This window comes from Trichosurus vulpecula, chromosome 4, assembly GCF_011100635.1.
Source record: "Trichosurus vulpecula isolate mTriVul1 chromosome 4, mTriVul1.pri, whole genome shotgun sequence".
NCBI lineage: Eukaryota > Metazoa > Chordata > Mammalia > Diprotodontia > Phalangeridae > Trichosurus > Trichosurus vulpecula.
The window spans coordinates 115,826,271-115,898,359 of record NC_050576.1 but is presented as its reverse complement, the minus strand read 5'-3'; the positions used below and the strand labels follow the sequence as shown (position 1 = coordinate 115,898,359).

At 41.6% G+C, this 72,089-nt stretch overlaps 1 protein-coding gene across 1 annotated transcript; it reads left to right on the top strand.

Moving 5' to 3' along the window:
• The first annotated feature begins 32,660 nt into the window (after positions 1-32,660).
• BATF3 (basic leucine zipper ATF-like transcription factor 3) lies at positions 32,661-59,151 on the top strand. The gene is made up of 3 exons (XM_036756901.1): positions 32,661-32,924; positions 37,858-37,962; positions 58,291-59,151. The coding sequence occupies exons 1-3, from the start codon at positions 32,847-32,849 to the stop codon at positions 58,474-58,476; spliced, it is 369 nt and encodes a 122-aa protein (XP_036612796.1). The 5' UTR covers positions 32,661-32,846; the 3' UTR covers positions 58,477-59,151.
• The last annotated feature ends 12,938 nt before the right edge of the window (positions 59,152-72,089 follow it).

Sequence of the window (72,089 nt, the reverse complement as noted above, 5' to 3'; positions counted from 1 at the left end):
GGATTTTTCTCTCCAAAGCTGTGAACCTCATCCCTTGCCACCCATTCCAATGCCGATTCTCCCATGTCTCTGATCATGCCTTCTTGTTCTTTTCCCAAACCCCTCATTATGGCTGCCCCTAAGAATCTGTCCTTGGCTCTCTTCTCTCTTTATTCACACTCTTTCATTTGACAATCTTTATCCACTCCCATGGTTTCATTTATAAATATTAATAGTAGACATTTATGTAGCATTGTGATTCTGCAAAAGTTTGCAAGATGCTTTACCTATGGTTGTCTCACTTGATCGTCACACTGGCCCTGTGAGGTAGGTAGTAATATTCCCATTTTACAAATGAAGAGAAACTGAAACCCATGACCACATAACCAGTGAGAATGTTTGAGCCTGGAGCTCTCTGATACCCAGTACAGCCTTGCCTTGGTACAATGATAATTGCTATGCTGACACCTAAATCTATATATCTGGCCTTGATTTCTCCCCTGAGCACCAGTCCCACACCTCAAATGCTTGCTGGACATCCCCATGTGTATATACTACCAACAGTTCATATTCCATAAATCCCAATTAAATTCATCCCCTTCTTCCTAAGCCTATTCCTTCTCCAGAATGCCCTGGTTCAGTTCATGGAGCCGTGTCTTCCCAGTCACATACGTTGAAACTTCAGAGTCGTCTTGACACTTCCAGTCCCCACATCCAATCAGTTTCTAGGTCCTATTGATTCTGACTTCACAATATCTTTCATATTTCTTTCCTTCTCTCTAACGACATCACCACCACCCTTTTGCAGGCCTTCATTTGCTCTAACCGAGATTATTGTTGTATGTAGCACCCAGGGACATGTCCACCTCTTGCAGGAGACCTCCAGACAAAGCTACCCCAGACTCAAGGTACTCTCTTGCTCTTTAGCCACTTAGAGTCATAGCTCATGCCATTATCCCACCACCCCTTCAAGTCTTTACCTTAAATAATTAGCCAGAGTCACAATTAGTTCAAAGCAAAGGCGTTTCATGAAATACCACAGTAAGATGAGTAAAGGTAAACTGTTTCTCCCATAAAACTGGGGCATATTCTCTCACAAACACACATGCTGTTAAAGGGAAAAGTAGATACACATATCTGAGACAAAATTGTCCCTGTGCTTCCAAACAGGATGTTAGGGGAAAAAAAAGATAGACAAAAAGAAAACAAAAGTCTATGGGGAAAAGTCTTTTTGGAGGTGGGGGGGGGGTGGGGGGGGGGGCGGGGGGGGTGGGGGGGTGGACATTCCAGATTTTTTTCTTCATTGAGAATATTTTTTTTCTTTCAAAGCTTATTTAAAAGAGGCCTACTCTAGCAAGTTCCTTGGAATACAGAGCTAAGTCATACTAAGCTAGCTAATAAATACACTCAGGCCTAATTCTATTTTTCTTTATGTTTTTTGCTCGTTGGGACTTCGGTCTCCTCCACAGATCAAGCTCTAGCTTAGGGCTAGCATATCGGTGTTGCTTCCTGTCTAATTACTAATTAGTAGTCATGTAAGTAGAGGCAACCCTTCCAGCAAACTGCCAAAGGCTCTAAGGTTTGAGATCTCTACCTTTTTCACTTCCAAAACCCCATTTCTCTCTCATGCAAATGAATGGGATGGGAAAAAACCCTGGAGCAAAACTAAACTCTAGAGGCAAGATCCATCTTATCTTCCCTGATCTGGTCACATCCCTGTCTTCATTATGGATATGTGCCCTGTACATCTGACATCCTAAAGCCCTCCTAGCTGGTTTACCTGACTCTAGTTTCTGACCCCTCCAGTCAATCCAGCATTCACAGAGCTTTGAAAACATCATGCCGAGGGACAGAACTTTCAAAAATCTTCAGTAGCTCCCTATTGCTTAAGAAACAAAATAAATCTCCTCGGTCTGATATTTAAGACCCTCCACAAACTGATTCCAAAGACCTTTCTGGCCTTATTTCTCACCATTCCTCTCACTCTCCAATTCCGGTCAAGCTGCTCCCCGATCTCATCCTGTTGTCTCCCAACTCCATGCATCTCCCATGCCTGTAAAGTGCTCCCACTTTATCCTTCTCACCTATTGAAATTTTTCAAAGTTCAGCTCAGATACTACCTCCCCTGTACAACTTCTCCAGCTAAATGTATCCTCTTCACTCATATTTTACCGGAGCACTTTGTCCAGATGTCTCATGTTGTACTTTTCCTTAGTCGATTATAAGCTTCTTGAGGACAGGGGCCATGTTGTTTCCTCACGTCTTGTCCCCAGCTTTCTGTACAGAGCCTCACACACACTTGAAATTTATTAAGTGTTTGTTGAATCGAATTGACCTACGCAAAGTCAGGACTCAATAAAATTACAGGCATACCTCATCTAACATTATTAACCTATTTTATGAAAACATGATGTTAAGTAAAATGACATTACAGAAAGTGATTAGTTTCATAAGGAACAATGTTATAAAATAAATATGTGAATGGCCATATTGTTAATGCAGAGCTTTATTGACTTTACGGTTGGGTTTGATTATAACATGCTAATGAGGCAATTGTGAAATTGTGTTGGTCAGATAGACTTTATGTAGTATATACCTGAATCAGTAAGAACAACCACAGGAAACAATTGGGAAATTAGTGTCTACCTGTATCATTAATAATAATAATGATAATAATATTTTTATGTTAAGCTGTCATGGAATTATGTTGGTCAGATAGACCTTATGTAGTATATATCTGGGGGGGCAGCTAGGCAGCACAGTGGATAGAGCGCTGATCCTGGGGTCAGGAAGACTCATCTTCCTGAGTTCAAATCTGGCTTCAGATACTTACTAGCTGAGTGACCCTGGGCAAGTCACTTAACCCCATTTGCCTCAGTTTCCTTATCTGTAAAATAAGCTGGAGGAAAAAAAATTGGCAAACCACTCTAGTATCTTGGCCAAAAAACCCAAACAAACCCAAATAGGGTCACAAAAAGTTGGACATGACTGAAAAATAAGGAGTGTGTCGCTGTAACATTAATAAAAATAACATTTTTAAAATGCTTTAAGATTTTCAGGGTGCCTTATATTATCCCAATTTATCCTCAGAACAACTCTATGAAGTGGGTGCTGTTGTTATTCCCAATTTCAGATGAGGAAATTGTGTCTGAGAGAGGTTAAGAGACTTATCCAAGGCCATACAGCTAGTAAATGTCTGAGAGTAGGATTTGAACTCAGGTTTTCTTGACTTGAATTAAATTTCTATCTATATTGCCAGGCTGAGAAGACAAGTCATTTCATGTAGCAAGGAATAAACTGATATTTGGAATGTTACTCTATACCTGCAGGGCGGATGGGGCTAGGGGTGGGTGGATTGCTGCCTTTGGTTCCTTAGTGATTTAATAAGCTCTTCCCAAAAGGCAGTTAGACACCTGGAGTTATCCTAGAGTTTGTCTGAGATGTCACAGTTCCCTGAAACCAAAAGACAGTAAGAAGAGGATGACTAGGGAAAAAAGCCTCCTGTGTGATCTCTTTTTAAAGTGAATTAAAGGGAATATTAGTTCTACAGCATGTTACCAGGAAGAGAGCTGGCAGGGAGACTGATCTCTTTATACTAGTTGTGACCGCCAAAGCGCTCCAGGAATGTTCGCAGGAGCCCAATGATGAAACCACAAGCACATTATTCAACCTTTGCGGTGCCAGAGGGTGGTGAAGCAGCTGTCAGCTGGTTTGGCTTAGGAAGGACTGCAAGGACTTTTGGCTCCTGAGAGTTAGCACCAGTGGAATAATTTTGTGTCAGATTGATGACCATTCCTGGAACATTGATTATAAGTCCTTGCTCAGTGAGCCAGGGCATTTTGTGTTCTGGCTGGAGACATAGTTGTGGTGTTAGCGTGTGTAGACTGCCAGTTGCTTGGATGAGATGAAATAGATGCTCTCTTTGATAAGTAAGAATCTGGGAAAATGGTGAAACCAGTGACGATGATGATGGCAGTACCTGATATTTACACAGCCTGTTGATCTCTCACTTAATTATTTCATTTTACCAGCCATACCAGTGAAAAGCTTTTCTTCCTTTTTCAACAAGTAAGCAAGCATTTATTAAATACTTTCTATGTACAAATTTAATTGTTGATTTACCTTCATGGGGAATTTAGCCTGGCATGATTAAGATGCCATAGCGGAAAGACCAATGGATTTAGAGCTACTGTATGACCTTGGGCAAGTACCTTAATCTTTCTTGGATTCAGTTTCCTCACCTGTAAATTAGGAGGTTGGACTAGTTGCCCTCTAAAGACCCATTCACTTCTAAACCTATGATCTGAAAATGGTTAAATGGTTTCAGGGACAATAGTGTTCCCAGTTCAAATTCAATTCAGTTCAATTATATATATATATATATATATATATACACACACACACACACACACACACACACATATGTATGTAGTACAGGTGTAGCTAGTATGCCTTGGTTTACTTTTCCAGAGCAGTCAGCCTATATCTGCACTTCAGGGTTCTAGGGTACCCTGAAGGATGGGGGAGGGATTTCTTCTCTGCTGCTATCGGCTAAATCCCTTACCATCTATGTTCTCAGTCAGTCAGTCAGCAAGCATATATTAAACATCTACTATGTGTCAAGCATTGTGCTCAATTCTAGGAATACAAAGAAAGGCAAAAGATTGTCCCTGTCTTTAAAGAGTTCACAATTTAAAGGGGGAGAAAACATTAAAACAAATAGTACAAACAAGCTATATATAGGGTAAATAGGAAATAAAAAAGGGAAGGCACTAGAATTATCAGGGATTGGGAATAACTTCTTATAGAAGATGGGATGTTAGTTGAGACTTGACTCCCACACTGTTAAGTGCCAGGAGCTAAGACCCCACTTCCATTTAACCACTTACCATCAATTAGCTTTTACAAAGAGATATTTTAAAGAACAAACTTACAAATATAATGAAGCTTCCATTACAAATGTCATGAGTGGAGAAATGGCCCCTACATATGCAGTGAGGGCCCATGTGTTGTTGAGGAGCTGTCCCCTGCCTGTAGCATAGGGGAGGGATCGTCAGGTGGCTCGAAGGGAGGCAGAATGGATATCTCTAGCCTCTTCTCCCCCCACCCTTCTCCAAAGGGGCCTTTAATTCCTTCCAGGAGGGGAAGCAGGAAATTGGGGATGGAGGCTACCAGTCTGCTCTCCTCAGAGAGGGGGAGTACCTGGTTAGGATTAGATCTATCTGCTCCCTTAAATAGTATTAGTCTAAGGAATATGACAATTAGGCTCAACTTAACTTCTGATTGCTGTGTCATTACTGGGGGAAAATAGGGACCCTCAAGATCTACATCCAAGGCTTGACCCCTTTCCCATTTAATATTAGTTTCACAATGAACACCTAAGGAAATGGCAAAGAAAACCATTGATATCAAATTGTAGCAAAACAGAAATCAGAGAAAGGATATTTAGGAGAATATATACCAGACAACACAGAGTGAAGGAGCTCTCCCATTGAAAGTCAGATTAATGCAACTCAACTGAGAGAGTGTTCTAGTTCTCACCCAAGGGGGATCTCTTCACAGTCTCTAGTGTAGAAGCTGGGGATAGGGACATGATGGAGACTTCCAACTCTTCTCATGTCTTCCCAGAGTCTTTTCATTCAGCCCAAGGAGTACTGGCGAAGGCTGGAGCACTTTCACTCCTGCCAGCTGTACCCTCCCCCTCATGCAGGGCAGGGCATTCATTTCCACCCATGAAGAGAGAGTCCCATCCCAATGGGCTTTGGGACAGCCATTACACAAACATTTTACCCAATACTTCAGAGCATACTTTCCCTTAAATTACCTTGGTCTCTGTGAAGAGTATCATACTTAGTCTCTACACAGCATTGGTCCCACCAGATTCATATACAAAGGACATCTGAAGGCACATTGCTGCAGGATAAATTCTTTTCTCAGCTACTGCTAGGCTGGATTCCCCAAAGATCATTTCTGAAGGTCGCTCCTTGCCTCTCAGTGCATCAATGCTGAGCTGGAAGGGGAAGGAAATAAATATTTATATAGTACCTACTATGTGCCAAGTACTTTGCAAATTTCATCCCATTTGATCCTCACAACAACACTTGCAAGGTAGGTGTATTATTATCCCCTATTTAATGGTTGAATAAACTAAGGCAAACAGAGGTTAAGTGGTGTGCTCAGAATCACACAGCTAGTAAGCATCTGAGGTCAAATTTGAACTCAGGTCTTCTTAATTCCACACCCAGTGCTCTGTCTGCCATACCACCTAGCTAACTACAGAACTTTACCTGCATTCTGAGTCTGGGATTCTTGTGGTTTGGTCTCTTGAAGTCCAAATGAGTCTCCTTCATCTAAAATGTAAAAGAACAAACTCAGAGGCCCGGGCCCAGGGGTGTGCTGGCAAATGTTTAACAACCAGTTCTCCCAAACCCAAACAAATAAACCTTCCTCAGGAAACATTTCAAGTTTAATCTACACTGTTAGCATTTTCCCTATCACTTTCTTAAGTTTAGACAGTCAATCAATCGATTGATAAAGTCCTGATTCGTAGCATTTGCTCGTTTCTAAGGTGTTAATGCTTGCACTAAAATTTTAGCCACACTTCTTGTGAGCTGGCTCCAACACATCCCTATCCAGGACCAAGGATGGCTTCTCAGGACCGTATGTTCTTTCAGCACTGTCTCTCATTGGCCACTGAACAAAAAAAAAAAAAAGTCCAGCCATGAATGGCACAGTCAAAAGGGCTTGAGGTAAGACAGATGGCAGAAGCCAATCAAGAAACCTTCCTTTTATCACATAGCCAACTGTAGTTGTAGACTGTGTCTACTTACTCCACAGTCTCTCCAAGACATGTCCTTTATATGTCATCATGATAGTCTCCCCAGTTTCTCTCCATTGGGACACTCTTTCCTTTAAATGCCAACTGCAATCACACCTTCTGCAGGAATTCTTCCCTAGTACCTCTTGATTCCAGTGTTAACCCTCTCTTAATTATTTCCTATTTTTTATAGTTTTGCTTTGTATATATTTGTTTGCATACTGTCTCCACCATTAGACTGTAAGCTTCTTCAGGGCAGGGACTATCTTTTGCCCCTTTTTATAGACCTAGCCCAGTGCCTGGCACATAGTAGGTGATCAATAAATGTTTATTGAATTGAAGTGCTCTTCACATGCTCCAGACCTCCATTACAAATTCAGATGGCTGCTCTAAGTATGCTCTAAGCATTGGTTTAAGGTTTCCAGTTTCTGGGATAGGTCTCAGGCTGTGGCTTTGAATCCTACTGCTGCCAAGGGAACACTTATTGAGCTAAAGCATGATAGGGTCACGGACTGATTCTACAGATAGGAATAGCAGATTTACTAGCCTATTAAAACATGTCCCAGATCTTCCCTTTACTCTTCATGAGCTAGACCACACAGGGGAGAAAAATCATTGAAATTAACATTCTTTTTTTACTTGCCTTTAAGAAATTGTGATTGAATCTGAAAACGTAGCTGTCAGCCAGCTTTCAATTATTCAAGAATTTTATATCCATGTGGAATAATTTCACTTCTCCACACCCACCTCCCTGCTAACTGCCTGTGTATCATTTACCCCATTGTTGGCAATGTCAGGAAAGGAGGTGAAATTCCATTCAGATCATCCACGTGATGAAGCAACAGTTGAAAACAAGAAGTAAAATGAAGTTTTTTTTGTGGTATCTGTGGATATTAATTACTGTGCCTAGGTTATCCTTGTTCCCTGTTGCCACAAACATAGAGTTGTTTGAACATAGGGCAGATCAGGCCATTGAAAAATGATGGTTTACGGGAGAACATTGTACACGGTAACAGCCACGTTGTGTGACGACTGACTTCGATAGACCAAGCTCTTCTCAGAAATGCAAGGATCTAAGACAACTCCAAAAGACTCACAATGGAAAATGCCATCCACATCCAGAGAAAGAACTCTGGAGTCTGAATGCAGATGAAAGAAGACTATTTTCTCTCCTTTTCTTTTGTTGCTTTGTTTTGTTTCTTCTTTCTTGTGGTTCCTCCCATTGGTTCTAATTCTTCTTTACATCATGACTAATGTGAAAATATGTTTAATATGAATGTGGAAGTAGAGCCTATATCAGATTGTATTCTGTCTTGGGGAGGAGGGAGCAAATTTGAAATTCAAAATCTTATGGAAGTGAATGTTGAAAGCTAAAAATAAATTAATTATTTAAGAAATGATGGTTTAGTTTGATTTACAAAAGCACAGTAACATGGGCAGAGAGAGAGCCCTTTCACGTTGGTTCAATGATTACAGCAGAGTATGCTCTAATTTCCTCATTTTTCCTTCTTTGGTCTTTGGTATCCATAGTGGTGATCACAGTCTTTGGTGTCCATAAATGAAGACTAAATCACCCTGCCGGTGAAGCACTGACTTGAGATGTTCTTAGTGAAGAGCTTTTTTGGCTCCTTCCCCAGTTTGGGCCAAGTACGAACTACTCCCTTCAGTGTTCTGGAGGTGACTTTTAAGGGCAGGGTTTTCTTGTAGTACTTTATGAGTCTCCGTTGTAACTCCCAATTATCAGTTGGCTAGTAGATGTTCATTAGCTTTTAGAAAAGGGTTTTCTGAGGAAGTATAGCAAAAAGAGTTGGTACAAAATGTTTCCTGAAGTTGTGGTCACATTTTCTTCTTGAAAGCACAAGGGCCCTGTAACAATAGTCTCAATGATAGTGAGGCATATATGTAGAGATATGTAGAGAGTCCTTCCCAACCCCTAGCCCTAGATGGCCTCTTCTCCCTTCCTGCAGTCTTTGTGAAAATCTCCATATGTGTATCTCTCTGCTTGGGGGTCATCTGCTGCTGGGACAGACCTCTCCTCTGCTAGGTGCTCTCTCTTTCCCTCTGCTTGGGAGCTGGGGAAGGAGAAGATGCCAGCTGCTGTCCAGCTATTACACTGACTTCTCACTGGGCTTGGCTGTTCCTGGGCTAGGCCATTCAGATGCCAAATTGTAATTCCTTCAGATCATGCAACGCCAACAAGATTGCTGCCTGAGCACATCTATCTCCAGGTTGCTTCTGAGTCATCTCCCAACTGTCTTTGGTACTGATATCACCTACCTTGAGTTCTGCTATCAACTCCAATTACCAATAAGACTTCTGATGAGATGTTTGTATCTCCCAAACTCATATGGTCACTGCCTATATAAATTCACCTTTGGAGTACTCATTTGCCTATTATCAAGAAAGTATACACAAAAGAACAAGAAGAGCCATGTGGTCCCAGAAACATGACAGCCTGGTGGAAGAATGTATCAGACCCCTACTTGGCAGTTCAAAGCAGTTCTTACTTGAAGCTAGAGAAAAAGAAAACTGAGAACAGTTCCACCTCACTCAGTCAATAAACATTTATTAAGTGCTGACCATGTGTCAGGCACTGTGCTAAACAGTGAAGACACCAAGATAAAAACCAAACTTTCCCTGCCTTCAGGGAGCTCATGTTCTAAGGGGGAAGACAATACGTAAATGGCTAGATACATACAAGTGTGTATATGTATGTATGTATGTGTGTATGCCTGTATGTGTACACACACACACACACACACACACACACACACACACAGTAATGGGTCTCCTGAATCATCAGTTCTTGCTCTACAACCATTCCTTGTACCAACCGCTGGGTCCCTCCTAGCCATATAGTAACTTCCCATGTGATTTCTTCTTGGACAAATTGTACATGCTCTAAGAACTGGGCCCTCATTGTACAGTAAGGCCCCAATTATATTAATGCTCTGGAGAGTGTATTCTTTCCAGGAGGATAGTTCCAGGGCAGGTCTTTAGCCTGATAGAGATCACAGGTGGCTTTAGCATTGTTAACAGTGCCAAATGGCCCATGGCAATTTTCTGAGTTGTTTGAATCAAAGTAAATTGGAGGGTGGGGAGGCACCTTTGGGTCTGAGGGCAGAGAAGGACATTTTGTGGCCCTTGGGTTGACCCTGTGCTTAAACAGAACACAATTGTCTTCTGCCTGTTTTTCACAGCCACAGTTACTGTGACCTTTGGGCTATGTCCCCCTTGACAGAGCTTGACCTGCTTGGGGGAATCCAGATGTGAGATGAGTTGACTCATTTGATTGCCTTCCTCTCAGCGATTTCTGTATGGAATAGTATCTGCCCTTTAGGCTGCCCACATGATGTCATCAGAAGGCTTTGGAGATTAACTGAGCTGATCATGGGCATAAAATGGCTCCAGAATGCTTCTGAAATGCTGTTAAAACTCATCCTCTTGACCTTCAAAGTCCTCTACCTATTATTACGAGGTCCTGCAACTTAACAAGCCTCCTATTCTGAGCTTACTCTCTCTGACCATCTCAGAATCTTGACTCAGCCCTGACTTTGAATGACCTCCATGTTCCTCTTTGCTGAGCCTTGTCCTTCCCCTCTGCCAAAATCATTCATTTCCAAAAGTCTGTTGGGCCATCCCAGAATAACCTGAAGTGATTCTTGTTATCTTGTCATAGAGTGGGTTGGATGCGGGGATGGCCTGGGAAGATGGGCACACATACTTGGAGTCTATAAGGAGGGACACGTGAGGCTTGGTCCTTTACAAGAAAGTACACATAACCAGAGGCTCCTGATTGGTCCCTGTTCATGGAGCCAGTGTTCATACTCAGCTGATTGGGAAATGCTCCAACACAATCCCCTACTGCATCAGTTACTTCAGTGTTCCCGTAGCCTTCACAGCTCTGCCTTATCATAGCTCCAGTTAGTTAAGCATACCATATGTTTGTAACTTGGCATAATGGCTTAGAGGCCAGCTTTTAAGTCAGAAAGGCCTGGGTTCAAGTCTTGCCTCTGAGACATTTCAGCTGTGTGATCCTAGCCAAGTCCTTCAACTTCTCAGTACCCTAAGCAACTCTCTGTGATGTCAGTTATATACCACTTATATGTGCATCAATGGAAGGAGCTTCCGTACTAAAAAGAAATCACAGACCCAGACCAAATACGTATGTACACCCATACATACCTAGACACTTGCTTTGATGGTTGAAGTTTCCACAATGAAGAAGAAATCACAAGCATGGACCAAATATATAACGCATACACGCATACATGCATACATACATACACACCTATGCATCGATGGAGGGGGTTTCTACACTGAGGAAGAAAATCACATACCAGGACCAAATATGTACATATGCACATACATACATACATACATACGCACACTCCTATGTATTGATGAATGGAGTTTCCACAATGAGGAAGAAATCACAGACATGGACCAAATACATACACATGTACCACGTACATACACAACTATGCATCAACGGAGAAAGAAAATCACATACCTGGGCCAAGTACATACATGCATGCATGGACACATACATGCACACATGCATATATACTCTAATATCTGCTAGAATTTGGGGTTATTTTACTCCTTGTTAGCTGTCCCTAAGAGGGGGAGTAGAAAATGGGAGAGCCAAGGTTGGTATCTGTACACTTTGTTGCTGTAGTAACTAATAAAAGGGTTATTATGTATAGGAGAAAGTTGCAACAAAAAACATTTTGTTTCAGTCTTATTTTCCGTTATTTTTGTTGTACCTGATTCCCTACCCTGCTATACCACAAAAGCAGGATGTTACACCAATGAACTTTTAACCATTTAAAGTTATGCCATTCGTTTTAGTAAGTATAATAAAATACAGAAGACCCTAATACACTGCAACTTAAAAAGTGAAATAACTTTAGAATGATTATAGCTCACCATTTGAGAGTTTCAATAATTAAATTTGTATGTTATAAGATTGTAATGAATTCATCATTTCTTTTGAATAAATAAGAGCTAAGAAAAATATTTGTGTAGATTGTTTCATGGCAAAGGGGCCTGACAATTTTTTGATGAAAAATAAAAGCTTGGAAACCATTGCACTAGAGTAAACGGATAGTTGGGTTTTTTTTTTTAATTTCTGAGGAAGTAGCTACTTGCAAGAAATCGTTTTGGCTTGTTTGGGAAGCTGTGTTAGAGGAGTAGGAGTTTCCTGTCACTGCTGGCAAGCCATAGTGCTTGTTGCAATTTCTTTTGGCCATGGGCCAGATTCAAGAACTATTATTTTCACAAGCTTTCAGATCTGACGAATGGTGGCTTCTCTGGAAACAAAGACCTTACCCGAATTACACCTCGTTTCAGTAAACTCAAAGGGGTTGGAAATAGACAAAGTTAAAGACATTGCTAGCTTCTGCCCGCTAGCAGCAGAGATCTGTCTTGCTCCCTTCAGTGGGTATTCTCTTCTCCAACATGAACTTTGGCTACTGGGTGCATAGCGCAATATTTATGTCAGTGAGAGAAGAAGCAGAGAAGAGGCAAATCAAGAAGTGAGAAAATAAGTAAGTTCTAACTCCAAAATTTTCTTGAGAAGAGATGGCACAGTCTATGTAGGTAAAATCCAATTATGCAATACAATTTACAAATAGCCTTGTTCCCCTCTCCCTCTCCCTCCCCCAATTTTAGTGGAAACCATTGATGAGCGAACCACTGTTTTTCCCACTGAGAACAAACTGCCTGGACAGACCCTTAGAACTCCAAGTTGCCCATTTTTCTCATCTCATCTCGTCTCGTCTCATCTCATCTCATCTTTTCTTATCTTATCTCGTATAATATGTAATATCATATATCATATCACATCACATCACATCACATCATATCATATCATATCATATCATATCATATTATATTATATTATTATATTCTCTTTCAGATTTCTTTAAAACTTTATTTTTATTTTTAATCAACAGTAAGTATTGGATTCAGTCTAGAAGTACCTATAATTGCACTTTAGTTCACTCATTTCTAGATCAAAGCATATACCTAAAGAAGAAAAAGAACTTCAATGCCAAGTAGTATAGTGAACACTTGTCCGTGCAAACTAACTGAGGTCCATCCAAATTAATGAAAAGTATGAGAAAATTAATCATATAGAATATTCTGTCTCCTCTATTCCACCCCCCCCCCCACAATGAGTTTTAAAGATTTTTGATCCTAAGCAGTAACTGGCACTAACACCTCTGAATGGAGGTTTTATATAGCTTCCTTTAATAGGTAAGACTCTTTTGTAATTAATAGCACCATTTGTATACAGATATACTTAGCATAGGTTCCCAAAGTGGAAGATATTACCCCCTGGGGGGCACCGGAATGATGGGGAGTGATAGTAGCCTCGGGTGCAACTGGGGGCCCATGAATAAATAAGGGGGTGGTGGAAGCATAAGAAAGAAAAGAAAATTTTGAAAAACCATTCATACATATTTTATCTGTTGTGTGAGAGTTAAAGCCGTAGCGATTACTTTATTTTCCAAATAAACACACAAAATGCAACTTATAACTGATCAATGGTCAAGTCCACTGACGGGTCTTAACAAACACGTGTTGGCAGGTAAGTGTGTGTCTCTCATTGTTGGGAAGTCCAACGTGGATTGGCAGAAATATGTGTGTGTAATGACTTGTTTACAGTATGATACTATGTGATTACATGATGTAATATTGCATCATCAAAATTCCAATGCAGGGAAAAAACCCACAGATTTACAATAAATTATTAAATTTAAGATGTGTCATTTCAAAATGACACAGATTTTAAAAAAAAAACTGTCAAAGGGTTAAAAAAAGTAGATTGAGGGGCACTGAATAATTTTCTTTTGAAAAGAGGGTATTAGGCCAAATAAGTTTGGGAACCTCTGATTTAGACTATACTTAGAATTATCAGTAATTTCCTCATTAGAACTGAGCAAATTCTGAAGAACAAGTTGTGGTCTATCTTTGTCGGGCAGGACTGGATGCCTTTATATTGCTAATGGTAATTGTCTGGGGTGGGGGTGGGGTTGCGGGGAGGACTTCTGAAAACGGTCTCTCTCAGCTTTAAAGGAGTCTTATTTATGTGAACTGTTTGGTTTTGAATGAATATTTAGAAACAACAATACAACTGAACTAATAGTCCTGTAGTTGTATATGGGGCAGCTAGGTGGTGCGCTGGGTTCAGAGCACTAGATTGGAATCAGGAAGACTCATCTCCATGAGTTCAAATTCGGTCTCAGATACTTACTAGTTTTGTGACCCTGGGCAAGTCACTTAATCCTGTTTGCCTCAGTTTCCTCATCAGTAAAATAGGCTGGAGAAGGAAATGACAAAGCCCTCCAGTATCTTTGTCAAAAAAAAAAAAACAAACCCCAAATGGGGTCATGAAGAGTAGGACACGACTGAAATGGTTGTGTATGGGCAAAACTAGCCAATGAGAGGTAGCATAAGGAATTCCAATAGTGAAAGAATGCAAACCAAGGCAAATCCCTGGAATTTTAGAATTGTCTAACAATTGTGCTGAGGAAACGGAATTTTGTTTAGTTTTTTCATTTGGAATTTGAGACACCAACCATAGTATTGTCACATTGAATTATTTAGATTCTTTGGTGCAAGCTGTTGTGGGGGACCTTCGAAAGGACAATGCTAAATTCCCCCTAGGAGCCCAGAGACATTTCTGGAATTAAAGATGCGGACAAGTGCGCCAAGTGAACCCCCATTTAATTAACCGAGGACACTCAGGGGTAGTGCATCTGTTTTTTAAAGTTTCCATTGTCACATCTGAATTATAAAACGTGAAATGTGAACTGGAGCTTCTAGTGAAAGGCCCCTGGAGACTCGGGACCCAGGAGCATTTAGGGAAGCCCACAGAAATGTCTACTGCTTGTACTTGGGAAACAGGGCCTAGAAGAGTCTGACTTTTTTTTTTGTGTTACAGATTGTTTTCCTCTGGCATAGGAAGGCTGAGCCACGCTCCGCAGAAGCAGAACACCCATCACTCCTGTTCAACAAAGGCTAGCAGAGGATGGCCAGGGTATTCAGGCCCCAGTGATGGCAGCGCAATAATTCTCAGGCCTATAATAACGCTGTTTTGGTGTAGCAACAGCAGTTGGCCTGCCCTAGTATAGGAGGACAGCAGTGGACCCTGGCAGAGGAGGCAATGGGCAGAGAAGTGGGCCCACTGGCAGTGGGTAGAGACAAAGTTCCTAGCAGCAGCAGATGGTGGATTAATCTCCCAGCACTAGTGGTAGAAGAGTGGACACTGGTATGTGGCAAAAGGCAGGCCCACTGTGGCCTACTATTTACTCTAAAACTTTGGACCTACGCCATTGCTACCAGTACAAAATCCAGTGATCATTGTATAACTCCTCCCCAAGGAGGGCTTAGAGCCCTCCTTGGTATTATTAGGAGGTGGTATTATTAGGAGGAGTCTTGTTTTCTGGAAACAAGGGGGAGTCAAAAGTGTCTGAACAGTCCCTGATAGGTTCCCAAAGTGGGAGACACTGCCCCTTGGGTGTGCTGAAATGATGGGGGTGGTGGTGGTAGTAGCCTTTGGAGCAATTGGCGGACTTTGAATAAAAATAAGGGGGTAGTGGAAGCATAAGGAAAGAAGAGAAGAGAAAAAATTTTGAAAAACTATTTGTACAAATTTAATCTGTTGTATAACAAAGTTAAAGTCATAGTGATTACATTGTTTTCCAAATAAACACACAAAATGCAAGTTATAACTGATCAGTGGTCAAGTCCACCAACAGGTCTTAACGTGCAAGTGTTGGCAGACAAGTGTGTCTCAAATTGTTGGGAAGTCCAGCATGCATTGGCAGGAATATGTGCATGTAATAACTTGTTTACATGAGGCAACATTGCATCATCAAAATTTCAATGCAGGAAAAACCCAAAAAATTTACAATAAATGATTAAATTTAAGATGTGTCATTTAAAAAATATTTAATATTTTTTGAAATGATGCAAATTAAAAAGAAAATTGTTAAAGGGCTAAAGAAAGTAGATTTCCAGAGGGGCACTGAGTAATTTTTTTGAAAAGGAGGTGCTAGGCCAAATAAGTTTAGGAACCCTGTAGCAGTCAAAGAAGTCCCTCTGAGGTCTCTTATGGTGTCCTGTATCCCTCAAGGCTCCGAGGCAGATAGAACTATCCAGTAAATGTCATCTTTATCATAGTCCTTATGTTCCTGGTCCTGCTTATTGTTACCTTTTTATATTGATAGACCCACTGTGAACTGCAAAGATTTGGCATCACCATATGGACCTGGTCATTTAGACCTGGGATTCTCCCATATTCAGTCACTCTTTCAGGGAACTATTACATTATTCACTTTATTTTTGTTGGGTTTCTGCTTTAGTTTTTCTTTTCCTACTTTAGCGCTGCCTGTATCTGACTTCTTGAATACCTGAGATTAGAGGCAAGCAGTAATAGCCATTTAAGTCATTCGAAGTGTTTAAAAAGTCATTTAAGTGTTGGAAGGTTCTCTAGAAGACTTACCACCAAGGGGTGGAATGTGATAGGAGAAATATCCTAACCCTCCCTCACGTGCAGGTTAAGCTGGTTTTCCTTAATAGATATCGTGGTGTTTCTTAAGATTTGTTTGTCTCAGGGCACTAAGGGGCTTGTTGTCACTTTCTCATCACTTGAATACAAATCAGCCTCATGGAGTGGGTAGGGGTTGCTGATGTTTGCCTGGCAGATTGTGATGGGAGCTTTGCCCAGCTGAATTAACTCAAGATATTCTCGATGCCTGTCCTTGTTAAATGTCATTGTTGTTGAGTCATATCAATTGTGTCCAACTCTTCATGACCCCATTTGAGGTTTTCTTGGCAAAGATGCTGGAGGGGTTTGCCATTTCCTTCTCCATTTCATTTTACACATGAGGAAATTGAAGCAAAAAGCATTTAGTGACTTGCCCAGGGTCATATGGCTAATAAGTATCTGAGGCCAGGTTTGAATTCAAGTCTTTCTGACTTCAGGCCCAGTGCTCTATGCACTGCGCCACCCTAGCTGCCCGCATAATATTCATATTTTACTTCAATGACCTACCTAGTCAGTTCTGTCATAATCTGGACAACAGAGGCAACTCGATATTATGGATAGAGTGCTAGATTTGCAGTCAAGAAAACCTGCATTCAGATCCTACTACTGACCCTGGTGATGTTCTGCCCTGAGGGCCTTAAAGGGAAGGGACTATTTAGGCTCCTATGAACCTGAATATATGGGGGGGGGGGGCTCAAAAAGGGGGGAGGAAAATTCTGGTTTCTTTCTCTGGTTTATTATGAACCTACCCTAGAGTAAAACTCCAGGGAAATCTCTAAAGCAGAGCTTATAGTATCCCCAAAATGTGGATTACAGGGTCCCTTCTAGGAAAGGTGTTAATGCAAATATATCAAATATAGGACAGTGGTTTATTTCTCCTACCTCAAAAAATGCTTCACACATTAAAAAAAGAAAAGTCATGCATAGACAGATACAGAAAACACAAAAAAAACTGTAAATAGCCCACAATACTTGTTGTACTTCCCCTGAAAGGTCAACTCTTTGTGGGACATTTGAAGAGATATTTCACATTCACTCCAAACCTGGCCCATCTTAGTAATGTCAACCATACTGAACTGGTCTTTAACCTGTGGATAGCCAGAGTCGAAGAGAGCAGGCTAGAGACAAGAGAGTCAGGAATCAATCAGAAGTTTAATTTCCAAGTGAAGGAAATGGCTTGCAAGCAAAGACACACATGCCAGAACCCCCAAGGTAGTATGGGGAGATCTCAATACTTATACCAATGGTTGTGCAGTGAGGTGTAGCCTTGACAATGTCAAAAGTTTGATTCATATCAAGGTTTCGTGACCAGGGCATGGTACTTGTACAAGCTTGTCTGTTACTCGTCCTAGCTCAGAGTACACCTGGCGTTGGTCAGAGCAATACAGTGATTATGTGATTTTGCCAAAGGGTGAGATCATCCAGAGGGAAGTGCAAAGGATTGTTGTCATGCCAAGCTCAGGGCACAGCTTGCTTGCTGGGCCTTAGCTCTGGAAAATAGGGTAAATGGTAACAAACAAGCCCCAGATCTCCCAGCTAGCCAGGGCATGGCTTGAGATTTCTTTAACTGATCGGCTATAGAACAATCTATTGATGAACGTCTCATCCTTTGAGAACATCTCCTTCTTCTGGTTAGCTGACACCGACTCCAGAATCCCGGAACTCTTATCCGATGAGGTTACCAGCAAGAATGGAAAAATCTACTTCTCAGAATATAACCTGGACTCTGGGAAGAAAGCAGAAGGTGGTTGTCAGAGATTCAGGCTCAGCGAGGCAAGCACATTTCTTGATGTCATATGGATGTAGCTACCTTAGGGGGTGGGGGATGGGTCAGGAGAGATGGACCTTGCTGGAAGTCCAAGAGAGAGAAAATGTGGAAACTGAGAGAAGGGCTCAAAAGAGAAAGAATCTTTCTCCTCATTCCTCTTAGGGACTGCTGAGTACAGGTGGTTCCTTCTAACTGTGCCTCTACTCAACTTCAAATCAACCCTTCCTCTCCCCCATCTGTCGTCATGGAGACCAAAGGACCACTCAGGAGATTCTGCATCACTTCAGTAAAGTTCACATCTCTTAGCAAGAGGCCCTGATCACCCCTATTGGATCAACCACTGACTACCCTTTCTTTTGTTTTCATCTGTACAGTAAGGATGACATTTTTTTTGGTAAGGATGAGATTTGTTTCTCACCTCACAGGGTTTTTGTTTGGCTCCACGGACATAATGTTTGCAAAACACTTTGTAAACTTTAAAGATGCTCTGCTTTTGGTCAGATTTACTTTTGGTTCAAATCTGACATCAGACACGTATTAGCTGTGTGACCTTGGGCATGTTACTTAATCTCTGCTTCAGTTTCCTGTTCTGTAAAATCGGAATCATAGCTGCTCCTACTTCCCCAGGGTTGTTGTGAGGAATAAATGAGATCATATTTGTAAAGCACTTGGCACACAGTAGATCCTACAGAAATGCTAGCTATTGTTACTATTACCCATTTTGTGGATTCTAAAGATTCTTTAAAAGTACTTTATTTTAATCAGGTTAAATATTTTACTTAACAATCTTTTTACTACAAGCTGGTTAATTTGCATAGCAAATCTTTCCTTTATAGTGCAAATATCAACTTCCACCTCCCTTGGAATTATAAACATTACAAATTTTAACTTGGTGGAATCCACATTAGTGAGGACTTTCCCGTTGTTTTACCACAAAGCTACGGAATTGTGTCACAATTTTTTAGGGCTAATCTACTTAATACTACGCGAAAGACCCCACCAAAACCAAAACAACAACAACCCAAAGACTAGATTTTTTACTTTCTTCTGAGTATATAAATGCTTTTCAAATACCTTATAAAAATTTAAAATCCAATGCTGATCTTATTAGCACGGGAGCTCCCTAAATGGACACAGCTAGTAACCTCTTCATTCCTCAGCATCCAATTTCATTAATTTCTATAGCAAAAAAAAAAAAATATTCCCTGGTTCTCATCCTTCTGGCAATGCTTCTCTCTGAGCTTCCCAGTCCACTGTTGATGTTGTCGATCCTTCATTCTCAAAGAGGATCATGTCATGTCAGTCCTGTGCTCGAAGACTTTCCAGCATGATGAGACCTGCCAAAATGTGACCCAAGATCACATCTACACCATGATGAAACATCAGGGTAGAGCTAACTTAAAAAATTATCTGATAAGCTTAAGTTTTTTCCTTTTTTTTTATCATTATGAGAGTGATAAACCTCAGCAAACATGATCAATTCCCTGTACAGAGTAGAAGAGAAAAAACCATTTTTAATCACTACATTTGTTTGTAGTTTTTTTCCTGATATATTTCGGTTTTAACATGGTAGTTCTAACATTGCCCTGCTTGTCTTTGTCTTTATACTTTAGTTTCTTCTATGTATTTTAAAATGATTCAGTGAGTTTACATCTTCCCTTTTAAAAGTATCATTATTACTACCCATCATTCTCGCTCTAATCCCCACCCCCAAAAGAATAATAAAAGCTTTCTCCTGTAACAAGTAAGTAAACACAAAACAAATCTACACATTGGCCTCGTCTACAAATGTATTTCTCTATTCCGCACCTCTGGGCTTAACTCCTCTGTCAAAAGGTGGGAAACTGCTTTATCATCAGGTTTCTAGCTTCATGCTTGGCCATTATACTAATCAGCATTCTTAAGACTTTCACATCTATTTTTCTTTACAGTTCTATTATTGTTTTATAAATTGTCCTCAGAGTTCTGTTCACTGCACTTTGCATCAATTCATACAAATCCTCCCAGGTTTCTCTGAATCTGGTTTTTTCATCATTTCTTATAGCACAATGCTGTTCCATTATATTCATTGCCATTACTTGTTTAGCAATCCCCTAATTGATGGGCATCCCCTTAGTTTCTGGTTCTTTGCTACAACAAAAAGTGCTGCTAGAAATATTTTTGTACAGATGGGTCCTTTCTCCTTTCTCTGGTCTCTTTAGAGACTAATCCTGTTTAGTGGTATTGCTGGGTCAAAGTGTTTTAGTGACGTTGGGGATATTGTTCCAATATGCCCTCTAGGAAGGTTGACAGAGTAGGATTTATGCTGAAAGTAATAATAGCTTATATTTAGGCATTACAGTGGTTCTCAAAGTGTAGTGTGTATGGGGTGTCAATAAACATTTATCAAGCACCTACTATATGCCAGGTAAGGCAGCTAGGTGGTTCTGCAGATTGAGTGCTGAGCCTGGACTCAGGAAGACCCGAGTTCAAATCTTAGCTTAGACACTCATTAGCTGAGTGTCCATGGACAAGTTTCCTTTAATCTACTGGAGAAGGAAATGGCAAACCACTCCAGTATCTTTGACAAGAAAACCTTATGGACAGCATCAGTGTGGTATGGTCCATGGGGTCATGAAGAGTCAGACTCAACTGAATGACTGAACAGCAACAAGCTGTGCTAGGTGCTTTACTAAGCACAAATAAGAAAAAGAAATATAGTTCCTGCCTTCAAGGAGCTTAAAATCTAATGGGAAACGACAATATGCAAAAGGAAACTGAAAAGGGGAGAAAGGGGGAGAGAAGGTACCAGTGCTGGGGCATGAGGATGGTGGAATAATGCCAAATCCAAGCTCACTTGGTAGAGCAGACACGAGCCCTCTTCAAATGGGGGCTTTGGGAGGAGTTTTTTGGCTCAGCCCTCCAATCAGAGAGGCAGAGGCTACTGATGAGGTGTGAGTACCAAAGCTGATTCGATCTCCAGGGTGATGATCTTTTCCTGAGGGCATGATGATGGTGGGGTCGAATCCAAGGAATATATCTGGTGGGAAATGGCCAGGCTGTGAGCCCTCTCGAAATTTCATAATAAGACTAGGATATTTTCATTTCGAATACTGTAAATATCAATAGATAATAGCCTAGATAAGCAAAAGCTCTTCTGGTGTCCTCAAAAATTTTTAAGAGCATTTAGGGGTCCTGAGACAGAAAAGTCTGATAATCACTGATGTATTGCTTTAGCATTTAACTCCTTCACAATAGCCCTAAGAGATTATACAGTGTTATTCCCATTTCGAGAGGGACCAGACTTGGGAACTCCCAGTCTGGAAATTCTACCCGTGTAGATCATGGCCTTCTTTGCATTTTATATTCCTGGAGAGTTGCCAAATCACTGAGAATTTAAGTGACTCACCCAAGTTTACACTGCCAATACATACCAGAGATGGGACTTGAGCCCAGGTTTTCCTGACTCCCTGTTTTACTGATGAGGAAATCCAGGCTCAGAGAAGTTCAGTGACCACAGCCCCTGGAAGAGTGAGACTTGGAACCTCAAGTCCTGTGCTTTTTACACTACTTATGAAAGGTTTTAGTAATTTCATTTTAATTGAAAGCTATGTGACCTGGGCATGTCACTTACTACCTCTGAGCTTCAGTTTCCACATCTGTAAAATGGGGGTGATAACAGCATCATAGAGTTTCTGTGCAGATCAAAGGAGATTATATATGTACAACTCTTTGTAAACCTTAAAGTGTTATAAAAGCTAACCAATCACAATAACAATATTTGTTTTAGTGTTTTAAGGTTTCCAAAATGCTTTATATCATCATAATGATTCTGTGAGGCAGGCGCTATAATTATCTCCATTTTACAAATGAAGAAACTGAGGCTCAGAGAAATAAGTGGCATGCCAGGATCACACAGCTGATAAGTGGCAGATGTGGGATTTAAATCCGGGTCTTCCCGGCTTCTAGTCCAGCGCCGTACTCTTCACTGGAGTGTTGTGTTCAAACTCACGTTTTAGGAGGGACGTGGATAAATGTCTCCAGACGACTACAATTAAGATGGTAAGAAGTTTCAAAAAATTATGTCACAGGAGCATTAGTCGAAGGAACCAGATAGGAAGAGTTAGTCTGGGCAGAAAGAACACGATGGTTATCATCGAATAAAGACTCCTGATGTGGAAGAGGCATTAAGTTTATTTGTTTCTCCCCAGAGGGTGGGACTAAGATCAACAGGCAGAGTTGTATATTTCGGCTCAATCTAAGGAAGCACTTCTTTTCAATTCAAATTCTCCAAAATTGCAATGGGCTGCAGTAGTGAAGGTTCCTCATGACTGGCAATGATTCAAGCAGGAAGCTGATGGAGCCCTTGTTGAGCGGGGTGAATGAGGAGGGGATTCCCATTTCAGGTAAGGGTTTGTCTTTGTATGTTTCATCCATCAATCACCAAGCATTTATTAATCGCCTGCTCAGCTCTAGGAATTTAAATACAAAGAATAAAACAATCCCTCCTCAAAAGGAGTTTACCTTCTAATGCAATAAAGTGTATTTATTTGTCTATGATTACTCCCACGTAACAATTCAGAACAAAACAGTTCTTGTGAAATAAACTAATAGCTTGTTATTGTGGTTTAGTTAAATGTGTAATTTCATTTAACTTAGAAGCTGGAAGGGGGCATCTTAAGAGGTCATCTTATCTTTCACTTCAGAATTGATAGAATCAAAACTTTTCAATGCAATTACTATTGAAATGTCTGGCTAATAATATAAACATTACTGGAAATGTGGAAGTTGAGGTTCTCTAGGCTAGGTCTGTTCAACCACATTCGAAGTCATCATTGGCACTGATATTTATTAAGTACCTATTCTCACATATACTACGTGATACATCACCAGATTCCTTTTTGAATCTATCATTACAAGTGCAAAACCACTGAATACCAGAACCTGCCATCTCTGGATCACTTTTTCCCACTCTGTCCGACCTCTGGCTCATCTCATGGAATTTTCAGCCGCTTGGTTCTCTATTTATGATCCTGTGGACTCCAATCTGTTTGTTGGGTAGTGCAGCTAATGTTCATCATTTTTGATCAACCCAATGTCACTGTGAATAATAGATTGTCTATGATACATCGGCCAATCCTCCTCACCTTCTTTGCAGTTTTTCATTTGCCATATGGTCCCACAGCAAGGCTCTGCACATCTCTGTTGAAGCCACTCTCCCCAAGTTTACTGATATGCCTTAACACCCAATAAATCTAATGGCCTTTTCTCAGTTCTCAACCTACTTGCCCCATCAGAAGCTTTTGACCTTTATGAATACTCTATCCTTCTCAATACTCACTCATCCATTCACTTCTGTGACACTGATTTATCTGGGATCTCTTTCTACCTGTCCAACTTATTTTCTCAGTCTCCTTGGCTGGATCATCCATCTCCCACCCTCTTAGGATGTTTCCTAGAAGAATTCCCTGAATTCTGCCTTGAATGTTATCTAACTTTTCATTCTTATCTACATTCCCACTGGTTCATGTATAATTTCCACCCAGATAACCCTTAAATGAGTGTCAATCTCCTGAATGTCAATCCCATATTATCAACTGCTTATTAACTATCTGTATATCAATAGGACCTCAACAATTAATATATCCAAAAAAGAACTCATTACCTTCCTGCATAAAGTTTATACTCCTTCAAACCACCATCTCCCAGTAACTCAAGTTCTAAACCTCAGAGTCATCCATGACTCCTTCCTCTTCCTCAACTCTTCCTTCCTCATTGATTTCAGTCTCTTTCCCCTTGCCAATCCAGAGTCCACTCTGTTGCCAAAAGAACTTTACACAGCTCTAACCATTCCACTCTCTGGCTTAGAATCTCTCAGGGGCTCCTCCCTTCCTCTAGGATCAAACACAACTCTTCAGTTTGTCATTTAAGGTCTTTCACCAACTGGTTCCAACCTTCCTATCCAGCCTCATTTCATACTACTCCCATTCATTATTTTTACATTCCAATTAGATGAGAGTATTAGCTCTTTCCCACACTCATCACTTCATTTCTGGCCTCTGTGCATTCCTATAGATGGTTGCCTAAGCCTAGAATGCACTCTTGCCTCAACTCTGCTTCTCACAATCTTTATATTTCTTTTAAGGCTCAATTCAGATGTCACATCCAGGTCATGTTAAATTATCTCATATTATTTTGTTATTCTTACTTTTATACATGTAGAATGTAAGACCTTCCAACACTCCTTATAGGCCTATACCTCCAAAGTGATCAAAGAAAGAGGAAAAGGACTCAAAAGGAACCCCCAAATTAGAGAAGCTTTATTTGTAGTGGCAAAGAAATGGAAATGAAAGAGGTTTCCACCATTTGGGGAATGGCTAAACAAATTACGGGATAAGAATGTAATGGGATACTATTGCGCTGTAAGAAATGATGAAGGGGGTGGTTGCAGAGAAATCTGGGAACACTAATATAAACTGATACACAATAAACTGAGCAGGACCAGGAGAACAATTTATATCATAGCAACAACATTCTAAAGACAAACAACTTTGAAAGACTGAATAACTCTGATAAACACAATGACCAACCACAATTCCAGAGAACTCATGATAAATCATTCTATTCACCTCCTGACAGAAAGGCATTGGACTCAGGGTGTAGCCTGAGACATATTTTTTGGACATGTCCATCACAGGAATTTTTTTGGCTCAACTATACATATTTATTACAAGGGTCTTGTTTTTTCTTTTCTTTTTTTAAAGGAAGGGGAAGTAGAAGAGAGGGAAAATAGATTTTTTTTTACTGAAAAAAATTTTAAGCTAAAAAATGAAGCAGAATGTAAGCTTCTTGGAGACAGGAATTATTTTGCCTTTGTCTTTTTCATTCACTCATTTTATAACATCAAGCACGGTACCCTACACTTAGCAAGTCATAGGGCTTTAACAGATGTTCAATTGCATTGAAAGTAACACATCTTCCTAAAAGATGGTACCACTATGTACTCATATTTCTTTCTTGTTATAAATAACTTTGGAGAATGAAAGTACTTTTGAAAATAAAAGACCTATCGATTTAGGAGTTTTTCCTTTTGTGTCACAGTCATTCCGGCTACAAAAGTAAGGGTTAACATTTAAATCAATAGAATTTTAGAAGCAGGGGATTTTTTTTAGGACTGAAAGTGACTCCAAAGGTCATCGGATCATAGATTTAAAGCTGGAAGGGGCCTTACAGATGATGGAGTCTAACCCATCTCATTTTAAAAATAGGAAACTGAGGCCCATGGGGCAGAGCCAAGGTGGTGGCTGGAAAGCAGGGACTCGCTTAAGCTCTCCCCCAAATCCTTCCAAATATCTGTAAAAAATGGCTCTGACCAAATTCTAGAGCTGCAGAACCCATGAAATAGCAGAGGGAAGCAGATCTGCAGCCCAAGAGGGCCTGGATGGTTGCTGGGAGTGGAACACAGCTAAGCATGGACTGTGCCAGGACAGACCAGACCGGGAGTGGGCTGGAGCAGGCCTGAGGGCCATGGATCATTGACCTGTGGCAGTTACCAGATGTCTCAACCCACAAACGCCAAAGACCACAGAACAGGTTAGTGGAAAAATTGCTGTATCAGGGTGAGAGAGGTCTGGCGTCAGCCCTGGGGGTGACAGAGGTGGCACTGTGGTGGCGGTGGCAGCAGCAAGAAGCTCCTGTGACTGCTTCCAGATCTCCAGTAAGCTGCTTCCCAAGTCCCTGGCTCACATGGTGGGAGGAATCAAATGGCGGATGGGAGTGGGAGAGCAAGGAGCGCTTTGCTGGCACAGAGGCAGCTTTGCCCTGCTTGGATCTGGGTCGCAATCCTGGTTGGCAGTTCTTGGGGGAAGAGGAGCGCTGCTGCGGCAGAGCTTGATGTGTAGAAGTAGCTCTGAAAACAGCAGTGCAGCCCCTAAAGCTTGGGACAAAGCACTCTCTACTCTACAAGCAGTCATACCCTGACAAAAAGCTCAACGATCAAGTAGTTGGCTGGGAACATGGACAGGCAGCAAAAAAGGATGAAGACACCCTCAGACTCTAGAATCTTTTTTTAGTGACAAAGAAAATCAAAACATACAGCCAGAAGAAGTCAACAAAGTCAAAGAGCCTACATCAAAAGCCTCCAAGAAAAATATGAATTGGCCTCAGGCCATGGAAAAGTTCAAAAAGGATTTAGAAAACCAAGTAAGAGAAGTAGAGGAAAAACTGGGAAGAGAACTGAGAGTGATGCAAGAAAACCATGAAAAATAAGTCAATGACTTGCTAAAGGAGACCCAAAAAATATTGAAGAAAATAATACCTTAAAAAATAGACTAACCCAAATGTCAAAAGAACTCGAAAAAGCCAATGAGGAGAAGAATGCCTTTGATGGGGTGCTTGGGTGCCTGTGCTTGGACCTTAATTATAACTTCACATTTCTCCTTAGTCTCTGCTTGGGTACCTGTACCTGGACCCCAATTCCAAAATCACATCCAGTTCTAAAATCACATCTCTCCCTAGCTTCAAAACATTGACCCTAGCAGTTTCTCTCCAGTTCAAGGGCAGCATGCCTTAGCAAAACACTTATCTCTCCTCCTGATACTGTGGCCAGCTGCACCTATAGAATTTATTAGTTTGGACACCTTGTGTATTGCTAATTGGCTGTGCACTGGGCCATAACAATATTTACTACTTCCTGACCTTCCTGATATGTATCCTAGATATAGTTAAATGTATACTCCCTTACATTCATCTTGTCTAACAAGACATTTGATGGAAGCCACCTGGATATTTCCAGTCAGCCCTGACTGATAGTTGACTTAGTGACATTTCACAGTCAAAACCACACCTCCAGGTGGCCCCATCTTGGGCCATTTCCCAGTGAACTCTGGGTAAGATACCTGAGCAGTAGACACAAAAAGTGCATGTTCCTTTAAGAACTGACCACCCCTTAACCACTTCCTAATCCCACCCCAAAACACCTGATTGACATGTTTTGCCTTCGAATCTCACATAAAAACTTTCCTGTACCTGTGTAAGGTTGCAGGTTTCCTAAGAACTCTTGCCTGCTGTAAAGCATAATAAATCTTTGCCACCTTGACTTAAAGAATGCTTGAGATTGTGAATTCATTCCAGAAGGCCTCGACCCTCTACGGTACTTGGGTCCTTGAGGGGCACTCCCCCTCAACGACCCTGTCTGGGAACTCCAGTTCTGGGGTTCCTGGGCCTTGCCTCCCTCAACCCTCAAAGGCAGAATTAGCCAAATGGAAAAGAAGGTCCAAAAGACCACTGAAGAAAATGCCACCTTAAAAATTAGATTGGAGCAAGTGGAAACTAGTGACTTTATGAGAAATCAAGATATAAAACAGAACCAAAGGAATGAAAAATGGAAGACAATGTGAAATATCTCATTGGAAAAACCACTGACCTGGAGGATAGATCCAGGAGAGATAATTTAAAAATTATTGGACTACCTGAAAGCCATGATCAAAAAAAGAGCCTAGACATCATCTTTCAAGAAATTATCAAGGAAAATTGCCCTGATACTCTAGAACCAGAGGGTAAAATAGAAATTGAAAGAATCTACTGATCCCCTCTTGAAAAAGATCCCAACAAGAAAACTGAAGCCCATAGGTACAGTAACTTGTGCAAGGTCACACAGATAACAAATGGCAGAGCAAGGATGTGATAATTCCAAATTCATCACTGTTTCCACTATGCCAAACTGCCTCCTATCATTTAGTCCAAGTCCTCTTTTTGGTTTGTTTTTTAGATGCTTCCCAAGGAAATCAAATGATTTGCCTAAGGTTACAGAGCTGGTTAGTAGCTAAGCCTGGACCAGAACTAAAGGTCTCCTAACTTCAGTTCAGGGTTCTTTCCACTACAACATGCTTATTTACTTTTATTCAACAAGCATATATTGTGTACCCATTGAAGGGCTATAAATGAAACAGATGATGAGTCCCTGCCCTCAGGGAGCTTGCTATCTCATTGTGAGAGACAGAATATAAATCAATCAATAAACATTTGTTAAACACCTACTATATGCCAGGCACTGTGCTAAGCACTGGAGATGCTAAAAAGAGGCAAAAGATAATCCCTGCCCTCAAGGAGTTTACAATCTAATGGGGGAGACAAGCAAATATACACAAAAGAAACAATTATACAACTCATAATTGCAATGCAGGAAGAAGGGGACCATGAATGAGGGTTAGGGGAAGGGGAGTAGGGGTAGAAGAGGAGTTACAAAAAGGACCATATATTACAACGTCTGGCTTAACTCAATCTACTCAGGGCAAGAAAAACCCTGAACTTAGGAGTCAGGTGAGACTTGATTCTTCTCAATTTTCATCCTCTTTGCAATATTTGGACCTGTTGGTCACCTTCTCTTCCTGGATACTCTCTCCTCTGTGGGTTTTGGGGTCATTGTTAGTTTTCCTCCTATGGGTGACCGAGGCCAGATTTGAACTCATGAAGATGAGTCTTCCTGACTCCAAGCCTGGCCCTCTATGTACTGTGCTAGCTAGCTGCCCCAAAGGGACATGAGCAGACCTATTTTATGAAAATCATTTTGGCAGCTGTTTGTATGATGGATTGGAGAGGGAGAGACCTGAAGAAGGGAGACTGATTAGAAGCCCATTGCAATAGAGGGCCCTCTTGTCTTCTTCCTTTCTCCTGTTTCACTTAGTGATCTCATCAGCTCCCATGGATTCAGTTACCATCTCTATGCTGATGGCTCCCAACTCTATATATTCAGGCCTATCTTCTGAGCTCCCATCCTACATCTCCAATGGCCCATCAGACACTTTGAGCTGAATGTCCAGTAGACCTTTCAAACTCAACATATCCATAGCGAAATTCATAATCTATTTCCTGCAAGCCCTCCTCTTGTCCATGTTTTCCTATTACTTTTGAGGGCACCACTATCATGGTAGTCATTCAGGTTCTCAACCTAAGGTGCTGAATCACATCCCTTCTACCTTCACAACATCTCTGATGTCCCCTTCTAGTCATTTACTCACCACTACCCTAATTTAAGCACTCATTGCCTCTTGCCTAGACTATTGCAATGGCCTTCCAATCAGTCTCCCTTCTTCAGGTCTCACCCCTCTCCAATCCATCATACACACAGCTGCCAGTGATTTTCCTAAAATAGGTCTGCTTGTGTCCCTTTGGGGGCAGCTAGGTAGCACAGTAGATAAAGTGCCATGCTTGGAGTCAGGAAGACTCTAAGTTCAAACCTGGCTTCAGACACTTACTAGCTGCATGACCTTGGGCAAGTCACTTACCCCTATTTGCCTCAGTTTCCTTATCTATAAAATGAGCTAGAGAAGGAAATGGCAAAGTACTCCAGTATCTTGGCCAAGAAAACCCCACATAAGGCCACAAAGAGTTGGATAGGACTGAAATGACTAAACAACAGGTCCCTTCTCCACCCCACCCCTTTCCATCAATAAACTCCACTGGCACCATATTATTTCTAAGATTCAATAGAAAACCCTCTAGTGTTTAAGACCCTTCACAACTTGATGCCTTCTACCTTTTCAGTCTTCTCACTTGACTCCTTTCCATGAACACTAAGTTTGAACCATACCAGCCTACTTAACTGTTCCTCAAGCATGACACTGGATCTCCAGTCTCCTTTGCACTGTCTGTCGCCTGGGCCTGGAATGCTTTCTCTTCTCAGGTCTGCCTCTCGGCATCTTTAGCTCCTCTCAAGACTCAGACAACCTTTTGTAATAGGCCTTTCTCCATCAGCTTAAGCTTTCCCTTCCCAGGTTCCCTTCCTTCTGCTCTATACAGACCTCGTATTGCTTATCCATTTGCTTGTTGTCTCCTCCCTTAGAATGTAAGCTTTGTGAGGGTAAGGACTTGTTTATATTTTTTACTTTCTTAGTTTTCCCTTAGTACTAATCTCACAGGGTTGTTGTGAGGCTAAAATATGGTGTCTGTAAAGTGTTATTATTATTATTATTAAAGGCATATATCACTGTCCATTTTTGAAAATGACACATGGAGATAATAGAGCTGTGGAAAAAATGCTAATAGTTCTAGAATCTTTTCCACTCTGCTCACATATAGGCTGTCAGTTTTTGGTTCTGCTCATACACACGTGTTCTTTCAGTTGGGACAATGCCTTATAAAAACTAAGCTTCCTCATCCCTGTTTCTGATCTGGCTTAGTTAGACAAGTCTGCATACTAGCCAAAAAGGCCAACCAAATACTGAGTCTGTGATTTATTTATTTGAATCTGTGTTTTAGAAGGTAATCAGAGAATTTCATTGTACTGGGGAAAGTGTTGACCAGGAAATCAGGAGACCAAAATTCTAGTTCTGACTCTGATACTAATTATGTGATGATGGACAATTCACTTAAATTCTCATGCCTCAGTTTCCTCTTCTGTAAAATTAGATTTGCACTAGTTTTAGGGCTCAAAGGGTCCTTACATTTCCCAGTCCAACCACCTCATTTTCAGACCCAAGATCACACAAGTACTAAGTGGAAAAAGCCAGAATTTCAATCCAGATCCTCTGACTCTAAATTCAATATTCTTTCCACTATACCAAGATGATCTAGCTCTAAAAATCCCATCTTCTCCACTTCTCTTGGCCTCTTTCCTTCTGTTCATCTTATGCCTAAAGGTATGTGTATATATATATATATATATATATATATATATATATATACCCATACATATATATACATACATATATATACACATATATATACATACACATATATGTACATACACATATATATGTATGTATATATATATTATACACTCACATACCTACATATCTTTATATATACACCTATATATACTTATATACCGGTATACGATATATACACACCTATATGTAGATATATGTTCATGTATATGTGTATAGATGTATATGCATGTATGCATATAGATGTGTATGTATGTCTGTGTATATACATCTACAGATGTATACACACACAAATATACATTCATCTATACACATATAAATATCTATACATGTATCAATATACCTACAAAACCCCAAACATTGCACATATGGACAGTTTCTGACCTCATTTGGTAGCTCAGTGGATCAGCAGAGCCACACTCAGTTCTACAGGCATACTTATTAGCTCTTTGGACATTTTTAAACATTCTTTCCTTATACTCAAGTGGGCATTGGTCACTTGACAGGGACTGGCTGTGTAACTAGTTGAACATTTCTCCTTTGTTGAGATAAATTTCTTGGCCTTCTTGAAACTAAAGATGTGAGTTGTGAGTTGTAGGACAGTTCAGAGTAAAAAATGTTCAGAGAGAATCCTGTAAAACTGTTTCTTCTTCTTCTAGTTTAAAATGAACTGAAATCCCAGTAGTAAGAGACCCAGCCAATGAAAGCCTGAGGAAAAATGTTCCAGCCTGTTGAATGTCTGGAGTTCCTTAACCTGGTGTGGATACATTGCACCGGTTACATCTTTGGGACCCAGCCACTCCTCCTTCTCCCCCAGCCTTGAGACAGAGCAATCGGAAAAGTGAGGAGAAAGAAAGGATGGACAGACTGTTCTGGTTAGAAGCCCAAAATGGAGTGTGATAGAATCTGGGAGAAAAAGCACGAAGAAGGGGAGTGGGGGTGGGCACAGGACTTTAGAGATAGGTCTGGTAGCATCGAAAAACTGGGAAGAGAAGGCAGTATCCCCGCCTCCACCTCTCTTCCTTTACACCTCAGGGAGGGGAGGAAGGAAAACTTAAAAACGTAATTCTCTTCAACAGATTTTCAAGGAGACCTAGGCTAGGCTGAAGGAATGTGTCTTGCAAAGCCGTAGCTTGGTCCAAGCTAAGAGAGATTGGCAAAAAGGGGAAAAGGAAGAGGAAGAATGGAGAGCCGGGCCACAGTGATCCTTAAATTAGGGAGGAGCAAATACACCCCGAGGGCAGAGATGACTGTCAGTTCCCTCTGAAGTCCCCAGTCTCTTCAAAACCGGCAAAGGGTGAAGGGGTGAGACTGATGTGAGACTTTTGTGATGATACTTGGAAAAAAAAAAACCCAAAACCTCCAACTCCAAACCACCCACTTGTGTTTTTGTCTACTGCTGAGAGCTGAGGGTCCCTAAAAGCCCCATGCTCTAGTTTCCTTACTCCTACCCCCTTCTCAAATACCCCACTTTGTGGTTTAACTTCGAGTTCCCTCCCAAGTTTCGAAGACCAACACGTGATTTCCATGAAGCCGAGGGCCCCCCAGACTAAATGCCTGTGAGACACAGAGGGGGGTTAGGGCGGGACCCTGCCAATGGGACCTCGGGATGGGGAATCTTCGTGAGGCTGGGGACTAAGCAGGGGAGGGTAAGGAAGAAAATCAGGCCTTGGACAGGGCGGAGAGGGGCGGGTTCTCAAGGGATCCGAACACAGGATCAGAATTTGGGGAAGGGGTTGTGATCGAGAGGGAAACGGGACCAGGAGCTGGGCAGGGGGGTGGGGAAGAGAGAAAGACCTGCAGCGGAAGGAAGAGAGAGAGTAGAGTGAGAGTGAGATCGGGTAGCCAGAGGGGGAGGAGGAGGTGCGCCTTCAGCCTGGCCCGGGAAGGGAGTGGAGGAGGGCAACTCGGCGAGCTCCGGAGGAGGGCCAGGTGCGCTGGCGCGAAGGATGCCCGGGGCTGGAGAATCTCCGTAGGCTGGGCAGGGGCGCGGCTGGACCGGCTGGCTGCTCCTCCCCCGGAGGCTGCGCCGCGCTGCCCTGCCGGGGGCGGGTCGGGGGCAGCGGAGCTCCCGGCATGTCGCAAGGGCTCCCGGACACCGGTGGCGTCCTGCAAAGGAGCGTCTCTGCCCGCGGGAACCAGCAACAGCCGCAGGTAGCCAAGGGAGATGGAGCAGGGGGCTAGCTGGGCAGGTGGGAGGTAGAGGGAAGAGGCTCGGAGAGCAAAAATGTCCGCGACCGCGGCAGCTCTCCGGGCTGCAGTGCACGGAAAGGGACTGGGCGGAGGTCGGGGAAGTGGCGGAGAGTGCTGGGGACCCGGTAAAGCCACTGGCTTGGGGCAGCAAGTATGGGGTTGGCGGCGTGAGGCACACAGCGAGGACTGGGCTGGAGCCCCGCCGACGAGGAGTTCTGGCGGCTCCCAGGATGGGGGCAAGACTCCCTGGCTATCCCTGCCACCTGAGCTGTCACTTTACTCTCGGAGCACAGGCACCAGAGCCCCGTGGTCTGGCTGGGGAGAGTTCTGCCTTCGCACGTGGGAACTCGGCTCCGGGCGCCGCGCTGCGGCCAGTGTTCACGGCTCTCCCTTTCCCAGGGCTCAGTGGGTCCCTGCTTTCCCATCTCCCAGCTCCTTGTACCTTCCATAGGGGACTTTCAGTACTGGTAGGGGAGGAATGGGGTGCCGGGGGGAGGGGTTCTACCCCCACCCCTCCTTCCTCTCCTGCCCTATGCTGGGGGAAAGTGGAAGCACTCAGCAGAGAATGTGAGAACTGCAAGCCACCTTAGAAATCAGTCTACACCACTTAGTACAAGTAAGGATAAGTGATGTGACTTGCTGATAAAATCCCTGGAAGGATCTCAACTAGAACCTAGGTGCATTGTTGCTTAGCTTTTAAATATCCACTATACCAACCCCAGCAGCAGACTTCACTGAAATACTAACCAGCTAGGTCAGCTAATTAATTAGTTGTGTGATTGTGTGATCCTGGGCAAGTCACTTAGCCTCTGCCTCAGTTTCCCTGATCTGCAAAACAGGGATAATAAATAATAATAGCACCTACCTCCCAGGGTTATTGTAAAGAGCAAATGCGATAATATGTGTAAAGTATTTTGCAAAGCTTAAATTGCTTTAAATGCTATTATTATTATTAATTATTAGCTAACTCCCAAGCTTTTTTCCCAGTGTCCCAGGGAGGTCCCCGTCCCCTTCAACACACACACACGTTTATCTGGCCACCTTCATGGTAAGTAGTGTTGTATAGTGAAAAGATCACCAGAAATCTGAGCTCAAATTCAACCTCTAAATGAAGTTACCAAGAGGGACACTTATTTAAGTAGCAGGCATATCTTGAATCCAAGTCTCCAAATATCATAACAGCCTAGTCAGAATGTGGAGTACCTTTACCTCTGAATAAGGAAATAGCATAACAGAGCCTGAGCTGGAAGGGACCTCTAATTCATTCCCCTCATTTTATAGATAAGAAAGTCCAGGCCCAGCAAGTAGCTTATATTAAGTAACTTTCCCATCAACAGAGGTAGTTAGCATAGGGAGTTTGGCAGTATGATTCAAACCCAGGCCCTCTGACTCCCAAGGCAGTGCTATTGTCATGTATCATGCTGGTCAATATAATTTAACTGAAATTTATTAACCCTTCAGTCCAGCACTTATTTGCTTAAACAAATGATTTTATTTCAGGAGTCAATCTTGGGTTAGTTAAGTGACTTGCCCAGGGTTACACAGCTAGGCAGTATTTGAGATTTGAACTCAGGTCCTCCTGACTCCAGGGCCAGCACTCAATCCACTGCACCATCTAGCTGCCCCTTAATAAGTGATCTTAGAGTGATGGTGATGACAATGAACAAGCTGGTATGATTGTGTGCACAGAATAACATAGACTTTTTTTGTGTGTATTCACATCATCAATTTCATTGGTTTGGAAAACTCCAGGAGAGGAATTTCCTTCTACCAGTGCAGATCTGGGATTTTTGTAGTCTTAGATAAGGAACTGGAGGGACTGAAAGGTTGTGTGACTTGTCCATGGCCACATAGTCAGAGGTAAGACTCGAACCCTGATTCATAAAATTTGGAGTAAATACTTGGTTGTCTGCAGCAATGTGGGGAGAACATTTCAGTTTTGCTTCAGCCTTTTTTTAACACACTCTGGGTGTATGTGCATGTGTTAGAGTGGATTGAGCACTAAGCAAGGAGTCAGGAAATCCCAGGTTTAATCCCACTTAGTATCTGTGAGATGCCAAGCAAGACATTTAAGCTCTATGCCTTAGAGAGCTCCCACTAATGGCATAGAGATACAGATCTTTGTTGTAGATAGTATCAGTTCCCATGCTCAGAACTCAGAAGGCTGACAAAATCACTGAGCCTTCTGGTATTATTTTGGGTGAATGTGTGCATGTCCTATTCCACGTCCTTTTTTCCTTGTCAGATGGTGATTTCTTCAGGCGGAGACTGTAACTTCTCTTTCTTCGGTATCTTCTCATGAGTCCCACCACAGCAAATGCCCAGTCATTATTTTACTAAGTTCTTTTTTTGACCCAAGGTCGTGAAATCTCTGTTTCAACTTTACTGTTCAGCATTTCACTTTAATTGGCTTGTTCTGTGATAAGCTTTGAGGGATTTGACTGACATATACTATGTGCACCACCAAAGAGTTTCAAGATGTACCTGAAATTCAATTTCTGATTTAGTCAGCCATCTTGTAATAAAAGGGCTGATTATTAAAGTTTTCAAACAGCCACATCTTAGATTATAAAATTGAGGATTTTTGATGGATTTAATGGAATTTGACATGTCAGTGTAAGTTACAGGGAAGTGCAAAGTGTACAGAATGACTCATAAAGGCTACATTTGTGCATTTCATTATTTTCAAAAGCATTTGGGTATCTTTTTGTGTGATACCATGTTGGAGTCTATCCCAAAATAAGTTATACGCAATCCTTAACCTTCTGGGAGTTTAAAATCCAAGTTAAACAACGCCACCAACAGATGTTCTATGCACATAGCAATTCAATACAATTTAATTTAACAAGCATTTATTAATCACCATAGTATACAAAAGGTCCTGTCTATACACTGGAAATATAGAGACAAAATAAAAAATATTATCTGCCCTCAAGGAGCTTACTTTTTTTTTGAGGGGGAGGGATGAAGTTGTACAATATTTACAAAGAAAAGGGAACACTGAGTAATTTGAAAGGGAAAGCATACTAACAACTACAGGGATCAAGGGTGGCTTCCTACAGTAGTTTGTACCTTAATTGGGCTTTGAAAGAAACTAAGGATTTTAAGCTTGAAGGAAGCCAGGAAGAAAATTGAGTAGGGAGAGAATTATAGGCATACAGTCAATGAACTGTCTTGTGCAAGGTAAAGCTAGGTGGCTAGTGTCATTGGATCCCAGAGTATGTAGTTGGGAATAAAGTGCAAGGACACTAGAAAGGTAGGAAAGGTCCAAGTTATGAAGGGCTTTGACAGCCAAACAGAAGATTTTCTATTTGATCCTAGAGATAACAGGACGCTGCTGGAGTTTATTGAATTGAGATGCGGGAAGGGCCACCCCTTCATGATCAATTTGATAACTTAATGGAGGATAGAATAGATACCAAAGAACTGGAGCAGGAAAATTTTTCAAAAAAAAAAAAAAAGGGAAAGAATAGTCTGTAAACTACAGACCACTGATCTTGACATCAATTCCTGGGAAAATTCTAGAATGTGTCATTAAGGAGATGGTTAGTAATCATCTGAAAAAGGAGGCAAAGATTGCAGAGAAGATGGTTTCACCAAGAACAGATCATGCCAAACTATTCTATTTCTTTCTTCTACCCCCTCCCCCCATTAGGGTTACCAAACTGGTAGATAAGGGGAATATCGTGGCTATAATTTGTCTAGATTTTGTCGAAGCATTTGACAAAGTAGCTCATGTTACTTTTATGGGAAAGATGTAGAGATATAAAGAACATTAGATAAACTGGTTGGACCCGAAGAGTAGTCATTAATAGTATAATTTCACCTTAGAAGGAGGTCTACAATGGAGTTCCCCATAGGTCAGTGCTTGGCTCTATGCTGTTAAACATTTTTATCAATGATGTGTAGGTGGCATGCTTATGGTTACAGATGACATAAAACTGGGAGGGTTAACCAACATGGTGGATGACAGGGTCAGATTCCCAAAGTATCTTGAGAGGCCAGAGCATTGGGTTGGGTCTAATAAGTGAAATCCAGTTGAGATAAACATAAAGTCTTACATTTGGGTTCAAAAAATTATCTTCGCAAATACAAGATAGAGGAGACATAGTGATTTATCTGAAAAAGATCTGTGTGTTTTAGTGGACCTCAAGCCAAATATGAGTCAGTAGTAGGATGTGGCTGTCAAAAAACCCTGATATGTTCTTGGGTTGTATTGAGAGGCCTAGCTTCCAGGAATAATGAGGTGACAATCCCACTGTGCCCTACCACAGGCAGACCAGATCTGGAGTACTTAGTTCAGTCTTGGAAGGACACTGATAAGCTGAAAACTGTCCAGAGGAGGGAAACTAAAATGGTGAAGGGCTTTGAGTCCATGTCATATGAGGATGGCTTGAAGGGATAAGAGATGTTTAGCCTGGAGAAGAATAGCCTCATAGGAACATGATAGTTATCTTCAAGTATTTCTTGGATTGTCATATGGAAGAGGGATTAGATTTGTTCTTCTGGAGAATCGAACCAGGAACAATGGATGCAAGTGGCAGGGAGGCTGAAAAAAAATCCCTAAAAGTTAGAGCTATCCAAAGAGTGGAATTGGGAGATAGTGAGTTTACTCCTCAGCGCAAGTCTTTAATTAGAGACTAGTTGACCACTTTGGGGGTATAGGTTGAACTAGAAAGCCGTTGAGGTTCCACCCACTTCTATGATTCTGTAAAGACTTATGAGCAGGGGAATGATGTCAAATCATGCAATAAGAAATACTTGCATTTATTACAAAGCGTCATGGATGGTTAGGCTGCTTGGAAGGGGGCAAATGAAGAGCAACTCATGGGAAGGATAGGATGGAAGGCATCATTACCACTCTAATAACTCACCTGCTCTTTTTCCTCCCTAGAGCCCTGAGGACGATGACAGGAAGGTCCGGAGGAGAGAAAAAAACAGAGTTGCTGCTCAGAGGAGTCGGAAGAAACAGACCCAAAAGGCTGATAAACTTCATGAGGTAAGTATGTGGCGGTATCTATGGGCAGTGGAAGGTACATGTAGAATACTCATTGTTTGGCCCTTAAGCAAGGTTTTGCCATCATCTTTGCCAAGGTCTTTATAAATACGAGCTATTACTGTTATTATTATCATCAAGGACATATCTTATCCTGAATGTCAGTTGGTCAATAACCACAGCCATTGTGAATACTTATTGTATGCGTGGTCACTAGTTTGTATGCCCAGTATACAAATAGCCAATATTTTTTCAAGGCATACATCCATTGGGTATACAATCATAATGGACATTTTTATTCATCAAACTAAACTAAAATTTGACTAATTTTATATTTTAAAAAATGAACAGCTAAACTTTACTTTAAAAATGTAAACAAAAAATGAAACATGAAATTCCAGGTTTTTGGGGGTTTTTTTTGGAGAGGTTAGGGTATGCCTGGCACACTGAGCACACTCCGTACTCATCACTATCTATGCCTGCCATCACTCAATCCACTGCATAGAATTCCTTCTTCTCTTCATTCAATCAAAAGTCATTTAGCAGCTACCATGTCCATTATGAAAAGCAAAATGGTGTAGTGGATAGAAGATTGGCTTTGAAGTCAGGAGGACCTGAATTCAAATCCTGCCGCTGACACATATTACCTTTAAGAACTGGGCAAGTTGATGTCCAATAGGAAATTTTTCTCATTAGTATTTCCCTATACCATTGAAATTACAGGTCTGAAAACAGCCAAAATGTCCAATTCATTGTGCTAGGTTCAGGGAGAGATACGGGGGGGTAAATAAGGCATATTATTCCCATTATGCAAGGAATTTACAATCTAATGGGGGAAGTAAATCAAATGAAATCAGATGAAGGAGAGAGCTTACTCTCAACTGAAAGGTTCAAGGAAGTCTTCATCATGTGGAAATGGTGGGGGAGGTAGAAAGAAAGGCATTCTACATATAAGGTGGGAAGGGTGGGAACATAGGATTAGAGCTCTAAAACTAGAAAGTACTTCAAAGGTCATTTGTTTTCGCCTCCTTGTTTTACCATATGAGGGAGGGGACTAGGGCCCGGGTTACCATGGCTGTATTCATCAGAGGCAGAATTGGAACCCGGTCCTTAGACTCTTGTGGTCCTTCTCCATTGGGGAATGGCAACTGTCCCTATTTTGTTTGGAGTATTGAATGTGTGAAGTTAGAATAGTGTGAGATAAGATGGGAAAGGAAAGTTGGAGTAGGGGCCCTTAATTCTAGACTAAGGCTCTCAGCTAAGGTCTGTAGTGTTTCTGGCCCAATATTTGCCTGTGTTATCTTGGCCAAAGGGCAGCTATGTGGCACAGTGGATAGAGCACCAGGCCTGGAGTCAGGAAGGCTCCTCTTTGTGAATTTAAATCTGGCCTCAGACATTTACTAGCTGCTTGACCATAGGGAAGTCTCTTAACCCTATGTGCTTCGGTTTCCTCATCTGTAAAATGAACTGGAGAAGGACATGTCAAACCACTCCAGTATCTGTGCCAAGAAAACCCCAAATGGAGCCATGAAGAGTCGAACATCATTGGAACGACCAAACAACAACAAAGAATTTATGAGCACAGTTCTTTGAGCTGGAGACCTGGCAATGTCCAAAGAAGGCAGGCCAGGCTGAACTTATGCATCCTGAGGAGAACGGGAGGATAACTGACTTTCCTCCAGAGCACGAATAGAGGGGAATAATATTTTGTTCATCATTCTGTACCTTTGTTCCTTGGGTCGAGTACACTTTGGTCGGGGCAAGCTTGATGGGGTGAAGTCTGAACTGAGTAAAACAGGAAATTTTCATGATCATGCCTGAAGTTGAAAGGAAAATCAAGCTCTAAGTGGGTTTTGTTTGGGGGAGTCTGAGGCTTGTAATTTCATCTAAAGGGAGCCTTCCAGTCTGAAAACCCTTTCCACCAATGTAGATTGACAACTTAAGTGACTCAGCCAGAGGGGAACTGACCATGTGTATCAGCGGCAGGACTTGAACCCAGGTCCTCCTGACTCCAAAACTGTCCCTCTATGCCATGTTGTCTATCGTTAGAAATTTCATGAGTATTCTAGTCATTTACATACGTAAATCCCAAGAGGTGAACTCTCAGTGAATGCATTTCCATCTTGACTGCTTCTGTTTAAGAGTTGGCATCCTCTCTTCTTAGTGTCTTCAGACCCTTTCTTTCTTCATCAGGTCATCCTTACTTCTTCCTAATTACTCACAGTAGAGGCCACTCGGTAGTTCAGTGGAGCGGGACCAGGCTTGGAGGCAGGAAAACCTGAGTTCAGATCCGGGCTCGGATACTCACTAGCTGTGTGACCCTGGTAAAGTCACTGCTGTCTGCCTCAGTTTCCTCATCTTTAAAATGGGGCTCATAATGGCACCTGCCTCCCAGGATCGTTGTAAGGATCAGATAACATAATAATTGTAAAATGCCAGGCATGTGGTAAGCATTATGTAAGTGTTAGCTATCATCTTTTTTTTTTATTATCACCACCAAATCCAGTAGTCTTTTTTCGATCCTCATTCTCCTTGTTATCTTTGCAGCATTTTATGAAGATAATTAACAATAGAGAAATGGGAAAGATGTTCCCCTCTTGTTTTGCCTCTGCCAAGAATGATCTTTGAACTAGGAAGAGCATAACAAAAATTGCTATTGGAGAGCTGATATTCAAGCTAATGTGTCTGTCTTTGGGGAGCTGGGATCACTGGGCCCTGATGAGCTGAATCTGAGGGTACTGAAAGAACCAGTGAACGCAACAGCTGAGCCATGAAAGAGTGCAGATAACAGGAGAGGTCACAGGGGCAAAGATCTAGAGCTGAAGGAACCTTAGAACGACATCTGGTCCAACCTCTGCATTTTACAAATGGAGAAATGGAGATCTAAGAAGGTTCAGAGACATGTCCAGGCTTACACAGGTAGCATCAGAGATGAAACTGAATTTTAACCCAAACCCTCTGTCTCCAGAGCCGTTACTCTTTCTAGTACACAGTGGAACTAGAGAAAGACAAATACTCTAGTTTTTTTTTTTTTAAGGAGGAGAGTGGAGGCTGTAAATTATAAGCCAGTGAATTTAACTTTGATTCTTAGCAAAATTTTACAATGTTATTATTAAAGGGGCAGTTAGTGGATATCTAAAAACAGAAGCAGTGATAACAAGCAGCCCCAGTGAGTCGTCTTTGAAAATAGATTCCTTTTTGGGCAGGATTAGACTTGATAGATCAGGGAAATGTAAAAATTTGGTTCATCTAGAGTTTAGCCAAATATTTGATGGAGTCTCTCCTGGTATTCTGGTGGACAAGTTGGAAAGAAACGGGTTAGACAATAATAGTACAGTTAGGGAGATTCTGAATCGTCAGAACATGTGAACCAAACAGTAGTCACCAGTGTTTCAGTGGCAGCTTGGAAGTTATCTCTGGCTCTATTCTGTTCAATGTTCTTGTCAGTGACAGCGAGAGACAGTGCTGTGTGGGGGGAAATGGAGAGGGGATCTCAAGGCTAGGGTGACAGGTTCAAGTCTTGTCTCTGACATATATTATCTGTCTGACCCTGGGTAAGTCATTTAATCTCTTAGTGGTCTATGTCAGAAGTATTAAGTGGCTCACTAGGCTGCATACAACCCTACAATGGTCCCATGTGGCAGAACCAGTTTAAAATATAATTGAAAAGTACTTAATATAAATAACCATACAATAGAACATAGATAATGTTAACATGTGGTTTTCTAAGCCAATATGTGGCCCACAGGGATCTTTAGGTATGGATTAATGGTTCCCAATTTCTATTTGGGTTTGACACTACTGGTTTAGGCAGTTTTCCAAGACTTCAGTTGTCTAGAAAGTACCAAACTGCCCTGGTAAAGGGAGTTTCCTAACTTGGCAGTGTTCTAATAAAATTAAATTTATTAGAGAGAAATATAAACTCTTACATTTTGGTTCAAAAAAATAACTTCCCAAGTCACAAAATGGGAGAGGTGTGGTTAGAAAGTAGTTTGAAAAATATCCTGGAGTTTTAATGGACTGCAAGGTCTTCTGATTCTGTCCATTTAAAGCCCTCTGTCCTTGAAACTCCCAAGCCCCCATTCTGTTTGGACCTCCTTGCACAATTCTTTTTGAACACCTGACTAGCTTGTTGTGAAGAATAACTGAACTAATGGATGGAAAAGGCTAAAAAGCACAATATAAATAGCATTTATTTGGATATTTAAATCCCCATCACTTAGCCTAATGCCTTGCATATAGTAGGTATTTAATAAATGTTTGCAGAATTTAATTTAAAAACATCTTTGTATTCACTCAACCTTATGGGATTGGCCCAGAATGGATGTCAAGGCTATGGCTAGAAAGAATCTGTTGAAATTCCCAACTCAAGAAGTCTCTATTTCATTATCATTGTGGGGACAAACTAGGGGATCCAGAATAAATATGTCAAGAATTTGCTATAGCTTTTTCAAGCCAATAGAATACACTCTCATAGAGTCTATGAAGTAATTCAGCAAGGGTAGCTGAAAGACTTGACTTGGAGATGATATTATTTTAAAGACTCTTGGATAGTGAGTTTTCTGCCCTCTGCCCTCAAACTACCCTCCTCAAGCACAAACACTTGCTAAGCAGTGCCCGAATTTCCTTTAACCAGGGTTCTCATTCCACAATGGTGAGGTAGGGAAGGAGGCAGAAAAGGACACTGGGGACATCCCCATGCGAACTTCACTTCACCCTGGTGCCTGGGGCAGGGAGGGGGTGAGGATGGGGGGCTAGACTTTTTTTTTTAAGCATAAAATTTACCATGACCTTCTGTGGGACAGAAACTCCCAGAGCAGAGCTTTCAGGGTTTCTCCAGAATTATGTTAGGGGAAGCTCTTTCCCAACCTTTGTGTAGTTTTGTAAATTTCCACAGAAGGATTTTGTGAAGCCCCTTGCTTTCTTCCTCTCTTCTGGTCCTATCACATTTAGCAAACAGAGTTCTCAACTTCGTGTTACTAAAATACTACAGCTAACAGGAATTATGAGCAATCAGCAAACATGTAGTGACTATTACGTATCAGCCATTCTTAAAAGACAAGCAAAAAATAGCCGCTGTCCTCAAGGTTTCATATGGAAGGTAGTATTGAAGCTCAAAGGACCCATCCCATCTCTACCATAGTACTGGGCAGCAGGGGAGCCAAGCCACTCAAATTGACATAGGACCCTCCCTTCAGGGGCTGTCAGTGGAAGCCAGCTACATGGACTCCTACGAAGAAAAAACATTGAAAATTAGTATGTAGGAAACATATTAGAAAAGATTAACTTTACAAGATTACACACAAGTGCTTCTGTGGAACAATGAGAAAAGAGTGTTATTTAGCTGGGGCCAGATTGGGAAAAATTATGCCTCATCTATTTCTCCGTCTCTGTCTCTCTCTTACTGTATGTGTGTATGTACTTACCCAGGGTCACACAGCTAGTAAGTGTCAAATTTGAACTGAGGCCTTTCTCACTCCAGGTCCAGCACTCTATCCAGCGATCCACTTTACAAATATTATCTTACAACAACCCAGTAAGATAGGTGCTATTAATTATCCCCTTTATACAGTTGAGGAAACTGAGGTAGGCAGATAGTAAGTGACTTGCCCAGGATTGCACAGCTCGTAAGAATCTGAGGTTGGATTTGAGATCAGTTCTTCCTGATTCCTGGCCCAGCACTCTACCCACTGCACCACATGCACACCTTAAGCCTTGCTTCATCTTGATCATGACTTTTAGTGTATTTGGATTTGATCACTGGATGAGTCAGGAACTTAAACTTCTTTGTAATGCAGACAGAATGCCAGTGTTCCACAGTCCCATTATCAGACACTTTTTCCATCTGTAGCCTGCATGATTGACCAGTTCAGCCCTTTTGGCTGAAGCGTGGAAGTGGGCTTTTGCTTCTGTCCAGTGTAGATGGAAGAATGGAGGGTATTAACTCTTCAGTATGAACTGCCTTTAGAGAGCATGGTACTCAGGAAGTAAAAATCATTAGTTCTCATCCTCATAGGGTGAGCCTGGTGAGGTGGAAAGAGTGGGCTTGGGGTTACTTTCCTCATCTGCAAACTGGGGAAAGTCACAGTACTTGTTTCACAAATTTATGGGGAGTCTCAAGGGAGATAATGTTTGTAAAGAATTTTCTTCCCACATCTTGGAGCGCTGTATAAATACTACTTATTATTATTCATTTGGCCCAACTATCTCCCTCAGATGGGTGCCACTGGTCAAAGGAGGGTTCGAATGGCTCCAGGAAAATGCATCCTTACCACTAGAGAAACAACCAGCCAAACAGATAGTTATATTTGCCCACTGACAGTGAATTTACGGGCAGCATGGTGTGGTGGAGAGGCATCAAACATGGCGCCCACGACACTCCTCAGTGCGAGGAAACAAAAAATGTCATTGGGAAATATTTAACAAAATAAATAAAAATACAACAGAATGTTAATATGTGTTTTTCTAAGTCAGTATGTAGACAGCGAGGATCCTTATGTGTGGTTTGTTGGCCCTTATTTCTATTTGAGTTTGACACCACTAGAGTCTGTATAGAACGTTGGACATGGAGTTGGGAAGATCAAATTCAAAACAGGCCTCATATGGGGGGACAGCCTCTCGAACCCCTTCTGATTTTAAATCTAGAATCCTATCAGAAACATTATTAGTGCTTGTGCAAAGTATGATGTCTCCTACACACATGCGCACGCACACACATACACACACACACACACACACACACATACACACTGCTGTATCAGCCACGGCTCACTCCCAGTTTCCTCCTGGGTGGACTGAACATCGGACCAGTCCCATGGTTCTGTTGGTTCTGCTGAGGGCCTAACTCATTGAGAAGTGAACAGGAAAGGAGGAATGATCATTTCAATGGCAGCCCATATTTTGGTTGTTACAATTTTATGACAGCAAGTTTTCAAATTCAGAAGTGTGGTGAAGTATAATTTGACAGTGAATTGGTGCAACAGATTTGTTCATACAGAAAACCACTTGAGTCCTCAAGAGTTATCCAGATCATATCCTAGAGAAAGTAAGAGGCAGTCAGTTAGTTCTTAGTGTGAGCTGGCATCAAACCTGGGGTTCTGGTAGCACATGGGAAGAAATTTGAGGGGCTCAGAAAGCAGCATCTAATGATTTTCTTATTAAACAAATAACCACTGCAGATTTGTTTTCCCTGCCATTAAATTGAATAAATGTTGTTAAAGCACCTACCATGTACTAGCACTAGGGATACAAAAAGTCAGTAAGCATTTATTAAGTACTTACTGTGTGCCGGGCACTGTACTAAGTCTGGGAATACCAAGAAAGCTGTGTAGATATACTTCCTTCCTAGTGTACTCTCAGGTTTACTTCATCTAAACACTAGCCGCATGCTGCCCTTCTCCCCTCCTCCTGCCCTGGCAAACCCCACCATGACTCCACTTTGAGGCCAGATGGATGACTGATGAGTCTTAGCCTGGTATCATTGGCAGTTCCAGAAATGCTACTCACTTCCCTCCCAGCTCACTCTGCCATCTGTTCCACCTGCATGTGGGCTTCCTTAACCTTTTCTCACCAGCCTCTTTCCCTTTTCCACTCCCACCTCCCCTTGATGGGTTGTCTTCTCACATTAGAATGTGAGCTCCTTGCGAGTAGGGAACGTTTTGGTTTTTTGGTCTTCTTTTGTATCCTTAATGCTTAGCACAGTACCTTTTACATAGTAAGCACTTAATAAATGCTCTGTCTTTAAAAAAGCATGATTCTTGCACTCAAGCACTGGAGTAGGTGACACATTAATATCTAAATTATCTAGATATCTAAGTTATCTAGATATCTAATGTCACAGAAGACATAGAACAGTTGAAGGTAATCTGAAATGGGAATGAATGCATTGGGGGTAGAGGTCGGTAGGAGAGGGAAGGCAGGAGAGGGCTCCTGCAGAAAGTAGGATTTCATCAGATTTTTGAGGAAAGTTAAGAGGCAGAGGGAAGAAAGCAGTCTTCCAGGCGTGGGGGAAGACTTCCATGCATTTCTAGCCAGTGCAAAGGCTTGCAGAAATCAGGTAGAGACAGCAGATGGAGTGTTGGCTTCAAGGAATAGCAAGGAGGCCAGTATAGCTACATCGTAGTGTGCATCGCGTGGAGGAAGATTTCATAAGAAAACTGGACAGGTAGGATAGGACCAGGTTAGGAAGAGCCTTAATTGTCAAATAAGAGTTTCTATTTGATCCTGGGCTCCAATGAAATCATAGGTCTGGGCCCAAACCCCTCCAGAACCCAAAATAAATACCAAGTGATGGGAGTAGAGAGAAGTGGACACTGCTATTGGGGGAATCAGGGAAGACCTTTGGTGGAGGTGGCCACTGAGCTGAACCTGAGAGGGAGCTCAGGATTCCCAGCAGTGGAAGGGATGAGAGAGCATTTCAGGCATGGGGGACGGACTATGTTAAAGCCCAGAGAAGGGTCATAGAATGATATGTGCAGGGAATAGCATATGGGCCATTTGGGCTGGAGAGTATTACTTGTAATCAGGTTGAAAGAACAGTCTGGAGTGAGATTTATAACATTTTATATGAATTTGTATTTTATCTTAGAAGTAGTAGAGAAGCCCAGAAGCTTCTTGACTAGAGGAGAGGCATAGTCAAACCTGCACTTTAGGGAGATCAGTTTGGCAGCTGTGTGGAGGATGGATAGGTGGGGAGAGGTCATGTGAAAGGAGACCAGTTAGGACACTATGGCGGTAGCGCAGGTGAGGGGGTGAAGAAGGGCCTGAACCAGAGCAGCCGTCCAGAGGGGAGAGAGAAGAGGGTTATTAGAGAGGTGTTGTGGGGGTAGGATTGATAAGAATAGGCGACTTATTGCCACCTTGATTATCCCCTCTCTGCCCCTGATTTTGAACCTTTCCTTATCTACTAGCTCCTTCCTTAGTGACAAGCATACTCTTGTTCACTTGTGTCTGACTCTTCATGTCCCCATTTGGGGTTTCTTGGCAAAGATGATGGACTGGTTTGCCATTTCCTTCTCCAGCTCATTTTACAGATGAGGAAACTGAGGCAAGCAGGGTTAAATGACTTGCCCAGGGTCACATAGGTAGTAAGTATCTGAGGCTGGATTTGAACTCAGGTCTTCCTGCCTCCAGGCCTGGCACTCTATCCACTGTACCACCTAGCTGCCCAACAAGTGCACTTAGATATTCTCTATCCTTTAAAAAACATCCTTCACTTAATCCCACTATCCCCTCAAGCTACCATCCTTCAGTCCTCCTCTCACAGCCAAGCTCCTAGAAAAAATCAGCTCCCTTTGTTAACTCTGAATCAAAGATGACTTTTGGATTGCAAACCTGGGTGCCTAAAACTCTAGTAACACCACTGTGGCACACTAATGAACACCGACTCTGGAGCAGGAGAACCTAGGTTCAAACTTCCCATCTCATATTGTCTGTGTGGCCACAGACGAGTCACTTACCTCTCTGGGACTCAGTTTCTTCTTCCCTTTACAGAAAGGGGAAAGTTAGGAAGAGTGGTTGGGTTTATCGAGGAAGACGAGGAGTTCTATTTTGGACACGTCGAGTTTGAGATGCCATTGGATCCTCCGGGTGGAAACATCCAACATGTAGCTGCACATGTGGGGCTAGAGCTCCAGAGATAGATGAGGGCTGGATATGTAGATATGGGAGTCACCCGCATGGAGATGGTAGCTGAACCTTTGGAAGTGGATGTGGTCACTGAGAGAGAGTATAGGGAGAGGAGGGAAAAGAGTCCAGAACAGAATCCTGGGGTACAGTCATAGACATGAATAGTGATCCTCCAAAGATTAGAGACATCACAAAAACCGAAGGAAGAGAGAGTATCCAGAAGGAGTGGTCGGCAGTGTCAGTCACCAGAGAGGAGAAGTATGAGCACTGAGAAAAGGCTGTTGGATTTATCATTGAAGAAATCACTGGTAATCTTGGGAGAGATCGTTTTGCCAATAGAGGTGAGGTAAGAAGCCAGACTGAAAGGGGTTCAGGAGACAGTGAGAGGGGAAAAAGTTGAGTCAACAAGTAGAGACAGCCTTTAGGAGCTTGACTGTGAAAGAAAGGAGAACCAGAGGATGATAGCTGGAGGGGATGGTAGAATTAAGTAAAGGTTTTTTAGGGATGGTGAAGATCAGAGCCAGTGGATAAGGAAAGACTGAGAATTGAGGCATAAGCGAGATGAGGCAGCTGGAGGGCACAATGGAGATTGTGTTTGAGTTGGAGTTAGGAAGTAGTGAGTTTAATTCTTGCCTCAGACGTTTAGCTGTGTGACCCTGGTTAAGTCACCTAACTTCTCTGAGCCTCAGTTTCCTTATCTCTAAAATGTGGATAATAAAAGCCCCCACCTTACAGGGTTGTTTTAATCATCATATGGGATAAAATATGTAAAGACCCTTGCAAAATGAAAACAGTTCTGAGATACCTCCTCATACCTATTAGGTTGACAAAGTGGAATTTTTAAAAAAGAGAAAATGACAAATAATGGACTGGCTATGGGAAAACAGGTACTATAATGCATTGTTGATGGAGCTATGATGGTCCAGCCATTGTGGAATTTGGAATTATGTCCCCACAGCTTTTGAACTGTGTTTACCCTTTGACTTGCTAGTAGGTTTATGCCTTAGAGAGATCAAAGAAAGAGGAAAAGGATTCATGTGTACAAAAATATTTATAGTAGTTCTTTTTGTGCTGGCAAAGAATTGGAAACTGAGCGGGTGCCCATCAAATGGGAAATGAACAAGTTATGGTATATGAAGGTGATGGAATAGTTTTGTACTGTAAGAAATGATGGAGGGGATGGTTTTGGAAAAATCTGGGAAGACATATATAGAACTGATACAAAGTGAAATAAGCAGAAACAGGAGAACAATTTACACAATAACAACAATTTTGTAAAGCCGTTCAAAAGAACTCTGATTAACACAATGACCCACCACGATTCCAAAGAACTCATGCTGAAACATGGTACTCACCTCCCAATAGAGCTGACTGACTCAGAGTGCGGATTGAAGTATTTTTTTCTTTTCTTTCCTTTTGGACGTGACACACGTCGGGATTTATTTGCTTGACTATACATGTTTGTAATGGGTTTTGTTTTTCTTGTCTTCTCAAACGGTGAGGGAGGAGAATTTGGAAGGAAGAGAATTGAGAATTAAAAATAAAATTGAATTAAAAAATAAAGAACTTTGCAAACCTTAAAGTGATACATAAATGCCAACTGCTATTATTATTATAAGAATCAAGTGCCCATAGAAGACAGGAGACAATAAAATTAAGGACACAGGTAGAGGGTTTGTCATTAGCAAGAAGGGCCATCTTTTCTTCAAAGACTGAGGCAAAGAAAAAGAGAATGTGAAGTATTATGTGGAGAGAATTTGACATGCAGAATGAGGGCACAGTAGCTCTGCTGTCTGCAATAATTACCTAACATAAAGTTGGTAGGTTGCCACCACCCTTTCAATGTGTTAACACCCCTTAGAACAGCTTCTGATGCTTATATTTGCTCATGGACTGTAGCTGAGTCTGTACTCATGGAACGAGAACCCAAATGGCCATTTAGGATCTCAAAGATTCCCTGAGGGTTCTAGCTTGGGCATGTTCTGCCCACCAATGGATTTTAAGAGCCAAAAAAGTCTGAAAAGAAAGACAGTGGCACCATCCTGAAGGATTCCACTGTCACATACTGCCATAAAACGTAGAGTAGTTGTTGAAGGAATTTCTAATCTTCACTCATTTCATGTATTCACTTGGCATAGAAACTGATTATGGTATTTTCTTCTATATCTTATTGTCCTTGAAGGCTACCGATGACAGTTTTTCAGCATTGAAATATGACAGTTAGTCAACAATCGTTTATTAAGTGATTACTATGTGCCAGGTACCTGGGGATATAAAAAAGGGCAAAAGATAATTTCTGCTGTCAAGGAGCTCTCTGGCTCTGATGGGGAGACAACATGCAAACAACTGTGTATAAACAAGACATAGACAAGATAAACTGGAGATAATCAACAGAGGGAAGGCACTAACATTAAGGGGATTAGGAAAAACTTCTTGTAGAAGATGGGATTTTAGCCAGGACTTGGTTTGATAACAGACTCACTGAAATAAGCTCATGAGTCTTCAGGACCAGAGGAGGGTCACTGCTGCCCCTTTGCCTGAGGTTCAAGTGCCTCTGGGAGAGAAGCTTAGCTGCCCAACTCCAAGGCAGTCATTATATGGGGAATCTGGGTCCAAGGTACCTTTAAAACAATGGCAGAGACACTACATTAGCATGGTGAGTGACCTAAAGGAAAGAAAACTGAACTAAAGAGTCAGGGGATCAGGGTTCTAGTCCTGGGTTTACCTCGAACTACCTGTGGGAAATTGAGACAGTCCCTTCACTAGTGGGGGCCTTCTGAGGTGAGTGACTGCCTCGAGGTCACACACCCAGTGCCACCTCTCTGTGGCAGGTGGATCACCTCCACTATAAAACAAGGAAGATGGATTGTAGGATCATAGATTTAGAGGTGGAAGGGGGACTGGAGGTCACTTAATCCAACCCTCTTATTTTACAGGTAAAGAATCAGAGGCCCAGAGAGATTAAATCAGATTAAGTGATTTGGTTTAGAATGCTGAGGATTTTTTAGAGGAAAATCCTGTTCAACTATGGCTTGGACTAGATCACCTCTGAAGCATCTTCCAACTTTGATTTTCCGTGGCTGGATAATTTTTCTAAAGTCCAGTCCAGCTCTGCTGTTTCCTAAGTCTAATTGCAATGGTCTTGCCCTTTCTCTTGTTCTTCTTTCCGTTTCCCACCTCAGCCACCACCTCTGCTCGCTAATTCTCTGTCTCATCTCCCATTAAGCCAGCCCTTATAAAGCTTTAATAGGTTAAAACTGAAATAAGACTTCTGGGACACCGTGTACTCCAGTGAATCTGTGAGCTCATTGGCGGCTAGGTCCTCTCCAACATTTCAGATTGCAGCCTGTTTATGCCTGCTCGTCATGGGCCACTCTGGTCCATGTCCTCCCTTACCTTCACCATAGGGGGTCCATCCAGTGTTCTAGAGAATTCCCTTAATTTTTCCTGACATTAAATGGAAACCAGGGGAACAGGCTGTCTACCTGTCACCCCTCCCTCTTGCCACATGACAAGCCCATCTTCCCTTTCTATCATACACATCTTTGATGACATTTTTATTATTCCTTTTATTCTTCTTGGAAGGTTTAGAAGAGGCTTGCAAAGCGTATCATCCCTCACAGCTGCCTTTTGAGGTGGCTGATACAAGGTGCCATCTCCCTTTTACACTCTCACTCACCCCACCATATCCAGTCCATTCACCAAACCTTGTCATTTCTCCCTTCCCAACATGATTCATGTATGCCCCCTTCCCTCAGCTCACATAGCCGCAATCCGAGTTCAGGCCCTCATCCCTTTGGAGCTGACAGATTAGGAAATTAAGTCTTAGAAAGGGTGACTTGCCCATGGTCATAGAGTTAATAAAAATGCAGGTTTCCTCACTTCCAAGTCCGTACTTCATTCCATTATACCATATTTCCTTTACTTAGTCCTGATGACCTGGTCTGCCCCTCTTTTTTCACGCCCCTCCTCCCAGCATAGGGTCTGAGGAGTAGAATCCTGGATTTGAGTAGTCATTTTGGTGTCTGGTCTCATTCTTTTCTTTGCAAAGATTTCCTAGCAAACAGAAAAACCAAGTAGGATGACGGCCTCAAACCCTGCTGGGGCAAACAGTTTAGAAAGTCGGTGGACTGGATGGCATTAAATCTGATAATCTCTCTCTTTTTTTTTTAATAACGAGAGGACCAACGTGCTTTGCCCGTATCCAGGTAATTTCTCCTAAATATGAAAGTGTGCCCTGGTAGTGGTTGGGTTTTTTTTTGCCCTTTCTCTGTTCCCTTTAATATTCTCCGGCCTCTAGTGCTTCTTTCCCCCTCCCAGCCCCTCTTGATATTCCTGTGGTTTTCAAACAAGCTGGGCCCCCCTACTAGTGGGTCACACAGCAAAGAGAATCCCACTTCTTGTTTACTTTTTTATTTCCTCTTTCTGGCTTTCAGCTCAGACAAAGGCCCCTCCGCAGGCTGGGGAGCCAAAGCTAGACCTCCAAGAGAAAGTAATCACTAAGGAAAGCATAGATGTGTGCCTTATTCTTTGCCTTCAGTGACAGATGGATGACTCGGAGCCCAGTGTGGCGGAGTAAGCCAGGAGGGAGGAGTTAGCTGGCTTGGATGGGACACAATTGAGAGGCAGCATGTGTTTAGTCTGTCACCAACAGCTGATTCATCTCAGGCAATTCAATTAATTTCAGCAAGCATTGATTAAGCACCTATTTACAGGCAAGACATTACGTCTTTACCTGTAAATAGGTCTTTGTAGGCACTGCCTACAAAATGACACGCCTCCTGCCCCTGTCCTCAAGCAGCTTACTTTCCACTAGGATAGCTATGAGAAGAATACAAATAAGCCTAAGACAAAGTATACTGTGATTGGGGCAGAGGAGAAATCTAGCCAAAGTGATGGAAGAAAAGTGGGAAATCACTTTTGGTCCTGAGAGATGAAGACATTGTGGAGCAGGTAGAACCTGAGCTGAGCCTGAGGAAGAAGGTATTCCAGGCACAGAGTGGCCTGCATGAATAAATACATAGAGTTGGGAGGCACTGTGTCAGGTCCAGGGAACATCTAATTCATTTCAACTGGAACATAGTGTTTGGTTCATGAGGGAAAAAACTATGAACTGTCCAGAAGGGGCAAGGCTTGCTTGAGAGGTGGTGGGTGCTCCCTCCTTGGAGGTCTTCAAGCAGAGGTTTTAGGAACACTTAGGACTGTTATATTAAAGATTCCTTTCAGGTATGGGTTAGATCAGCTGGCTACCTAGGCCCCTTACAATTCTCAAATTCTTTGATTTTATAATTCTATTGATGGTAATATGAAGTCTCTGCAAAGGTAGGTAGGGGACCTTAAATGCCAAAGTGAGGATTCTGTAATCTGTCCTACAAGCAGTGAGAAGCTATGGCAGTCACTGAATGTCTCCAAGACTCAGTTTCATCATCTTTAAAATGGTCATGATAAGACCTACACTACTGACCTCACAGAGCTGTTGTAAGGAAAATAGCTTATAATACTTTAGACTTAATTCAGTATTTCAGTGGATCTTTGATCTCAGCCATGTGGGTACTTCCTCCAGAAGTACAAATTAAAAGTCATTCAACTTCTCATCCTGTACAATTCTTGTCCATTATCTCGAATAATTCTTGGAAGTCTTCCTCTAGACAAGGGTTTCTTAACCTTTTTTTTGTTGTTATTCTGGACCCTTTTTGCAGTCTGGTAAAGCCTATTGGACCCACTATCAGAAAATTTCCTTTTAAAGTTTTATTGAGGTGCTTTGTTTTTATGTTGCATACATTTACAGATCGTTCCTATTTTGTGAGAAATCTCTTGTAACTAAATAAAACAGTTAAATAAAACTCATAATACAGTGATCTCATCTGAAAGTGTGTACAACATTTCATATCTGAAACCTCTCCCCACTTCACTTTCAGAAATCTATTTTCTCTCCCTTCTATTCCCCTACTCCATAAAAAGCAAATTTCTTGCAACAGATGTACATAGTCACGCAAAACAAATTCCCTCAGTGATTGTAAACAAAATATATACTCATTCTGTGCTCTAAACCCATTGCCTTTCTGTAATGGAAAGCCTATTTCATCATCAGTCTTTTGGAGCCATGGATGTCATTATATTGATAATAATTTTTATAGCTTTCAAAGTTGTTTGTTTTTACAGGGTTGTTATGGTGAAAAATGAAATAAGGAGAAGCAGGAGAATGATGTTTTTAAATACATAAAATCAAATGCATAGGATTGCAAAGGAAGCCATTTATGTTGAAATACAGTTAATTTTTTTTTTTAAAGTCCATAAACCCACAGGTTAAGATCCCCGCTCTGGCTCTTTTAAACACTTTGTAGGAACCAGTCCAGTTCTCAGTTCCTGCCCTGGGATGGTGATGACTTTTATTTTCAATTTTATTATCAAGGGATAGTAGGATTTAAAACTGCAAAGTACCTTACTGATCAACTTCTAAACCAAACCCCTTGTTTCACAAATGAGGAAACTAAAGTTTAGAGAGGTTAAGTGATTTTCCCAAGGTCATACGGGTAATAAGTAGCAGAGGTGAGATTTGAAACCAGGCCCTCTGTCTCTGAATCCAGCCTTCTTTCTACTAGTATAGGCCTACACAATATGCAGCCTACTGGCCGCTTACTGCCCTTGGGTTGCTTCCTTTGGCGTGCAGCAAGCGGCTGCTGAATGTAGCCGGGGTGGCAGATTGTGCTCTTAGCTATAGGGCTGGAAAAAACCTGAGAGGATTCTTAGTCCAATTTTCTTATTTAGTTGTATTTTTTGAGGGCACATTTTCTCACAAGGATACATACCATCAAGGGAAAGAGTGGTCACACAAGAGAGGATACCAATGCAAGTACACCCATGTAGATCACATTTTAAGCCTCTGACACTGAAGGGCTATTGATGTTTTCTGGTGACTGAGCTCTTCCCAGAGGCCTTGCTTGTTATTGGCACTAGGAAGTGTGCAACATCCAGGGTATATAGTCTCTCCCAGAGTATGGGCATTGTATCACTCCCAATTGGTCTCATGAGGCTTCTGCCTGATAGTGCGCCATTGTTCCCAAGGTCAATTCTTGTCATTGCTACTCATTGCTTGACTGTCAAGATGTTGTCTGTCAAGAACTTCTCTCTTCTGCCAGCTTCTGGCTTTGGATGGAGTCTTCAGCCTCTTCCCCGTAAGATGTAGAATGGACTCTGCCCATCTTTCTCAATTAAAGATGAGGTAATTGAGGCCCCAAAATGTTAAATGAGTTGCATGATGTCACAACAGTTGTATCAGAGGTTTGAGATTTGAATCCAGACCTTTTGACTGGAACTGTACCATCCTATTTCCCTGCTTTTGTTTTTAATGTCTATATTGTTAGTTCTCTTACAGCCTCCTCCCCTTTCTCATCTGCCAATCTTCTGCCTCTGCTGCCCTTCTGTGCTCCTGTCTACTTTCCTGCCCTCCCATCCTCTTCTTTATGGCCCATGGAGGGGCTTATGCCATTGGTTTATGATAGCCTGACCTTGGAGCCAGATAATATGAGTTAATCATTGGGAGGCTAGTGGGGGACAAAAGGAGATAACTAGCGTATGGAGGTATTTGGATGGTTCTTTGTGGTCTTGTATCAGATATACACAGAGAGTGTGGAATTGCTTGCCTTCTCAATAGGGGGAGGGGAGGGAGGAAGGGAGAGAATTTAAAACTCAAAGTTCTAAAAACTAATGTTAAAAATTGTCTTTACGTGTAACTGGGGGAAAATAAAATATTAAATGAAAGACTAAAAATACAGAGAGAATAGATGCTGCTGCTGAGAAGTTCTGAGGAATAGATAAGGGAATTCACCCTAAGGTAGTTTACCTTAGATTGTCTCATTGTTCCCAGTAGAATAAAAGGTGTGGAGGAGATTCTGTGGCAGGGAGAGGAGAGAAGAAAAGTTCAATAACAGGTGCTATGGGAAATAAGGTGGGCAGTCAGTAACAGTAGAGTTGAACTGTCAAGCAAGCAGCAGGGGCCCAGCCGAGGTTACATTCACCAATTGGCTGATGACAAGGACGTGCTTATTGAATGTTCAGATGACATAAAACCGAGAGTGTAGCTGGTGGGTGGATGACACATCTGAGATTCAAAAAAAATGTGGACAGAGTGGAATGATGAACCCAAACAAACCTCCCCTCTCCTGCCTCCAGTTCACCTCTACAGCTCTTGAAAAAGGAGTGCCGTCTGACGTTTTACTTCTCCGAACTCGCTCATTCTTTAACCATTGCAACCTCAAGTCTGTCTTTACCACTTTATAATCTACTCTCAACAGTCATCTTCTGATGATCAACCCAACTGCCCTTACTTAGCTCCCATTTTCCTTGGTTTCTGCAATATTTGTTCCCATTGACCACCCCTTTTTCCTTCTCATCCCTTGGATCCCAGGACAGCACATTCTCCTTGTTCTTTCTTTTTGAGTCCCAGATCCACATTTCCAGCAGCCTACCAAGTATAACTAACTAGATATCTTGCTGGCCCTTCAAACTTGACATATTCAACTCTGAATTTATTATATTTTCCCCTGAACTCTCTCCTCTTTCTAACTTCATTATTTTTGGCAGTAAAACTATTTGTCCTCCAGTAATACATGCTTGAAACTTCAGTGACCTTTCATTTTTCTCTCTCCCTCATTGCCCAAACTTCCAAGTTCTGCCAATTCTACCTCCAAAGTATCTTTTGAATCTGTCTCTTTCATTCTATTTCTACTGGCATCTCCCTCACTGAGATGCCCATTTCCACCCACCTTGACTATTAAAATAGCTTCCTACCTATCTATCTCCCTGTTTTCAGTATCTCCTCTCTACAGTCTCTCCTTTGCACTCCCAGCAGACCCATCTTCCTGATGTACAGATGGGATCGTGTCACTCGGGTACTCAGAACTCTTCAGTAGTTCCCTGTTGTTTATTGAATAAAATTTAATCCTCCTAGCCCCATACCTAAGACCCTACACAATCTCCCAGTATCCTAACTTTCCAGCCATATCATATCACATTTCTCCCAACTATGTACAGCAGGAGTTGTGTGTGTGTACTCTGTATTCCAGCCAAACTGCATTATGATGCATCCCACACACTTGGGATCTTGTCTTGTTCCTCCCTATGTCTCTGTGCCCAAAATGCCCTTCTCTCCATCTCTACCTATTGAATTTCTACCTAGTCTTCAAAGAGACCCAAAATCACTTTCTCGAGGAAGCGCCCCCTCTCCTCATTGGAAATTATCTTCCCTTCTTTCCTTGGACCTGACATGGTGCTTTGTATCTTTTCTATCTACTCATTCTATTTTGTACTATAATTACTTGTGCATATTTCTCAACCCAGCCTTAGATTATAAACTTCATTATGGGAGGAACTCTTTAAAAATATATATTATAAGTATATAATATATATGTGTGTGTACATATATATATATATCCATATCTATATCCCTATCTTTAGCAAAGCATTTATTATCCATTGAATTTAATTGAACAAAAGTCAAATGCACAAATACAAAATTAGCTTGTATTCATTATACATAAGTTTGTGCATATGTTATTTTTTCTGATTGAAACTGCCTTCCCCCCCCTTCGCCCTCCCCAGCCACACACACACTTAGATAGTAAATGCTTGCTGTTTAATTATAGGATAGGAATCACTGGGCTTAACAGTAGTTCATATGGAAAAACCTATGGGCTTTTAGTTGGCTGCAAACTCAATAAAATTTGATAGGGTGATGATATGCTCGCCAAAAATCCAATTCTTTCTTAGGCTATGTTAATAAAAATGTAGTGTTTGGAACAAAGGAGGTGAGAGTCCTGCAATATTCCATACAGGTCAAACCACTTTTTTGAAGTATTGCTTTGCATGCTAGGTGCCACCCTTTCTAAGGGACATTGGCAAACTGAAGCATACCCAGAAAAAGGTGGTAGAGGTAAAGATTAAAGGCAGACAGGACAAACTGCTTTCAAATAATTGAGAGGATTATTTTGTATGGCTCCTAAAGGCAGAACTGAGTCCAATCAGTGAAAGATGTAGGGAGAAAGATTTTAACAGAATATCTAATTACTGTTACTTAAAGCTATTTCACAATGTTTTGTAAAGTAATAAGTTCTCCATCACTGGAAGTATTCAAGCAGAGACTAGATGACCACCTTTCTAGGGTATTAGAAAGGATTCTTGCCTTACACTGGAGATTGGACTAGATGACCTCTAGACTCTTCTGAATTCAGGGATTTCACATTTCTATTATTGAGTGTTATTTGTGGTTTTTTAGTCACGTCCAATTCTTCGTGACCCCATTTAGGATTTTCTTGGCAAAGGTACTGGAGTGGTTTGCCATTTCCTTCTCCAGCTCATTTTACAGAAGAGGCACTGAGGCAAATAGGGTTAAGAGACTTGCCCAGGATCACATAGTTAATAAGTATCTGAGGCTGGATTTGAACTCAGAAAGATGAGTCATCCTGATTCCAAGCCCAGTGCTGTATCCACTGCCCATCTATTATAGAGTACTATAGATTAAATAGCCAAATGCTAAGGGGATGGCTAGTGCCCAAGTAATCACAGTTGGGATGCCTGCATGGTTAATTGGGACAGTTTTATGGAGGAGGTTAGTTTTGAAATGGGGAGAGAATCATTGATGGCCCTAGAAATGATTTTGTCACCATTGGGTCCAAGCTTCACCCCAAATCCTTTCTTTTTCTCCAGGAATATGAGTGTTTGGAGCAAGAAAACACCTCCCTTCGGAGAGAGATTGGGAAGCTGACAGAAGAGCTAAAGCATTTGAATGATGTGCTGAAGGACCACGAGAAGATATGTCCCCTGCTTCACTGCTCTATGAACTTTGTACCTATGGCTCGGCCTGACCCCATCACCAATTGCCTGCCCAGATGAGGCCCAAGGACTGTCCTTGCCACCGGGTGAGGGAGGAGGCCTGGTTGTTTTCAACCAGGGTGAGAGGCTTTCCAATTTATGCCTTCGTGTACAAGGCTCTGTGACCAGAACTCATTGCCCATGAGGTGCTGGTGAAATCTAAAGCTCCGAACACTTAAGCGGATCAAGTCTTTAGTTCCACTTTTTGTCTGCTTTTGGCAGTTAGTAGCTTTCAGCTGTCACTCAAACATTAGATGCCTTTTCCTCATTCTCTCTAAAATTTGGTTAATAAAAATTATTTTTACCTCTTCCCCACTATCTCATTTCTCTAGACTTCTAGCCCCCAGAGAATGTGACTTGTTTGAGTCTGAGTTTGGTTTGGTTTTTCTCTTGCTAGAGAAAGCCTGTTAGCCTTCACTTCCTTTTTCTTGGCCAGTTCAATTTCATTTCTGATGTTCTAGTTTGATGGTTATTATCATCATTCCTATTGAGTTTCATTGATTTAGAGTTAAATGAGACCTTAGGAAATCATCTCGTCCAGCCCTCTCCTTTTATAAAAAAGCTGACAAATATCAACAAATACAAGTGAACATGAACATGAACAAAAAACAGAAAAAGATTATGTATGAAACCATGAAGATTATCTACTAAATACAGATTATTTTATAAAAGTATATATTAAATTTAACATTATGATACCAACACTGTCTTGATTGTCTGTGTACCCCTTTGAATTTCCTTCTCTCTTCTCTGTATTATCACCAGTGAGTCAGTGGGTCTCTCCCTCTCTCTCTCTCTCTCTCTCACTATTTATGTATATATATATATATATAGATATAGATGTATATATATATATAGATATAGATATATATATAGATATATATATAGAGATATATACACACACATACATATATATATATATACATAAATAGTGAGAGAGATTGTGTGTATATATATATATATATACACATATATTTAGAACCTACACCTTTTTTACAGATAAAGAAACTGAGGCCCACACTGCATACCTAAGATTGGCCTGCCCTTTTTGGTCACAAGGTAGATGACTCAAGAAATTGTAGATGACTCAGGAGTAACCTATCCTAACTAATGGAGAGACAATTGAAGCTTATATCCTACTGACATGAGTTTCATCTTTGAGGACAGAGAATGATACAATTAGGGAATGATACTTTGGTGGAGAACAGAGGGTGTTTAGTAGGATTTCTCTCCCCATCTGCCTCTCCCCTGGGAAGGGAGCAAGCAAAATATGTCCTTAGGATGTGCAGAGGTGGCATTTAGCTGGTAGTATACTTGTCATTTGTTTGGGATGGGGGAAGATTGTTTAACAATGGAAAGAAAAATTAGGCAAATAAGATTCAAGGGCACAGGAAGCATGAAGCTGAAGCTCTGTGGGTAACTCAGGCAATTTTCACGTGCATAGATGTTCTGGGTAGTCTGGGAAGGCAGTTAGGATAGGGCAATATATGTGTTATGTTTATGTCTCCCCACAGCTTTCTGGCAGACTTTGTGTGAGGCACCTGCCCTAGAATATTGGGGGAGGGGGTAAAGAGGGAGGACCAGCTCATCAAAATTTGTGATGTTATGGTCATTTGGATTAAGAGTCCTCCCAATCCTTGTAGGGATGTGTTTGAGAAATCCAGATGTTTTTTAGCTCTACTGGGATAAGGATCTATGACCAGAACTCTTTATCCATGAGGTGCTGGTGAAACCCTGATCAGCTTCCCAATTCTCTGAACGCTTAGGTAGATCTATCTAGTCTTTAGTCCCATTTTTTTGTGCCTTTTGGCATTTAGTGGTGTTCAGCTATCACTCAAGATACTTCCTCCCTTTCCTTATTGCTCTGGAAGGGTTGTATAACCCTTTGCTTTCTTTTTCTTTCTTTTTTATAAGTGATGGGTCACTAGGTAGGGGAAGAGAGGGATATATTTAGACATGAAAGGGATCTAAAGATATTAATAAAAATAAAAAGAAATGTGAATCTTTTTTTTAAACATACCATGCCATAGTTATTTAGATTTAGGGACCAAGTGAATTGTGTTTGCCAGGATGGAGTCCTAGAAAAGAGTGACCTACTCCTCACTATGACTGCTGCCCTGTTGCTACACCTATGGGTGACCTGACCTCCCCACCCCACACCTACTACAGAATCACCACCCATATTTAAGGGCAATGGGATGCACACAGGCCCACTGATGGCTAATATAGACCTGTATGTGTTGAAAACTAAGCCTGAAAGAATCAGACTCACACTTCCTCTCTTTGCTCCAGGCTTGGGGGCCAGGCTAGCTGGTCCGGTCCAGCAGGGAAGAATTTCAGTTAAGTGGATTTTAGAGATTTCAGAAGCACTAACATACCTTCATCATTGTTTATAAGCCACATGCGCTCATGGATTGGATACCCATGTCAGAGATTCAATCTGTTCGATAGAGTTCTGTGGGTAACCTTGTGAGTCTATACTCCTAACACTTCAGCTTATGACCCACCCACCCCTCCTCATCTTGAGCTTCCTGTTAATGATCAATAGAATAATTTTACGTATATGCATATGTACATATATGTATGTATGTATATGTGTGTATGTGTATGTACATACATACATACAGATATATGCATATGTATACCTATTTGTGTCTAAGGTGGGGGTGGAGAAGTGAAGAAAAAAAGTGAAAAAAGAAATTTACATGATAACCTTATTGTATATTTGGAGGGAATAGCAAGTTGTACATGGTAGATTTGCAGTTTCATGTGTAATCACCTTTTTATCGTATTGTGTTGGAAATGCTAGTTTTGTTCTATGAATTAAAATAAAACAAATTTAAAAAAAACAATCAAATAGACTCAGGTCTTATTAAAGTTGCTGTTCAGTTGCGTCCAACACTTTGTGACCCCATTTGGAGTTTTGGAAAAGATATTAGAGGGGTTTGCCATTTCTTTCTCCAGCTCATTTTTTACAGGGTTAAGTTTCTTACCCAGGGTCTCACAGCCAGCAAGAAGTCAGATTTGAACTCACAAAGATGGGTCTTCCTGATGAAGGGCATAGCAAGAACATAATTACAAAACTTCCACTCCACCCATATGGGGGGCACCCTCTTGCAAATACACATAATGTCTATGAGAAGAGTGTGCTCAGAGTATAATGGTAATGAGGCCCATGTGTGGGCCTTGTGGCAAAAGCAAGGCAACTCAAAACTGTTGTAATGCAGAGCCTGGAAGTCCCTTGTCTCTTGTAGAGTCCTTGGGTTAGGTTCCCAGGATCTGTTCCCCTCCATGGCCTGACTCTCTTTTTTGCTTCCAGGGGACACATTCCTTGAAGTTGCTTCTTCTCTCAGATAACCATTTCTCTGTATCCATGTCTGAAGTTTATATCTGTTTACCCTATAGATAGCAAGTAGCTAGGTGGCATCATAGTGCATAGAGCACCAGGCCTGGAATCAGGAAGATTTATCTTCCTGAGTTCAAATCTAACCTCAGACACTTACTAACTGAGTGACCCTGGGCAAGTCACTTAAACCTGTTGGCCTTAGTTTCCTCATCTGTAAAATGAGCTGGAGAAGGAAATGGCAAATGATTCCAGTATCTCTGCCAAGAAAACCCCAAAAGGGGTCATGAAGAATTGGACATGACCGAAAAAAAATGATTAAACACACACCCTATAGATGCAATATATTCTACTGATTAATTAGTGCCTTTTCAAGCTAAATGGCTGGGGGTTAGGGGGTGGAGAAGAGAAAGAAATTCCCTTTCCCTCCTGCTCTGAAGGAGTCTCCTCCAGACTTGGCTTACAATATTTTCCACTGTTCATCTTGAACTGCTTTGAGATTTGGCTGCCTGGTGCTCCTCAGGGTTTAGCTCTTTAAGCCCCCTGAGGTATGATTCACTTTTCTCAATCATTCCTGTAATTCCCCTTTTTGACTCAGAGCAGAGACATGGTCACATCTGTAAAATGGATTAGCAGTCAGTCTCACCTCCACAGTCAGTTTAACATTAACACCTTGTGATTACATTCTGGCCCTTTTGTGACCATATCAACTAAAGCGGAGGTGAGGAAAGGAATCCTTGCCCTTGTACAAGGAAAAGACTAGCAGTTGTTCTACCCTGGGACTGTGATGGTCCAGTACATCTATCCCCATAGGGACAAATTTAGACATTAAATGACTGGGAGGGACTAATACTATGAAAGTACATTTGAGTCATAAGAAGGTACAACCAACTTTCAGATGATAGCATAGCAGTAGCATTTTTTTTTTACCTCAGCAAGGGAGATGAGCCATACTTCTATATTGATTACTTAGGCCCAAATGAAATAATCCTTTATGACTCACTGTCACTGACCTAAGATTTTTTTTTTTAAAGAAGAATGCAGGGGGGTCATAACCCTATAGGAAGCTGGATTTACCAGAGGTTTGAAACCTTTGAATTAGAGCCAAGGACGAGTGGAGAAGAGCCTTTCGGGAACAGTTCAGATGTTACAGATGCCAGTTCATGACTTCTGGGTTTTGCCTCTGTGCTTCTGACTCTTCCAATGAGGTTCTCATAGACCTCAAATTAATATTGGAGTTAGGAGACCTGAGAGTCAAATCCCAACAATTCATCTAATCTTTTGATCATTTCACTCATCACTTAGAGTGTTCATTTTGAACATGTAAAAAAGGAATAATGATACTTGTATAACCTACCTCTTTTATCTTTAAAGAACCATAGAAATGTGAATTCTGCCAATCGAACAGACCGTCAGACTTGGTTGTTTTGTTGGTTAGTTTTGCTGATCTGTTTTTTTTCTCTTTCTTTTTTATAAGGGATGGTTCCCTAGGTAGCACAAGAGAGGGATGTGCTTAGAAATGAAAGCAATCTGAAAAAGTTATATTAGTAAAAATTAAGAAAAATGAATCCTACCTAACATACCATAGTAGGCTGGAAAGTAGGCTGGATCCAGAGTCAGGAGGCCTTGGTTAGGATCTATATCATGGCCCATTAAGATAATAATGCTGATTTTTCTCTTAGCACTTATAGGGGCATATCTTGCCAATTGAAGAAGTATTAGCCATAGTTGTACCATTGCTTGTGTGTTTGACTAGAACAAGGTAATCTTGGTATTCTATGTACTGGCATAAATAGACTCATCATATGTGGACGTTGCAAAGGACTTACATCACAGGCAGATGTCAAGGCCTTAGAGAATTTTCTAGGAACGGCAAATTTCTATGAACATTTCATTCTGTGGTTTTTCAGGCTTATGGGACCCCTCATGTGACAAAACGGGGGAACCTTATGATGTAGCCGCCAGGTGGCGCTGAGAGCTACTCACTGAGGAGCCCCAAATTCACCCTGGTAGTTTGCACATGCCCCACTTGGTACAAGCTTCTACTTTAGGGTTACCAGAAAGTCAGAGGCCTTCTGTTCCTTACATCTACCTCTCTTTATAGGGTAGCACCGAGATGCTTGTTTAAGAATGTGCAAATTTTCATAACTATCCAACGACAACAACGATACTAATAATAACTAACATGTACATGGTGCTTTAAGGTTTGCAAAGCGATTTATGTATATTATTAGCTTTGGGCTCCCACCCCTTGGCTAGCCTACCTCTAGTTGAAACTTCTTCCTCAAATCAGACATGTATGCCAGAATACTAAATGGTAATTCTTCTATATGACACGGAATCAGTAAATAAGTAAATAGTATATAATAATTAGAACATAATGAATAATAAAATATAAATATCAGCCATGGAGCTGCAAGCTTGCTATTTTCTTAAACCTCAGAGGTCACAGTGACTTAGGGTCAATCTGAACATAGGAATTTTAGGACATATTCAGTTTGAGTCCTCCCTGGAGCAGACAAAGGAGTAGGAGAACAAAATTCTTGCAGATCTTTTGATTCATGCTACCAAAGAGCTGGTGCAGAGATAAGAACTCTGGAATCAGAATCTCAGCTTAGTCACAGTATGGGGACAGATTGGCAGTATTTGGTGTGACATCAAACTCAAGAGGGTTCATGGTTTGTCAGCTAGGCCCCTAGGTGGCACAGTAGATGGAGAGGCGGGTCTGGAATCAGGAAGACCTGACTTCTAATCCAGCCTCGGACTCTTACTTGCTGCGAGACCCTGGGTGAATCACTTAAACTCTATTTGCCTCAGTTTCCTCATTTGCAAAATGAAGATAATAATTGTACCTGCCTCCCAGGTTTGTTGTGAGGACAAAACAAGATAATAATGATAAAGCACTTAACTCTATACCTGGTACATAATAAGTGCCATATAAATGTTAGCTATTATTCTTATTGTTATTAAAGAAGTCCTCTCACCTCATCTAGCTACTGTTAGCCCATCACGTGGCATGGTTAGTGGAAGTAGCAGTCTGCCTGGGCAAGAAGCAGGACCACCATTATTTTTGTGTTAGTATATGCTCTTGAGTTATATCTCTCAATTCCCACTCACATTAGCAAGTTGGATGCCAGAGGTGGCTAAAATATTTCCTCAGGGTTCTAGAGACAATCCTGAAAGGTTAGGGGCTGATTTTCTAATCCTGTAACTCACAGACCCCTATCAATGTTCTGCCTTCCCACCCCCAATGATAATGAGAAAATAACAATTAGCTGGTCAGATTTAATTAGCTCTTAGAAATGGGTATTTCCTATGGTAGTATAGTTGGTACAAAACAGCATCCCTTCCCTACAAAAGTGTGTAGTGTCCTCTCCCAGATGTATATACAGAATTTAGGGGAAAGTGGACTCAAGCTAAGATCACACATGGCAAAAGGGGTAACTCACAGACTCTGGTTGTGGAAAATCCTTTTCTGTTCTTCATGAGCTAGTCATAAAATTCCCCTTGGTTATGGTGTAGCTCTTCTACTGGGCTCCTGGTAGTACCTTGATCTGTCTTTCTTTATCTGATCTGGTCTATCCTTAGACCCTAATATAGATACTGTCACTAGTCAACTACTGATTTCCTGGGGGACCTGCTAGGATGTGGCTGAAAAATCCAAATCTTCTGGTCCTTCAAAGTTCATAGACCCTGTTCCAGTCAAAGACTGGGAATTGATTTCTCTCTTCCTATTTCTATGCCCAGCTCCAACCCCAGTCATTCTGCATTCAGGATGGTGAGAGGCAGCAGAATGAAAGGGAAGGGGCACTATATCCACTGGGGAATCAAGCAGGAGGGGGGCTTTAAAAATTTAATTTTTTATTTTTAGTTTACAACACTTGGTTTCATAAGCGTTTGAGTTCCAAACTTTCTCTCCCTCACTCTCCTCCCCCCTCCAAGACGGCATGTACTCTGACATAGGTTCTACATATACCTTGAACTTATTTATTGAACTTATTTACATAATAGTCCAGTTGTAAAGAAGAATTATAACCAACAGAATGAAACATGAGAAAGAAGAAATGAAACCGAAAAAAAGAGAGTAAATAGTTTGCCTCTATCTGCATTCAGACTCTGTAATTCTTTCTCTGGATGTGCATAGCTTTTTCCATCATGAGTCTTTTGGAGCTGTCTTTGAACCTTGCATTGATGAGAAGAGCCAAGTCTATTGAAGTTAGTCCTTACAGATACCATGTGTCTGTAATCGTGTATAATGTTCTCCTGCTTCTGCTCGAGGGGGGCTTTTTGACCTTGGAGAATAGATTCATGACTATTTCTTTGTTGTAATATCTAAACCCAAGATGTATTTTTGTGTCTATGTGGAGGTGGTAGTATCTGGGGTAGCTACCAGGGCAGCATTGATGCAAAACATGGTGTAAAAGGAGGAGGGATTATAACATAAGGAAAGCTCTCCACCCTCAAATACTTACTGCTCCTGCCTATTGACTTTGGTGGAAAGGAACTACACCACGATGAATAAGGAACTATTAGCTCTTAAGTGAGTGCTGGAGATCTGTTGTCTTTACTTGTAGGGAGCTAGGTACCCAGTTACTCCTAACCATCCACAAATCTTCAGTGGCAAAAGTAGGAATGACCTTCTCTAACTATGGGAGGGAACCCAGAAAGAAAGTATAGACCTTGGACATAAGTAGGAGCAGTGCTATTGCCCAAAGGCATGGCCCATCACATGTGAGAACTGGCAGATTTTCCTTGCCTATTCTTGGATAAATTTATAGGACAATAATTCTAGAGCTGGAAAGAGTGTTAGAGGTCATCTAGTCCAATACCTTCAGTTCACCAGTGATAAAACTGAGACTCAGGGTAGTTATGACTTGTTCAAGACCACACAGATTATAACCATCATAGGTGAGATTTGAACCCAGATTCTCTGACTTCAGAGCCAGTGTGCTTTCTAATTTACCACACATTTTACCATAGGGACATGGACAGTCCCTCCTTCCTTCAGCGGAGGAGCCCTGCAAGGTAGCTATTGTTAGCGTGATAACTATGGCTAGATTCAAAGAGTAGTCATTAGTGGTTCAATGTTCTATTGAAATGAGTTCTTTAGTGAGTTCCCCAGGATTTGCACTTGCCCCCATGTTGTTTAACATTTTAATCAATGACTTAGATATAAACATGGGTGGTATACTTATCCAATTTTCAGATGATATAAAGCTGATAGCCAATACGTTGGACACCAAAGCCAGGATACAAAACATCTTGATTGGCTGGAACAGTGGGCTGAGTCTAAGAAGATGAAATTCAATAGAGATAAATGTAAAATCTTATACTTGGATTCAAAAAATCAACTTCACTAGTACAAGGTGGCAGAGGCATGTTGAGATACCAGTTTGTCTGAAGAAGATGCAGTATTTCAGTTGTCTACAAGTTCAATATTAGTCAGCGGTATGGTAAGACAGTCAAAACCAAACCCAAACCAATGTCTTTTTGCATTGAAAGGCCTCAGTTACAGGAATACAGAGATGATAATCCCTCTGTACTCTGCTCTAGTCAGACTATACCTAGAATGTAATTCAGGAAGGAAATAGAGTGAAGACTGTCTAGACAAGGGCAGCCAGGACAGTGAAAGGCCTTGAACCCTTGCCATATCAGTCAATTAGTATTTAATAAGTGCCCGCTATGTGCCAGGCACTCTGCTATGTGCTGGGGGTATAAAAAATGGTAAAAGACCATCCCCAGTCTCAAGAAGCTCACAGCCTAATGAGGGAGCAACGTACAAAAAGTTATGTACAAAAATACTATATTCAGGATAAATTAGAGATAATCAACAGAGGGAAGGCATTAAATTGGGGATGTTTAGTCTGGAGAAGAGAAGATTTGTGGGTGATTTGATAGTCATGTTCAAGCATTTGAAAGGCTGCCACATGACAGAAGGATGAGACTTATTCCATTTGGCACCAGAACCTGCACCAATAGCTGGAAGCCACAAGGGAGCAAATTTAGGCTTGACATCAGGAAAAACTCCCTATCAATCACAGCTACACAAAAGTGGGATGGGTTGCCCTGAGAGATGGTGAGGTCTTACTCACTGGAGGCCTCCTTGCAGGGATGGGATTATCACAGGTCAAACATAGGCATACCTTGGAGATATGGTGCACATGAAAGTTATGTTTACTGCAATTGGAAAAAAAAATAAAATGCTATTTTAAAAAAGATTCCTGCAATTTAAAAAAAGAAAGAATTGGATATGTGCAATGCGTATGAGTGAAAAGTCAAGAATAACACCCAGGTTACAAGTAAGGACATTTGGGAAAATTGTCCCTTTAATGGTAATAGGGAAAGTTGGGAAGAAGAGAGGGTTTGGTAGGAAAGATAATGAATTCAGTTTTGGACAGTTTAAGATGACTACAGGAGATCTAGTTTTAGATGTCCAGATGGCAGTTGGTGATGTGAAACTTCAGGTTAGGAGAGAGATTAGCACAGTATAAATAGATCTGGGAATCATCTGCATTGAGGCCATTGAATCTGGGAGTAAATGAGATCACTAAATGCCATGGGGTAGCTTTATTGTAATGCCATATATGCTTTTTCTTCGTGCCTGTTGTCTTTCCCCATGAAAATAAAAGCTTCATGTGAATAAGGAATAAAAAAAAGTTATGTGTGCAATAGTATTATGTCTAAAAAACCCCAATGTATACACCTTAATTAAAAATACTTTATTGCTTAAAAAATGCTAATCATCATCTGAGCCATCAGCCTTCAGACCTGGTGGAGGTTCTTGCCCCAGTGTTGATAGCTGCTGACTGATGAGAGTGGTGGTTGCTGAAGCTTGGGGTGGGAGGCTGTGGCAATGTCTTAACATAAGACAACAACGAAGTTTGTTTGATCCTTCCTTTCACTTGAACAGTTAGAGGCCAATGTAGGATCACTAATTGGCCTAATTTCAATATTATTGTGTCTCAGGGAATAGGGAGGCCTGAATAGAGGGAGAGAAATGGGAATGGCAGGTTGGTGGAACAGTCAGAACACACACATTTATTCATTAAGTTCAGTGTCTTATATGGGTGTGGTTTGTGGTGCCCCAAAGGAATTACAGTAGTAACATCCAAGATCACTGATCACAGATCACCATGACAGATATAATGATAATGGAAAAATTTAGAATATTTCGAAATGTGACACAGAGACGTGACGTGATTTCACGCTGTTAGGAGAATGGTGCCAATACATTTGCTTGACATGGTTGCCACAAACCTTCAATTTGTAAGAAACACAATATTTGCAAAGTGCAATAAAGTGAAACGCAATTAAATGAGTCGTGCCTGTACATGATAGTGGTGATTCCTTTTTTAGATACAGGTTGGACTAAATGACCACTGAAGTTCTTTTCGGCTCTGAAATTCCACGTGTAAAGGAGGACGTTCCCTTCATCCCTCACCTCAGGTCCAGAATCAATCAAAAAGAGTTTATGAAACGTTAAGCTAACCATAAAGGCTCATCCATTGCCCAATCCTTTATGAGGCGCCAATACCTTTCCGATTGAGTCAAGAAAGGAGTAAGGTGATCGGCTAAACAAATAAAATAGCCACCACCCCTCCCCAAGGCTTTAAATAACTAAGACCCGAATGGATTTCAACAGTTTGAGAGTTGGAGGTGCTGCAACTGTGGAGAAGGTCTCGGCTTTGAAGGAGGCTTGATGAGTAGAAAGTGCTGCATCCAGCAGGGATCAGAGACATGCATATTACAGAAAGACAGCCCCCTGAGGAAGGACGCATCTTCAAGGAACATGATGTTTGGCAACAGAGAAGAGAGTCTGGCTATGGAGAGTAGCAAATCCTGGAAAAACCCAGTCAAGGAGCCCACCAATCAGAAACATTCCACCCAAGGGGAACTCTGTGAGGACTTTATGCAGAGAGAAAAGACTTCCGGGCCATGTGCTATCAGGAGCTGTGAATTGCCTTTACTATATATGTGCTCTATGCGTGCATCACGGCCATTACACTTTCTACTTGCGCCTGTTCTCCCCATGGATACGGTGTGCAACGGTGCATCCTAGGCTGATGGGGAGAATGTTTTGTAGCTACTGTTTTTACTACATCATCTTCTCTCTAATTGTTCACAGGAAGCACACAGGCGGAGGCTCGTGAGGGGTATACTATGAACTGGACAAATCATTTAACCTCTGTTTGTCTCAGTTTCCTTAACAATAATAGCACCCACCTTGCAGGGCTCTTGTAAGGATCAAATCAGATAATCTTTGTAAAGTGCTTAGCATGGTGCCCGGCACATAGTAGGTACTATATAAACGCTTATTCTCTTCCTTTCCCCTTCCCTTAGAGTAGTAGGAGTTTGGGTTAAGTAGTCATCCCTGGGAGAGCCAACTTGCAAACCTATGAACGCTAAATCTGAAGAGCGTCCCACAGTGGGTACTAGAGGTGATTATGGGATAGAAGAAGCCAATAACTGAAGAAAAAAGCTGAAGCGTGCTAAAAGTAATAAAGCATTGTTATGGCATGTGGAGGTAGTTTCATTGAAATTGTTCAAGAAAAGGGAAGATGTTACTATTGCTAGTTAAGGTAAGACTGAACATAATCCTTCTAAATAGAATTAGTTTATCACTGGAGAGAGGAATTGAGCTAAAGATGCCTTTGGTTCATGGGGAAGGGCAAAGTTGCCGCTATCAGTAGGTAACCTAAAAAGTTTTCCCTTTCTGAAATTCTTCCTGTTCCACCTGTGTGCTGATCTACTCGGAAGACCGCCAAGGCATCAGAATGGGCAATTGTGGTGACCCATCTACTTTGGCTATGCTCAGTGTTTGCTCTGGAGTAAAGGGTCACCACACCACTAGGGTGGTCACTTTAAAAAAAAACCCAAACATTTACTAGAGACTCTTGTCTTAGAGTGGGGGATAATTGGAAAGAATGGGAAAGGGTCTGAAATACCAAGGATAAGAAAATGGGGTGGGGATGAGGAGAGACAGCTTCTAAGGAATGTGTAAAGTGAATTCTAAAATTTAGTCTTACTGGGGACTTTGAGCATTCCCTCTCCCTCACCCTCCACTGATAAAGTGCCAAAAGTTTTCTTTCTCTCTCTCTCTACCTTCTTCACATGTTAAATCTTGCCTGTGAGGAAACTGCTAGTTGAAGCCAGTAGGACACTTGTAGAATCTGGTTTCTGGGAAGGGCTGGCTTTTTACAAATAAGCAGAGTAAGTGGGTGACTCAGAGCTAGAACCACCTCCACTAATGTCCTTAGGTTTAAGTCCATTAAAAAAATTATTTCTAGGTTACCATGAGCAGCTTTTGTGTCAGAGGCCTCACTCTGACTTTTGGTTAGAAATTCCATATACCTCACTGCTTAATTCCTCCTTGGGATCTGTTTATCCTAAACCCATTTCAGGGAGACTTTGCCAAAGAAATTTGATGATGTTGTGGGGGTCTGATGCCTGCCAGTTATTTGAGAGATCCAAAATGTGTTATCTGCCGGGCAAATGAATCTTTGCAAGCACAAAAGCTAACCCCCAAGGGCAGGGCAGGTAGAACCATTCATCCAGCTGAGATGACATGCTTTTGAGGAGCCAACCCAGCTTATCAGCAGAAGGAATCATCCATCAATGATGCTGTTTGCCTTGCCCTGCAGTGAAATTCATAAGGATTCTGCAGAGTTATCCAGGCTCTGATGTTCTGGAGTTGTGAATTGCCTTGGCTAGCTGCAGTCCCTTCATGTGTACGCACATTACCAATATGCTTTAAGCATGTGCCTTAACTTCTCCCCCAGACTCTGGGAGAGTGCTATTCTTAAGGCAGCTAAGTGGTCGAGTGCAGTGCACCTAGACCTGGAATCAGAGAGACCCAAGTTCAAATCCATCCTCAGACACTTACTAGCTGTGTGACCAAAGGCAAGTCAGTTAATCCCTGCCTGCCTCAGTTTCCTCATCTGTAATATGAGGATAATAATAGCACCTACCTCCCAGGGTCTTTGTGAGGATAAGATGAGATAACATTTGTAAAGTGCTTTGTGAATTTTAAAGCACTATATAAATGCTTGCTATTCTATTTTTGCTATGCATTGATGTAAATGTCTTTTCTAAGAACTAATTTAATATACTGTCTGATTATTAATAGGAAACACACCAATGGAGGGAATAGTATTGAAGTGGTTATCTGTAGGGTTACCCCTAGAACTGAAGGTAGCACTGTCCTTCTGGGGATCTAATTGACTGTTATGAGAGGGAGCTGAGAAGTCACTTGAGAGAGGGTGCTACATAAAGTCAGTAATTGGAATTATAT

What these genes read in the sequence shown, in the direction of transcription:
- BATF3 (XM_036756901.1), top strand. Translation starts at nt 32,847, where the DNA reads ATGTCGCAAGGGCTCCCGGACACCGGTGGCGTCCTGCAAAGGAGCGTC. An exon ending in GGAACCAGCAACAGCCGCAG is followed by an intron (nt 32,925 to 37,857) that starts GTAGCCAAGGGA and finishes TTTCCTCCCTAG; the next exon opens with AGCCCTGAGGACGATGACAG. An exon ending in AGGCTGATAAACTTCATGAG is followed by an intron (nt 37,963 to 58,290) that starts GTAAGTATGTGG and finishes CTTTTTCTCCAG; the next exon opens with GAATATGAGTGTTTGGAGCA.